Genomic DNA, 72,089 nt, shown 5'->3' with positions numbered 1-72,089 from the left:
CCTCCCCAAATATACCTACTTCCTCTACCTCACTTTCCACTCTCACCTGAAAAAAAAAAAAAGGCAATCTGTTCCCACAAAAAAATTACTCCCCATACATAGCTGCCCATTTCACACACATGTCCGCTGGACATGTAAACTGATAATTATAATTGGCAGTACAACATACTTTGTTGTCCTCACCCCTCTCTCAGGGGTGGATGGTTTCAAATTTCACTCTAAATTTATTGCATATGCACAGCTGTTGCTGGTAAAGAAATGGGCAGCTATGGACCTTCCCTACACCCGTCCTGCACATCCCGAGCTGGTTTCCCTACTGTCTTTCCCTCTTTGTGCCCCCTTTTTCACCACTTTCCTATCTCCCCATTTTCTTTTCTTTCAAAGAAATTAGTGTGGGGGTTAGTGGGAGTAAGCACTTTTAAGCAGTAGTTAGTGGGTCTGAGCAAGTGTGCGGATGTGTGCGCTTAGCTAAGTATTGCTAAGCGTCATGCAAACCCACGCAAACCCGCTTACAACTGCTTAAAAGTGCCTTAGTCACTCTGCATGGCAGGACCCTTGTTCTGCCGAGAAGCAAAATAAAACACCTCTCTCAGTCTCTAACCCTGGACCTTGGAGGCACTACACTGCATGAAGTACCACTAGGCCACAATAGATATACAACAAGTTGGTGCTGTAATAAATATATCATGCATTACAATGAGTGAATGTAAAGGGAAAATAGGAATGCCATAACACAAATCTTGTTCTGTGGATCTTTACCAGCAGTTGTTGTGGAATTGCATGACATGACTGTGAAAAGAGAACCAGCCATTCTAGCAGGAAATAATGTTACAGTAGCACTTTACAAACCCCACACAGTATCATTACAGGATAAACATTGGCATATTTGAATAGGGCAGAGGCCATACTTCCCAACTGTGACTGCTTTTCAAGGATGTCCCTGATTCGTAAACAAATGTTAGCTTTGTCCCTCAGAATCCCTCTGAAAAGTACTGACGGTAGGCCAAAAAGTGGGGAATTACACTTAATGAATAATGTCAATAAGTAAGAGTACACACTGCATGCACGTCAGAAAAGGTGTATTAATACATATGCTCTGATTCTCTCACAGTCTCAACTTAATGTCTGTAATATATTACAGGTGTACCCCACTTATATGTACCTTTCCATGAGGCTGTTCAAATATATACCTGAGTGTATCAGAGGCCTGGTAGAGGCAGAAACACACAGGCATTTCAGCTTTTCTGCTGTTACACACTCTGCAAATAGCTTTGGAATGAGTCTCAGAAGCATACCCTTATGTAGGAGTACAACACAGCAATATCAAAGGATGTAGCCATGTACTGTTAGCAACCAAATGTGACAATGCCATTGTTCCAGTGCAGAAAAGACCGGTGTGGTGCAGAGACAAAGAATAATAGGCTAACCTCTGGCTACCATCTGGATATGTCCACAAGTGGGAGCTACACAGACAGACTACTTGCCTTGTTAGACTAACAGGTACACAGCAACCCTGTATGTTCAGCAAGATAAACATCACACAATAATATATAATGCTCTCTGTACTTCTGCACCCCTACCCAAAATAACAATATACCTGTGTATACAGGCTCTACCAAGGATGTAGGTAGGCATACTCAGTACTGAAATGTGTCCAGTTGTCTTGAGCAGCCTGTGCTAATGTCAACACAAATAAACAACAAACTGTTCAGACGTGAGGTAATTAATATTTACAGTATAGTAGTTCATAAACAGTTCATGTGCTAGAGGAATACATTGCAATAACTACTTTTGTATGGCAGTTAATTGTCTAATTAGAAAAGAAAGTACATACTCCCATGTATCTTGTGTAAGCATTTGGAGGGGTGAGTAAAATTCTACACTGACAAGTGTGTACTAGAAGCAGCAACATTCAGACTTGAGTACAACATGCAAATCACTGGCTACAACCCTAGCTTCAGAGAAAAGAAGTATACCAACCTTCTGACTGACACAATAGTGTCCACAGCAAACAAGCATGGGCCCCACTTTGGAAAGCTGAAAGGGCTATGCCTACCTAACCTAGCATTTTATAGCAGTTGGCTGCTATGACAGTGAGTACTGCAATTACCACACAGCAGGCTGCATGCAATTAGTAAATGGTGGGCACCAATTGGTGCAGAGGCCATCACATGCACATGTGCAGATACCTAGAAAAGCAGGCTGTACTTGCTGTCTACACATGCAATAATCTCATTGCAGCAAGAGAGAGAGAGAGAGAGAGACAGAGACACAGACACAGACAAAGACAGACAAAGAGACAGAAACAGAGAGACACAGAAAAAGAAAGAGCAACAGACAGAGAAAAAAATAAATAAATAAAAAATATTTCCTTTAAAAACAAATGGAACAGAGCAATACAAAAGAAAGGTATGTAACACATATGTATTTGCTGGCATGTAGTAGATGTTTATGAAGAGTACTCTACATAATGTGAATCATCCATATGTGGCAGCAGTACGTATCTCTATGTATCTGTACATGTGCATAGGGCAAGGGACATACTGCAACTGTTTGTAAAGGGTGTGTATATATATATATATATATATATATATATATATATATATATATATATATATATATATATATATATATATATATATATATATACATTGTTGAAGGCTGTTATGTACATATTTCTATGTAGGTTGTAGTATGTGGCAAAGAAAACAGCATGCAGTGCTGGTATATGACATGTGGTGGTTAAACGCTGTGGGTATGCTCTGTTAGTTTTGCAGTGTTGCAGCCAGTGAGGCCTGCTAAAGCTACATGGGCTGAGGACACCTTCAATGCAGTCTGCACAACACTGTGCAATATTATTACATAACTGTATATCTCACAACTGTCGCATAATTGGTATTCCCACCATGAATAGTGGACTGTATATGTGCCTTTATATATATATATAGATATGTAGATATATATAGATAGAGGGAGAGAGACATGGGGCATACTTACTGCGACAGGTGCCTGGCTACCAAGGTATGGACTGAAGCTCAGTGTTGACACTGCAGTGCCATCCCTTCTTGCCAGAACACTGTACCCATTAACTACCACATAGGTGGTAGTCTACCTAACACCAAAGGTGTGATAAGGGAACATGGGACACAGGTGGACAGTAGCCTCCCCTTTGATAATCACAGTGCCACACTGGTCATGTACTCTGTCTACGTGGTACACGTCATCACAAAAGGTGTGTCATCTAGGGAAATATAGGTCAGTATTCCCCTCTACTTATCACACTTAAAACCCATTAGAGAGTACAATGTCAGCTACAGCAACTGGAAAGGCCACAGACATACCTCACAAAGAGTAATACCAGCCTCAAACAGATGCCCTATGCAGACCGACTCACAAAACCACAGCTACACTGTGTTGCATACTGCCTACCCAGAGGTGACCTCTGCCTAACATACTGAGCTATGTCACATCCATAGCTGTTGGACATCCTCCACGTAAACATATTACAATCCCTCCCAGATACACGCTCTAGGGCCCTACACCTTGTCAGCTCACTAAGCAGCACATGCTGGAGGGATAGAGTTGTAACTCAGAGACATGCCATACTCTGGAACAAACCTCCTATCAATAGCAAACAAAGCTTCTCATTAGCAGTTGTCATAAATACTCCTGATGATTGTTTGGGAGATAGGAAATACACCCCGGGAATCACCTCTGTGGCTCTGGTTGACAGTGGCAAGTGAAATTAAATTACATGTGTGTCAAAGGCCAGGGTAGCATAGGGCTAGGCTGCTGTAGGCCCTAGGGCAAATAGCGTATTACCTACCCATGACACGATGCACACACACATGTACTTAGTGCAATAATTGCTATGTGAGGTTGACTGAGTCTGTTGGTGAATGTGTTTGTGAATGTGTTCAAGGTCTGTAAAGGTGTGATAGCTTAGTGTGAAATTGTTTCTGTCATGGTAGTTTGTGTCCTAGCTGTGATCCCAGCAAAAGATGTGTATGCTATTGCTAGGCAGAAAAAGTAATATGGCATACGGTGTGACGTAGTCCCTTGTTGTCGACTGTGGTGTCCCATTGTAGGCTAAAGCAATATATGTATGCTTAGTGAGTGGTACTGCTGGTGAATCTAACTCCCATATGAACTGTAGTACTACCTGAAGCTGTAGGCCTAAACAGTACAGTATGGTGTATGTTCACATTGCTTGGAAACACTGTTTTGTGTGTTCCCTGTAGTCCTCACAGAGTACATACCTCAGGCATAAGGTTTTGTAAGTAGTGGCACACAGTACTGTATGGTACACAGGTAAAGCTCATCTGGGTTGGCATACATTTGTGTGTTGTATGTATGTCTGATGTGTGTGTAATTATGCCTGTACTATGCCCTCAATCATATCTGTGTTACAGGGTATGCATGTGTATCTAGCAGCATGTATAGTCTAGTACAGCAGTATGCCACCTATAGCAACAACTGTGCACATATGTTAGGCAGGGGTTTGGCATCAAAGACTACTGTGGTATACTGGTAATACTGTAACTGTACTTTACATTCATTGCAATGGATGACATCTTTCTTCATACATTAGCTTGATATATACCTCCTGTGGCTAGGTGGTGCATTGTGTCACATACAGTGTGCCATTTACTGTTGTATAGTCTTACATACTGGTTTCACTTTGTTGCTTTGCAGAACATGGTTTAATATATAGAACGTGCCAGGCACTGTCAGGCAGTTGTGGGCTGAGCACTGATATGTGGTATTAAAAGTGTGTAACTACTGACAGCCAATAGGTTGCTATATATGGCATTTCATTGATATCTGTACTTTAGAATGTTAAGTGTGCCACATGACTTGCTCACAATTATTGTTTTATTGTCTTCCAGGGGCATGTCTCACCATCGCAACCCTGCGTATTCCCCTGAAGAGGAGGAAATAATAATATCCACCCTACTACAACATCACACCCTGCTGCTCTCCAGAACCAGCCAGGACCAGCATGAGCGCACTGCACTGTGGCAAGATGTTGTCCATCGGGTGAATGACGTAGGCATGCATAACCAGACTTATGCACAGGTACGCCATCACTGCAGTGATTTAATTAGGCATGTCCGGCAGCATGCCTCCGATGCCCGCAGACAACAGCTTGCCACAGGTGGTGGTGCAGCATTACATCTGTCCCTCACCAGAGTGGAGGAGCTGCTCCTCAGCGTGGTGGCTCGTGGCCAATCACTATAACAGACATGTGTCATCATGGAGGCCAGAGTCACCCAGCAAGTTGACTGTGTGCAGGTAACATGGCATATCTGTAGACTACTGTTAGCTCGATTGTTAGAACATGCATATGTCAGATGTGTAGTGTGTATTTAGAAGATGTGGAGTCTGGTGTTGTGCAATACTGATAATTTGGAACATAATCTATATGCCTGTGACTGTCACCTGTTGCACTACTGTAAAATTGCAAACTCACAGCAGCAATGCCATAGTTGTTGACACTGACAAACTGTCTCATATCCTTGTAGGTCCCTCTGGTGTGACAGCAAGATAGCAGACCCATGCTGGTGAGTGTTCTACATTTAATATAGCAAATAACATGTGCATGTCATAGGTGAGTTGTAGGCCATATACACATGTAAAACACCTACACATAATGCATGCTCTGCATGTTTTCTGTGGGACTATGCACATCCCAGTAACATGAGTAGCTGCCTCAAACACATGCAATGCACAGAGCATCCCAAACAATTGTGGTACACTGTAGTGGACATTGTATAGGCAGAGTCAATACACATGCACACAACATACACCACTTTGTCATATGCAGTAAGTGTTAATATGATACACATGGCATATTTAGACACCCGCTGTAAGGTCAGACTCCAGTATCCCAAATGTCATCCACACAGCACACATACTATACCTGAGGGGTAGAGGCCTATCATGGGGAGGTAAGACACTCTTCAACACACAACACATTCATGTTAGGCAATGCTCCCTATTGAACACCTTACATACCCATGTAACAACTGCCTGTGAAATAGTTAATGTAGCCACAGTTCTGCAGTTCCGGTACAGCAAGATAGTTGCCAGTGTGGCACACATTAGTGGCCTTGCGTGACCACATGATGCTGCCTGATGATGGCTCATGGTACTACACTACATCCAGTTACAGTAACTACAGTACTACACATAGCATTCATTGCTATACACCTGATAGTTGTGTGCATCCAGCCATGGTATGTATACCTATGAGTGATGGTGCACAGGACATTTTAAAGCATTTAATACTTGCACAGCAATGTTGTGTCCATGTACACGTTGTGTTCTAGGGTGAGGCCAATCATTGAACAACACACATGCATCAAAGACATGTATACTGTTATTAACAAGGACTCTCTACACTCGCACTGCATGCTGTTGAGCAACACACATCCTGCATGCTGACACGTGTGATAGGTCTCTTTGGCTTGTGATACTGTACTCCACCATCAATCACTAATGAGTATGTTCTGGATTGCTGTTGGTGTGTGTGTGTGTGTGTGTGTGTGTGTGTGTGTGTGTGTGTGTGTGTGTCAACTTTAGTGAGTAGTGTATTTGTGTTCATGTGTGCATGTGTTCATGTGTGCATATGTTCATGTGTTCATGTGTGCATGTGTGCATGTGTTCATGTGTTCATGTGTTCATGCGTGCATATGTTCATATGTTCATATGTTCATGTGTGCATGTATTCATGTGTTCATGTGTGCATGTGTGCTAACATCATGTACAGATTGTAAAGTGTGTTTCCTGTCTTCCTCTCACAGGTGCTGAGGCTGTGTTGGTTGAGTACAGCAGGGAACCTGAAGTCACTGGCACAGATAGTGGAAATGATGATACATGTGTTGTGGCACAGGCAGGTTTGACAGGGTCTGTCGTTGGGCCGCCAATCGACAGTACACAGCTTTTCACCCCATCTATGCGCACATTCATACTGCCAATACATCCCTCATCACCAATGGCCTTAGCTGAGGGACAGCATACAATAAGCATTGACCAGGATAGTGTGGTAACTATGGCACATGCATCCCCCCACAGCAGCCATACCCAGATTCCTGGAACAGTACCACATAGGCAGATGTCCAGGAGTTCTTGTGGGAGCACTGCTGGTCGTAATGCCCCTGGCAGACATGCTCCCATAGGTCTTACAACCTCAGGTATGTTCCGGGCTGTAATGCAGGTACAGGCATGTATGGAACGGTACACCAGACAGGAACTAAGGGTGCAGAGGGCCCATAACACTGCTATTAGATGTCCATAATGCAGGCACAGCCATGTATGGAATGGTACACCAGACAGGAACTAAGGGTGCAGAGGGCCCATAACACTTCTATTAGATGTCCTCCGGAATGTCATGTCCATGTGCCAGGACAGTGCAGGACAGCTGAGATGTCAGCGTGGATGTACGCCAGCAACATCATCAGCTGGCAGTCGTCGCGGATGACACACAAGTCACAGCCACTCCCGTAGTGGCAGTACCAGCCCCAGCATTGTTGGGGCTGGGCTGTCAATAGACCATCATAGAAGACCACGTGCACGTGACTATAGCCAGTCCCAGCAGGGACATGGGTCCAGTTGACATCCCTCTGCCTCTGATGACAGTACCCAGTCTGGCTTAGTACTCGGTACTGTCCGTGGCACCCCTATCAGGCACAGGTACTATGTCCATGGCCAGAGACGGTGATCTGTACAGCCTGGCAGGTACAATCTGTGGCTTTCCCACAACCTCCCGTATTTGGCAGCCATATGGTGGAACTGTGTGCATGCAGACACACACACATAAACCAAACACCTAGGGCTAACACATACACACACACACATTACATCAACATTGACCCATGCTATACTGTTGTCCCTCACACACACACACATACATGTCGATTGGATGGGTCAATGTCGGGCTCCAGCAAACCAACAACACACCCTGTGCATATGATGAAACTGTGCCACCTCCTGTCATCTGTAACATTGATGCAGGAACAGGCTAACATGGTGCTGATGCACAGGGTGACTTTATAGCAGTGTAGCAATGTTAGCATGTTGTCAACAGTAAAGTGTAATGATATCTTTGTAGGTATATCTGAGCAGGCATGATGTATTAAAGCTATAATTATCAATGTAGTATTGTTTACACCAGTGTTAATTCCAAAAATGTATTGTCTGCCCACGTGCCACTTGGTTGATGTGTGTAGTTCTGGCAGCATGAGTTGGTGAGTGGACAGTACGTGTGTGATGTGTGCAGTAAAGATTTGCAGGTGTACATTTGTGAACATGGTGGAGGTGCACTGTCTGCATGTACGTGCATAGTGGACACATGGGAAGGGTGACATGCCCTGTATTACACAGTGTCAACCCTTCATAGTTTCTATTGGTGGCCAGTATGCATTTTACTACACATATGTTTTAACTTGGGTACACATGTGTGTATGACATGGTTTGACACTATGCTGTGGGTGATACTGTTGCTATCAGTCATTGGTTTGCATTCTGGTAGTATACACAACCTCAACAGCCTGACTATAACCAATCGTTAGATGATGTCATGACAACTGCCACACAGATGTAGGAAACTCAGTAGCATTTGGATCCTTCCGGTACTATACTATACCAGTAACCAGTGGTATTGACTGCCACCCATTCCTGGGACCACTGCTGTTTGGCATGTAGCCCTCTTAGGTACAAGCAAACACACTAGGGATATGTCCAGCCACATCTGGTAATGCATACAGTGGCCTACAATGCATTCTCCGGATGAGACACTTATCCTCCACAAGGGTATCATACAGACAGATACCTGTTGTCCAACCCATGCTGTAAAGCTATAAGCCAACTATAGCATAGTCATCCACATTTACTAAACATAGTATCCCAACAGTACCACATAGGTAGTAGCTCACAACATGTAGAACTGGTACCGATGTGTACATACAGCCACATGTTATGTCATCTGTCCTTTGGTATTCACATTTCCAAAGGTATTCTGAAGTCCCTCGGTGTATCACATAAGCAATAAGGGGTCTGTATGCATATCCATGAAGTTGTACACCTATAATGAATGTCCATTATTGACAGACTTTGTTGTGTTTGAACATGTCTGAAATATACCCCAGGCACGAACCCTCACTCACGCTATTCTATAGAAACTGTCATGGGTGTGTGTGACACAGATGACCTAGGCCACAGATCACTACAGTGGCTGGCCTTGTCACAAACATACATATGTGACCTAAGGTCTGAGAAGCAGTAGCGCAATCTTTCAAAAGTAACATATGTATTCATGTAGAAAGCAGGCTTCACACCTATGAACTAATTGAGGTCACGTATATATATGTATTTGCCACACAGATACCTGAAGTGTGCAATGCACATACTGTTGTTTTACTTTTATGTCATACAATAGTAAAAGCAACACCCACAACAGTGTCACACACACTCAGCAATTGGAGGATTCAAGCCCCTACCTAACTATGTTATGATATTAGAGAAACACGCATTAACACGACGCACTATATGCTTTACTGGGAGTTTTTATTTCCACTGCTATATTTGTGGGATGCTGACATCATCAGACTTGCCAAAGAGGAATATACCACTTGTAAGGTGTTTTCCTACTCTCCAAAAAGGGCACTCCTCTCAAAGGAAATCACACACAAACATACACCCCCCACCCACACACTCAGCAATTGCAGGATTCAAACCCCTATCTAACTATGTTATGATATTAGAAAAATATGCATTAACACAACGTGCTACATGTTTTACTGGGAGGTTTTATTTCCACTGCTGTATTTGTGGGATGCTGACATTATCAGACTTACCAAAGAGGAACATATCACTTTTAAGGTGTTTTCCTAGTCTCCAGGAAGGGCACTCCTCTCAAAGGAAATCGCACACAAACATACACCCCCCCACACTCACGCAGGAATTGCAGAATTCAAACTCCTACTTACCTATGTTATGAGACTAGAGAGATACACATTAACATGATGCGCTATATACTTTACTGGGAGTTGTTATTTCCACTGCTGTATTTGTGGGATGCTGACATCATCAGACTTGCCAAAGAGGAATATACCACTTTTAAGGTGTTTTCCTAGTCTCCAAAAAGGGCACTCCTTTCAAAGGAAATCACACACAAACATACACCCTCCCAAACACACACTCAGCAATTGCACGATTCAAATCCCTACCTACCTATGTTATGATACTAGAGAGATACACATTAATACGACATGCTATATGCTTTACTGGGAGTTTTTATTTCCACTGCTGTATTTGTGGGATGCTGACATCATCAGACTTGCCAAAGAGGGATATACCACTTTTAAGGTGTTTTCCTAGTCTCCTAAAAGGGCACTCCTCTCAAAGGAAATCACACACAAACATACACCCTCAGCAATTGCAGGATTCAAACCCCTATCTACCTATGTTATGATACTAGAGAGATACACATTAACACGACGCTCTATATGCTTTACTGGGAGTTTTTGTTTCCAATGCTATATTTGTGGGATGCTGACATCATCAGACTTGCCAAAGAGGTATATACCTCTTTTAAGGTGTTTTCCTAGTCTCCAAAAAGGGCACTCCTCTCAAAGGAAGTCACACACAAACATGCCCCCCCCACACACACACACTCAGCAATTGCAGAATTCAAACCCCTACCTAATTATGTTATGATACTAGAGAGATACGCATTAACATGACGTGCTATATGCTTTACTGGGTGTTTTAATTTCTCCTGCTATATTTGTAGGATGCTGACATCATCAGACTAGACATGGTAATGTGTGCGCACTTTGTTTTATGCAATCCCAGGACAGAGCCATGGGGGACAGCAGGTGTTACCAGCTCTAACAGGACTCCACAATTCTTAGCTTGTGTGATCTATCTGTGGACCAGTTGCCAATCCATCATATGACAATACATATTTATGCACAGGTTGTTGATTTTGTGGATATGACATGTGTCTGGGATGTTGGAAAAGGGCTATTCAAAGTCTATGTGGGACGTGTGTAGCTCATTCCAGTGATGTATGTCCTGGGTGGCTGCCTTGCAAACAGTCTAGCAGGTTTGGGAACCATGATCTGCCCATGTCCAAACCAAAGTTGGTAGGGTTGTGAGTTTGTCGGCTTCCAATAGCTCTGTTTATGACTTCAATCATGATGGACTCCATGGCCTTGCAGATCAGACTTCATAGGCTTATAAGACTATAGTTCCCATGGTCTGTTGTGCACCAGCACTTGTGGAGTGTGCCATATGTTGCTTTAACCCATTCAACAGTTTCATATCCTGTAGAGAGGGTGAGGCTCAACAGACTGTTCAGGTGCAGGGTCTGTTTGTTCTGCAGTTCACTTATGACACATATAGGGAAACAATGTAATCCAATTGATGCCAGCTTTGGAAGGAGTTTTTTACCCATTCTACATGTGATATCTCCTGGTATGATGATAGGGCCTTTTGTCAGTGGGAGGTGGATATGTATGTATGGGCCTGTCTGACAGGATGTTGGCATTGTCAGTCATTTACAGTTGGCCCTGACTCAGGACATATATGAATGTACATTGCTATTTATGACATAGCTGAAGGAAGTGTCATGGTTCTGTCTGGACTCCTTCACAGATAATCTTTCCATAACCTGGATTGGATAATGTTTGGAGTGCACATTGTTTATTGATGATACTGATTGCAGGTTTTTTATCTTCTTTGCTTTCCCACTTTCTATGAACAACCTAAGTATCTGTAGTACATATTTGATTATGACAGGGTTCCAATATATTATATATGTGTCTGTTGTCATATAACTGTGTGCACAAGGTAGGATTGGTGAATAGTGAGAGGTTCCTGGGTTAACACATGCAACTGCCAGATATGTGTGGCCCACTGCTATACTCAGACATGGCCTAAGTGTGTGAGCATGCCCAGTTTGGCCTTTCAGTATTTTGTTGCCTGACATATGCCTCATTTATTCAAGTGTGTTTGCATGCCCAGTGTGACCTTTCAGTATGTTGCTCTCTGAAGTTCACTACATTTGTTGACGTGTGTGAACACGCCCAATATTAACATTTATACTATATGTGTGTTGAAAATCAAGTTGTATTTTTACTGCAGGGCTCACTTTTGTGTCATAACTCGACAGAGATTATGTTGTGCCTGCATGGTTTTCATGAGACACTTTGCATAGACTTATCAACATTTCTTCATATAGGCTGACCAGTGGAATACTGTCATAGTTTAGTGGTTCAGTACTGTGACTGTAGTGCACAGTATCCTGGATTCGAGGACTGTCACTGCTTTATATTTTCATACTGGGCAGACCAGACTGCTTAAGGAACAGTAAAGCAAATATGAGCATGTTTACCTGCTTTTGCTCAACTATGCCCAACTTTGACCGAACTCGCCCAGCATTGCTCAATGTTAACCAACATTGCTGAACGTTGCCCAATATTGCTCAACATTGCCCAAAGTTGCGCTAGTTAGTGTGTGCAATTTTGTTTACATATACTAAATAGTGGTAAAAGCTGTTTAGCATTGCTTTATATTGCTTAAAACATGGCAATCATGCCTCAGGTGGTGCTGCAGGGCTGCCTATGTCAGATGCATATAATACACTACCTATACATGTTTGAAAACAGGTAGTGTCAAGTTAGGCATCCCTGTGCGAGTCAGAGAGAGATATCATTTCCAGGGTTCCTACTGAGCCAGTGTATGTGCTATGCGTTGCCTCTTTGCCAAGGCCAAAGCATACTGGGCACACCTCCTTCTACCTACTGGGGCAGGCTCAGGTTATTCCTCCTCTGAGTCATGCTCTGCCTGTGATGGCCTTGGCAATGGTGGGGGGCTGTTTGGCCCAGGCCTATGCTGGTCCTGCTGCAGCTGTTTTCACAGGATCATATTATGTAGCATAGCACATACCATGACAATTTGGGTACATGTAGTTGGTGAGTACTGCAAGGCTCCACCAGATGTGTCCAGGCACAGGAACCATGACTTGAGCAGCCCAAACGCATGCTCGATTACATTTCGTGTTTGTGCGTGTGCCTCATTATGGCATTCCTGCTCAGGTATGCGTGCATTTCTGATGTGTGTCATCAGCCACGGCTCCAGTGCATATCCAGCATCCCCCACTAGGTGACCATGAGGGATGTCCCCATTGGCAAATATCTGGTACAGCTGTGTCAGATGCCAGATATGGGAATCATGGTAGCTTCCAGGGCAGCCAGCACACACATTCAGTATTATGCCCTGGGCATCACACATGACCTGGCAGTTGATGGAGGGGAAGTCCTTGCAGTTAAAGTAGGCCCTACCCCGCTCACCGGCTGGTGCTTTGATGCATATGTGCGTGCAGTCTATTGCACCCACTACCTCAGGGTATTCCACTATTTGCTGGAAAAGACGCATATTGCTGGCCAATACCTCACGGGAATTGGGGAAATATACATGATCACCGACATGTGCTGACATGGCATTCAGGAACTGGTGCAGTACCCTGGATGCTGATGCCCGTGATATCCCCATCGTATCACCAGTTGGTCTCTGGAAGGTACCTGTTGCTAGTATTCTTAGGCCAACACATACCTTGGTTTCCACTGGGATGGGTTCCCCACTGTTGGTTCTGTGTGTGAGGCATGGCCTGCACAGCTCAACAATTTGCTGCATGAGGTCTCTGTCCACTCTATAGCACTCCACTATCTCCAGCTCATGTAGCCGCTGGTAGGTTACCCTGGGCCTGTACACTCTTCTCCGTCTCCTCACTGTGGGTTGCTCAGCAGCATTCGCATTGTCACCACCCTCAACATGTTGCATATGTCGCCTTATAACAGCAATGGTAGACATTTCTTTGTCTCAGTAAAGCTTTTTAAGTTTTCACTTCTCTAGTTTACTGCAGTGTTGCAGTGTGTCTGAGGAAAACATGGTGGAAAGTTGTTTGCAGAGTTTTAAGTGCTGGGCTGGGCTAGTGTACTGCCTGTGTAATTGCCTGATTCTGATTGTTTTCACCTGCTAGGTCTGCTAGTTCTCCTTGGTTAACTTCCTACTATTTGTTGTGCTTCCTTTTCCCTTTCTGTTTCCACAGGGGGCAGCACCACACAAACACGCGCACACCAGCTCACACGCATGCACACATGCTTACACGGCCTAACACTTGCTGACTCCTGCTTGTACGCGCGCACACAGACGCAAATGTGCTTACACAAATTTCAACAACCTTACACATACTTATTCTGGCTTAAACGCGTGCACACAGGCCGACACGCACACACACAGTCTTACTCGGATTAACAGGTGCGCACCCGCGTGCAAACAAGTTGCAGGCACTTCAACAAGAAACTTTAGTTTTATCCACGGCATACACCTTCAGTTTCTTGGCTTTAGCTAGGATACCTGTTGACACACCTCTTCTAGTGATGAGTAACTGACAGCAAACACATGCCACTCTGCTCCAATGAGCTTACATTCTTTCATACATACCCCCCTCATGATGTCACCTATCTTCTACTCTGATACTCCCCTTATCCTACTCTTACACTCCACAGACTTTGCTCATTTGCCATGTAAAATTGGGATTCACTATCCTTACCCTCATTTGCATAGGATTGCCTACTAATGCTTGGTTACATCTCTTAGACTGAGCTTCCCCCCTTAGCAACCTGTACTCAGTAGCCATGTTGTCTTCAGCCTGCCATTCACTTGCATGGCAAATTAATATTTTGAATAAAATCCCTATTTGTGGCTTTTATTTTTTGGTTTTCTGGTTTTTAGAGCACAGCATGTTTGTGCGGCGCTGTGCTATGCTTAAACTTCGGAGATCGAGGTAAAAAAAAAATATTTTTTTTTTAATTTTACAACGGGGAACATTGCCAATGGCCGTATATTTGGCCATTGGCATGCTTCCTCAATTGGATGCATCCTTTATTTGGAGCTGTCACGGCTCCGTTTTGCTATTTGCAGAATAGTACTAAGTTGTCAATGGAGTACATTTCTGCAAATAACACTACTCTTACTCAGACAGGTTAGGGTTTCCTGGATTGCAAATTTGCCTCATTTGCATAGCTTTCAGCAGCAATTGAGGTAATTTGCATAACCTAGCCCTGTCCGTGTAAGAGTCGTTTTAGGAGCTCTCTTGCACGCCCCTGCCGGCTGTTCCTGGATCGCTCGGCAGACATGTTGGCTGCATGGAGTCTTACTCTACTCTTAGACTCTGTGCAAGCCTTCGTGAATCCGGCCCATTCTCTTGTACAGTATGAAGAAAAGAACTGCAGTAATAAAGAAATGTTTGGATGAAGACAAGCAATACAGGATATAATTATTTCACAAATAAATAATGCCTGTGAGTAATGAATGACATAATAAACTTCTGCATCTTGCCATTTTCAAACACATGAACAGATATCAGAAAGATGCATATCAGTCATGGATGCCACAGAAACATGCATATCAGTTGTGTCAAGAAAAGCACCCTTGAAGGGTTTATAGCACATTCCTGTCATAAGGGGTGTGGATGCCGTATTATAGGACGAGGCCTAAAAATGGTGGCTCTCTGACTGCCATAATTATTTTTTGTGTAAAAGCCACTGTTGTCTGACAGACAGATGTTATCAGATTCAAGCCCCTGCTTATGATATTCATTTCTCTACAGAGCTCTGTATTAACTACGTATGCCACAGGAGATCGCAGTGGAGGTTGTCGCAAATAACTGAAATCAATGTCTGAAGTAAGAATGGAGTTATGAATATAATTTGAAAAATCTGATTTACTGTCCACACAACTATCAATTCTTATTTGCCAAGGAAGCTGTTTCCATCCTATAGAACACACACATTGTCCAAGAACTGAACCACATTCTATCTGTGTAGATACACTATACAAGCCAGTACTCAATGAACATGCCACAAGAGCACTCAAAGCAGAACATACCCCAAATAACTTCACTGTCATGGTATCACAACATGTGATTATGTATCACTGTCAGCATAAAAATGGCTACAAATAAATAGCTACAATGTCTTCTTTTGTGTAATATCAATACAGTCATATAATGTTTCCCTTTTTTAGAAATGAACAGCAAGCTATATAAGTCTACTGACTAATGAAACACAGGCGCCTCAGTGGAAGTGATGCTATGTCATTGCATCATATGATTGTGTTGCAAACAATCTCTTTGAGATAAAAAGGATGGGGAGGCCTCTCTCATTGTAAATGTACACATTACAACTGTGGTGGATACCATTAATGCATTACAGTATAAGGCCACACAATGCTAACAGTCACTGAATATGGATTTTGAACACCTGAGCATTTTATAACAGAAAAAACATGATATTGTACGGAATGAATGTGCCACAGTAGAAGTGTCACTACAATTGTGAGATATGTCTGTATTTCAAGGCATTACATTATGTTATTGCTGCAAAGTAATTGCTGTAATAGTAAGGCAACAACATACATAATGCTGTCTCATTTCCTCATGCCAGAAGACAACTATTACTACAGCTGTTATGTAAGGAAAATGTAATCACATGACATCATTAGTCTGAATAAAAGCATTGCTATGTGAGAAATTATCATAACTTTTTGTAAGATAATCAACATCTATACTTGTACACAGCAGATGTGTTTGATGACAGTGTTAGAGATGTGTACAGTTGTAATAAGACTGATACAACATAGTCTGAGCAGTAACATCTGAATCTGAACTAACTACCTAAAGTCACAAGTGCGACATGACATGTTACTCTACAACTTTGACCGTGCTCAGTTGAATGGATGATATCACTATTGTTTGTAAGCTGGATGTTTATAATAAAAAGTGGATGAAGTGCGCAATAACATTGTACAGATACACATTATATACCATTTGAAGAGAAAGTGAAAGACACACTCATAGCTGGACAGAGACCTCCTACCTATGTAGGAAAACAATCTACAAAGCACAGTATCAACGCCACACACCACAGGAGAAGTTGCACTAAAACTGTGGGATACTGCAATTATATAAGCATTATGTAATCATTGTGCTGCCAAAAATGTATTTTCCCCTGGGGATGTTAGAATTTGCTAGTTTAATACTGTGCCACTGATAAAAAAATTCATAACTGGAAGTGCACATAATGATGGTTGGAAAGTAGCCAACTATATATGACAGTAATCATAGTTACACTACTTAAGCAAGAATGGATTTGAACCACCTACCTATCTGGAGTACACAATCTATAGAGTACAGCATTAGCAGCCAGTATTATAGGAGAATTCTGAGTGAAAATGAGGCACAAAGAACCTATGAAGGGATGACATCACCAGTGTATTGACAATGAGATGTGTGTGTTAAAATGACCTTTACAGCCAACTGGTATTGTAAATATCACCACTACAAATGTGTGTAAACCAACACTAAATCCATTTATAGTCACACACACACACACACACACACACACACACACACACACACGCACACACACGCACACACACGCACACGCACGCACACACGCACACACACACATGCACACTCTTAGAAGGTAATCACTCCATATTCAGACCTCCTACCTATCTAGTTACTCATTCTAGAGAACAGTGTAAGAACCGCAAGTGGCACAAGAGAAGTCTAACTTTTAAAGTGTGAGAGAACACTTTAGAAAGAATGACCTCATCAGTATGTTGCAGAGAAGATATTATAAATAATGGAAGAAGGGAATGGGGGACTCATATACCTGTCTAAAGGTTTCCCCATGTAGAAGTGGATTGATTTCAGCTGTTGTATAAGTCATACCTACCTGAATCTACAGCCCCACACAGACAAATTTGCCACTATGAGATTCAAACATCCTGCCTATTTAGGTTATATAATCTACAGCTTATTGCATTAAATGCACATGCCACAGTAGGAGTCCAAATCCAAATGAGATAAACAGCATCTTTGAGGGGATGGCATCAATACTTTATTGTAGAAACACTGCAATGGGTAAAACTGAATATATCAAGATGATTGATTTTGGATGGTGGTGATGGTTCTAGGCGAAATATGTCACTTGAGTGGAATGCTACACATTGCAAGAGTCATTGAAAGCATTCCAATGTATTAGGAGCTATACACAGACATGGAAGTCACTGCTGTATTTGAATGATTTACCTATCTAGCTACCCATTCTAGAAATCACTGTATGTAATGCAAGCACTACAGGAGCAGTCTGACTTCCACAGTGTGAGATTGCACTTTAGAAATAATGACCTCATCAGTGTGTTGCAAAGAAGATGTTGTTGTGAAATGTGGGATAAGGGAATGGTGGAGTAATCTAGCAGTTTAAAACATTTCTCAGGAGTCAAAGTTGATTGAGCACATGCTCACCTTACTCTAGACACCCCCGATCCCACACAAGCACAAGTTTCCAACAGCAAGAATCAAACTTCTTATCAGTCTAATTACACAATTTATTTATTTTATGTTATTTTATTTATTTTACATTTGTTAACCGGGAGATTCTAAATGGATACATGTCCATTTTCAGAGGAGGCCCGGTTTGAAAAGCTCCACAAGTAAATAGCAGACTAGTAATAAATGTATACATAAAAAGCACATTTTCACAGGAGAAAAATATATAGAAAAGCTTATTTTCCTTGAATATGGAAAGAGAAAAAATAACAATATAAAATGTACATATAACATGCACATATTCAAAGGAAAAACACATTATTATACAAGACTGGATAGGTCTACAGGTGTGTAGTACAATCATCCTTGATATTGACTGACATATCCAGCATACAGTAGTATAATGTTTAAAGTCATATCAAACATACAATAGCATAATGTCTGAAGTATGATAGTACACTGAGAGTGAAGTACCATAGGAAGAGATTACGGATTAGCTGCAAGGTAAAGAGATAAGGGTAAGCAAGCTAGTGGGGGGGTAGAATAGGGGTCAACCTGGGCGGAGGCATGGACAATTTTGTGAGAGTAGTAGGTGTTGTTTTAATAGTTTTTTGAATGTATTGATTGATTTGGCAGAGGTAATTGTCAAGGGTAGTGTGTTCCAGATTTTACCTATGTAGTTGGGGAATAATGAGTCATCTGCTGAGTTGTTTGTTTTGAATACCTTAAGTAGTCTTTTATCACTAAAGCAAAGTTGTCTGGGATTGGTTTGTAGTGTAATTAAGTTGGATAGTGCTGCTGCTTTTTCAGGGAGTAGTAACAGTTTATTAGCGAAAGAGAGCTGGTGGAATAAAAGGAGGTTTGGGAATTCAAGCCAATTGAGTTGATGCAGTGACTGACAGTGGTGGGCACAGTAGGGGGTGCCAGTAGCAAATCTGGCTATTTGATTATAGCAGATATTGAGCTTGGCCATTTCAGCTTTGGGTAAGTTGGTGAAGATAGGAGCAGTGTATAATAGTGGGGAGAGGAGGTGGGTTTGGGCTATGGTTATTCTAGCAGGTTCAGTTAGAAATGGTTTGTTTTTATAGAGGCTACCTACATTTCTATGGGTATTTTTAATAGTTTGGTTTATATGTATGTTGAACTTTATAAGGTTGTGGTCAATGGTAACTCCTAGTAGTTTAGTATGTGTATCTGGAAAGATGATAGTTCCATCTCTAGACACAATATTGAATGAGTCGGGAATTGGAATGGATTAGTTTGGTTTAAATATCATCAATTTCGTCTTTTTTTGGATTAAGTAGGAGGTTTTTGTTAAGAAACCAGGTTTCAGTGGTTTGGAAGGCTTTCTGGGTGATAGTGAGAAGTTTGTGTGGGTTATTAGCTGAGCAGACTAAAGCTGAGTTGTCAACATATTGTAAAATGGTTGCTTCTTGTTAGATGCAGAGAAGATCATTAATGAAGATGGAGAATAATAGGGGATCTAAAATGGACCCTTATGGGACCCCAGTGGTAATAGGAGCAGTGAGGATAGGTTATTCTCCCATTGAACTGCTTGTTGTCTATCTTGTAGGTAATTCTGGAACCAGGCTAGTGAGTGGTTGCTAAGGCCGAGATTAGTAAGGGAGTGGAGACATTTAGGATAATTGACCATATCAAAGGCTTTTGACAAGTCTAAGAATATGGCAGATGCAAGTTTACTTAGGTGGCTGGTTTGGTTGATGTGGTTTGTAAAGGAGAGCAGGGCTGTGGGTAAGTTACAATCTATACTGGGTGGGAGAGAGTAGTTGGTTATTGAGTAGGTATGACATGAGTTGGTGGTGTATGCATTTTTTGAGAATTTTTGCTAGAGGGGAAAGAATGGCTATAGGGCGATAATTGGTAAGATCAGTGGATGTGCCTCCTTTATATAAAGGGATGATGTAGGAGGTTTTACAGATTGATGGGATGGTGCTTTCAGATATGGATCTGTTAAGCAGAATAGAGACTGGGTAGACAAACTCATTAGCTGCCAATTGGAGGGATTCGGAGATGTTGCTGTCAGCTGCTAGGGTAGTAGGTTTGAGTTTAGTTAGTCATTGTTTGACATACTTTGTGGGGATGGGATGAAATTGGAAGGCAGTGTTGGGCCTGAGTACAGGCATGGGATTATTGGTGTTAATGGTAGTGGGTTGTTGTTGAACTAGATTGGAGATTGTTTCTATGAAGTATTTATTAAATGAGTCTGGGATATCTGTGATTTCATTTGTGGAGGTAGGTGGTGGGGTGTAGGGTCTACCAGGGTGAAGCAGTTTATTTATTCCAGCCCAGAATTTTTGAGATTGTGTTGATGTCTATTTTGTAAATGTATGAAATAGTTTTTTTTGTCCAGGAGAATAGTTTTCTCAGTTCCATTTCTGAGTTTTTGGAATTGTTCTCTAGTAGCTGCATTTGTTTGGCCCTCCAGTACTGCCAGGCTCTATTTCTTTGTGCTATTTTCTTTTTAGTCTCTTTGGTGATCCAGGGAGCTATATTTATTTTGAGTTTTCTGGTACGAGGTGGGGCATGGGCATTCAGGATTTGTAGGAAAGTGTTGTTGAATTGATTAACAGTTTTGTCTAGGGGAGCTTCTTTTAGAATGTTCCAATTTTGGTATTTTAGTTCAAGTCTGAATTTATTGGGGTTGAAGTTATGTCTATTCTGGGTAGTTTGGGTTAATGGGGTAGAGTTGGAATGGGTTTTATATTTTAGTAAGAAGGTTGGTTGGTGATCACTGAGGGTGTCTGGTAGGACATCTGCACGGTAAGGAAACCTGTTTTGTTTTTTATCAGTATCCAGTCAAGGAGAGTTTCTTTGGTTTTATTGTTTCCTAGCCTAGTGTTGGATTGAATAACTTATGTGAAGCTATAGAGATTAATATGGTTGGAGGGGTTAGTGTTAGAGCTTGAGTGCCAGTGTATATTGAAGTCAACCAGGATGATTGTTTCTTAGGGTAGATTAAGATTAACCCAATGTAAAAAGGCTTTTAGGGAGGAGATATTGTTGCCAGGAGGTATGTAACCTGCGATAATGTTGATTGATTTTTTTGTCACTAAGTTTAAGTTTGGATACAAGTACTTCAGAGGTATTGAGGGGAGGGATAGGAGGATCAATAGCAGAGATTTTTAGGTTGTTCTTGTACAGTAATGCTACCCTACCCCCTTTTTTGGAAAATTTATAATTACATAATACATTGTACCCTGGTGGGAAGAATTCACTATTGGGTGTAGTAGGCTTCAACTATGTTTCAATTAGGGAAAGTAGATTGGGGAGTAGGAGGGTAAGAAGGGATGTAGTAGGTGAACTTTATTATTTATGCTTCGGATGTTTAAGATTAGTAGTAGAAGGCTGTTTTTTGGTTGAGAGAAGGAGGATATGTTGGGTGAGAGGGATGGGAAAGAAGGAATAGATGTGCTAGGGTTTGGACTTGGATTGGGATGTATGTCCCAGGCCAGGATAAGCTGGTGGCTAATGTGGTGTAGGAGTTTGGACAGTTTGGTTAGAATGATAATGTATTTATTTGTCACAATAGATTTGGTAGAGGTTGGGAGGAGTATCCGTAAGGGTGGAGTGAGATTTATGTGGTGGTAGACATTTGGGGATATGTGTGAGCTGAAGTGATGCCTGGGAGTTTGGTGAGAGGAGGCATGCCTTGATGGGGTTGTAATGGTAGGATTTATATTGGTTTCATATGAGGTTAGGTGGTGGGTTAGGACTAGGAGAGAGTTATGAGATTGACTGTGTACATGGTAATTGGATTTGTAAAGGTGTGTGTATGCCCAGAAAGGAAGGGGGAGTGTCTAGGCTGAGGAAATGGAGGAGTTATATTAGAGGAGGTTTTGCTAGAAGTGATTGGTTGAGGCTGTGTGGGTGGAGCAGCTAGGTATAAATCTAGAGGTAGTGGGGTGGGTGGGAAATGAGGGCAGGGTAGGGGAGTGGAGTGAGCTGGAGCGCAGTGAGGGCGAACGGAGCGGGGCTGCACCGAGAGCTACTGGTAAGGACTGGTTTTCTAAAAACAATCAGTAAGACTTGAGTGGGGGATGTTATTGTGAGTCTAGTTGATTTTCAATCTATTGTAGCAAACAACCCAAAATAACTAACGGAATTATATAATAGAGCAGGACCTCTAAGCTTTCAGTGGCAAGGGAGTTGGACACTGTCTGCATCAGTATGTTATTGGTGGTACAGTAGAGTCCTGGGTTATGTTACCTGCTTAGAAGATGTAAGAAGAAAGGGGCATAGAAAGTAATAGTAAGCAATGCACATGTAGACCTTAAATTATTTGTGCTACAAGCAATTTGAACCCTATCACTCGGCAAGACGTAATGCAACTGATATTCATGCATTAATCACTCCGCAAGACCTGTTTCATTACGACATATAATAAACCGAATGACTGTAGCTAAAAACATTACAAAGTTAACATTAACATACATTTGGTGGAAAGATAAACAATTGGAATATGTTAACTTACACAGAAGGTAGACATGGTGTCTTGGTAATAGCAGAAAAGGGGATCTGCAGTTGGTGCCAAAATAATAGAGACTTTAAGATCTCAGCCAGGTCAGAGGAGATGGGGGAGGGAATAAAGTCAAGGTAGCCCCATTGATAATGTGCACTGAGAACAACTGGTAAGGACCGGTTTTCTAAAAACAATCAGTAAGCCTTGAATGGGGTATGTTATTGTGAGTATAGCTGATTTTCAATCTATTGTAGTAAAGAGGCTAAAATAATTAACAGAATTATACAATAGAGCATGACCTCTAAGATTTCAGTGGCAAGGAAGTTGGACACTGTTTGCAACAGTAAGTTACTGGTGGTACAGTAGAGTCCTGAGTTATGTTACCTGCTTAGAAGATGTAGGAAGAAAGGGGATTATTACCGGCAGTGGGGCACAACTGCAGATACTCCTAGTCTGTTTACCAATTCAGCCTAGAGTTTATACAATGTAAAAATATTAACCCGTAGGCACAAATGTTAGCTGATTCAGACCGGTTTCTTTAGATGTTCAGCTTGCAGTGTAGAGGGGCAAGTGAACTGATTCCCGACGCAGTGGATGCACTGTATGCATAAATGTTAGCTGATTCAGACTGGTTTCTTTAGATATTCAGCTTGCAATGTTGAGGGGCAAGCAAACAGATTCCTGACACAGTGAATGCGCTATATGCTCAAATGTTAGTTCATTCAGACTGGTTTCTTTAGATGTTAAGCTTGCAATGTAGAGGGGTGAACAAACAGATTCCTGATGCAGTGGATGCAACAGACATGGCGCCTTGGTAATAGCAGGAAAGGGGATCAGAGAACACAGTATTATTTACAAGCACCACAGGAGAATTCTGATTTCAAGGGGAGGGCACACTTCTGACAGAATGATCTAATCATTGTGTTGCAGATGGGGGGGGGTGTTAAAAGTGGGATAAAATGCAGAGGGAGGTGTGTGTTAAGTTAAATGCATTCTCCTCAGTGGAAGTGGAAATAGCACCTTTGACACTGAAGTATTACTTTCCTATCACTATACATTCACCCAGATACACACACAAAAGTTTCCCACAATGGGAATAGAACCTCCTACCTATCTATACAATCTAGGAAGCACATTATTAATGCTACAGGAGAAGTGTGACTCTTAGGGAGGAAAGAGAGCACTTTTGACATGATGACCTTCTCACTCTGGTACAGACAGGATGTTTCTGTTAAAAGCGGGATAAAGTGCAGTGGGAACTGTGTGCGAAGTTAAATGTCTTCTCTTCAGGGGAAAGGCACACATTGCTTTTGACATTGAAGTGTTACTTACCTGTCACTATACCCCTCCCCAACACACAAGCACACACACACGCACACACACACACACACACACACACACACACACACACACACACACACACACACACACACACACACACACACACACACACACACACACACAAACACACCTGTGTCTGATGGTGAAAAATTGAACCCCCTACCTATTTAGGTTACACAATCTTGACAACACAGCATCATTTGCAAGCACCACAGGAGAAGTCTAAATCTAAAGGTGAGAGAGTGCACATTTGACAGGATGATCTTACCATTGTGTTGCAGAGAAAATGTTTCTGTTAAATGCGGGATACAGTGCAGAGGGATCTGTTTGCGAAGTAAAAGGTATTCACTTCGGTGGAGGTTGACACAACACATTTAATATTGACAATAAGAGTAAAAACAAACCAACGCAAAACCAAAAGAAACAGACTTGCTCGACGAAAGTATGATGACACAAAATCCACAAAAATGAACGTCAGACTGAATAAATGCTCGACAAAGGTTTAATGTAGCAAATCCACAAAAGCGAGTATAAGGCAATATAAAATAAGCGCTTTCGTTTGGCTCCTGCCAAACTTTTTCAAAACAGTTACACATCACTTCCTGCTGTTTAAATAATTTTAGTCAGTGATGTAAGCAATTAAACTTGTTCAAAAAATTAAAGAAACAACACGCCTACTTAAAAAACTTTAAAAACTTTAAAAACAGTGCTTACAAAGCAATGTTTTGACAAACAGCGCAAATGCTATTTGCGCAAACAATGTATTCGAATCTATGCACATTTGATATTGAGGTGTTACTTCCCTGCCACTATATCCCTCTCCAGACATGCACAGAGGTTTTTGATATTGACAAGCAAATTTTCTACCTATCTATTTACACAATATAGAGAGTACAGTATTATTTGCAAGTACCAAAGAAGTCTGACTCTTGAGGGGAGAGAGTGCATTTTGATAAGAGGGCCTGCTCTTTGTTTTGCATAGAGGATGTTTCTATTAAAAGTGTGACAAAGTGCAGAGAGAACTGTGTGCAGAATTAAATGTGTTCTCTTCAGTGGAGATTGACACAGCACTTTTGACATTGAAGAGTTAATTTCCTATCACTATACTCCCTAACCACACGTTTCCCAGGATGAAAATCAAACCTCCTACCTATTTAGTTTACACCATCTAGAAAGCACAGTATTAGTCACAAGTGCCCCAGGAGAGGTCTGATTCTTTAGAAGAAAGAGAGTGCACTTCTGGCAGGATGACCTACATAGTGTTGCAGACAAGGTGTTTCTGTTAAACGTGCAATAAAGTGAGAGGGAGCTGTGTGCAAAGTTAAATGCATTCTCCTCAGTACAAGTCATCACAGAACCTTTGACATTGGAGTGTTACTTACCTGTCACCATATCCCCCAAGACACATATAAGTTTCCCACGTTGAGACTCAAACCTCCTACCTAACTAATTACATAATCTGCAGAGCACAATATTAATCACACGCACCACAGGAGAAGTCTGAATTTAATATTGTGAAATAGCACATTTGTAATTGGTTAAAATCTACTGTTTAAAACAGTTGATACTGTGCATCACAGGTTTTGGGACAAATGCATATTTGTGCACAGGACAACGTAACAACACTGTGATTCTCCCATGTAATGACATACATCTCTGCAAAGATTTATATACTGTCATTCATGTACCCATTTCACAGTATGGGATGCCAATGACAATCACAGCTGTAAAGCAGTGGATTATCAATCAAGCATTCCTGCCACTTTACTCCAGGCTTATTGCACACTTGTTTTGCCTCATACTTTGGAGAATGTGCATTGACAAGACAAAGTGGCACTTCCTACATAGGACAGGGCACTACAGAATAACAGTGACGGATTATGTGTGAATAGATTAACCAACATTGTAACACAGTTGCTAGTGTAGCCATTGGAGTGCAGACATACATTGACATACTGAATTAAATGAGTCATCATCACTCTGAAATCAAGATAACTTGTTGTTAAAATTCTGTACAGATATACAAACGTTATGCAACCTAAACAAAGAATTATGTTTTTACTGTATGCCAGAAGCACAGCATTGTCAAGCTCAATTGTGCTGTTGATGGCAAAGTATTAGTGCAATTATATCTTGAGGTGTTGAACTTGCAAAGGGAATTAGTAGTAGTTAATGGTACTCATTGCTAACTTTCATGTAAAGAAGCATTACAATCATGCAACCATATGTGAATTTGCTGGAATACAGAACAGATATGTATTATGGTCATGTTTCATGAGTCATGATTTACACATTTGTCATGACATTTGCAGTTAGTCAATCTGTATATGAATGCAAGAGGTGTATTATGAAACACATGAGAGACCAAACTTGTTATTGCTGGTATAAACTTGACTCATGGAAACATGTTGGAATCAAAGATGTTTATTAGATGACACAAATGTGGTAGGAAGAGGTGGACAGTTGATGACAGGAATACACAATACAGACATAACACATTAGTCCATGCTTCATTTCTGCACATATTTCTGTTGTATTACTGTTTGCTTTATCTTTATAATTATTTGGGCAAGATCTGTATAAGACAGGCTTCACAATAAGAAGCAGGCACATTAATATAGCAGCAGGATAAGGATGTGTTAAGGAAAGGTGTAGCCAACATTTACACCCACAAGAGTCTTACAAAACATTCAAAAACAGTTTTGCATACATTTGGATTCAAATCTTGAGAGTACTCCAAGAAAAACTTATAGACCTGAGTATTATGTAAGCACACCACGTAGGAAGACATAGTTGACAGTGAGTTCCCATATGACAGAACAACAGATGACACAGGATGAAACTGAAGAGAATGTGCCACAGGCAGATGCTACAGAACTCTTTATAGAATGCCCGCACAGAATGGAGAACAAAGAATGTGCCCTTAGTTTATAAGAGACTGAGTTAATGGAAGAGTTACTTGATTTAATAGAAATAGACAGACCTATTAAGATCAATGAAAGAAATAGAATGCAGAAGGTCATAAAACCCCAAAACTCAGAAGTTTGACAAAACAAATGAGCACAGTAATTAGGACTATCCATAGAGATCCATGCAATATTACAGAAGTAAACAGAATATATTACTGTGCCGCTTGTAAGGGAAAGGAAGGGGAGAAATCAAATACCATCATGGAAGTATTGACTAGAGAAAACTATAGAGCAATTGAGACAAGAAGTGACACTGTTATAAGAGTTTAGAAGAGGGAACAGATCAACAAAGGATAGATGTGATAAAAGAAATGCTTAGTATTATAATGGATCAGGCTCTATCTTACACTATTGCAAATAATAAACTAAAAATTTCAGCACAGGCAGAAAAACTTAGAAAATACACAGATAAATATAAAGGAAAAGTACAAAATAAGCAATTTATTGATGTTCCCAAAAAGTTCTATAGAAAATTGGGAAACAAAGCAAAAGGAATTGAAAGACCACCCAAAAAAGAAGAAATATATATTTATTTGGAGAAATATCTATGAAGATCCTGTGGAACATAACATGGATGCTAAATGGATAGAAGACGTAAAATAAAGAATAAGAAGTTCAAAGGTACAGGATATGAAACAGGATGTGGTAAGGGCCAGAGAGACTGAGATAAAGTTAAGAAAAGCCTCTAATTGGAAACCCCCAGGTCCAGAGGCAGTACCTAACTTCTGTCTGAAAGTATTAACATCTTTGCATGAAGATTTAGCCATGAGTAAGAACTATCTATATGTGCACCCCGAGCAGACACCAACCTGGTTAACAAAAGGAAAAACAATGCTCCTACTTAAGAGTGAACCTGCAAGATATCCTAAAAATTATAGACCAATAACTTGCCTTCCAACAATGTATAAACTATATACTGGAATTGATGCTGACAGAGTTTATAGTCATTAAGAAGAAAATTCAATCATGGCAATAGAACCAAAGGGTAATAAAAGAAATCATATGGAACAAAAGATCATCTGCTGCTAAATAAAGTCATAATGGAGAACTGTAAACGGGAAGAATCTAACTATGGCATGGATTGATTGCAAGAAAAGCATTCGATAGTATTCCACATTTATGGATATAAGAATGCTTAAACACTGGTCAATTACACTACAGTGACCATGAAACAGTGGAAAACCACCTTGCAATTAAGCCATAATAAAGGGCAAATTATTATTCCAAGGATAACAATTCAAAGGGGGATATTCCAGGGTGACTCCCTGTCACTGCTACTATTCTGTCTTGCCCTTAACCCTTTAAGCTGTCTACTTAACAGCTTAGGCATTGGCTATAATTTGGCTCCTAGAAAACAATAAAGTGTAAAGACCTCACATCTTCTCTTTGTCGATGATTTAAAATTATATAGCTCATCAGATGAGGAACTTGAAAGCACAACTGCAAGTAATCAAAACTTTTTCAGATGATACAGGAATGTAATTTGGTCTTGATAAATGCGTAAAAGCAACTTTAAAGCAGGAAAACTGCAGAACCAAGAAAACATCAGTTTGGGACAAGAATGTGATATAAAAGAACTTGAGTAAGAGGGCGTGTTTAAATATTTGGGAATTGATGAAGTGTCAACAATAAAGCATGAACAAATGTGAATAAAACTCAATAAGGAATATTTTAGGAGACTTAAATTAATCCTGAAAACAGTGTTGATATCTAGGAACAAAATTCAAGCTATAAACCAATTTGCTCTTCCTGTCCTAACTTATAGTTTGGAGTGATTGACTGGCACTGAAACTTGTTGGATAGATTAGACAGGAAAACAAAAAGGCTGGTTCATGCTCATGAAATGATTTATAAAAAAATCAGTGCATACCAAGATTATATATTCCCCATTTCGAAGGAGGTATTGGCCTCTCTGAAATTGAGTACATGTATAGATCTGCAATTGTGGGACTCCACACATATCTGCTGACCTCACAGGATCCAAATGTAGTGAAAGTTTTGAAACATGAGGACAATAAATCTAAGATGACTTCCCTGCTTAATCTAGCAGAAGTATACTGGAGTCAAGCAGAAATGGAAATCAAACCAGAAATAGATAAAAATCAGGCAACAGCTGAATGTGCCAAAAAACAAAAGAAAGAATATAAGGTGAAACATCAGATGAAAAGGCAAGAAATATGGAAAATGCATAAATACAGTTGCAAGTATAGAAAACATCTAGAAGAACCTAATGTTGATCAGAATAGAATGCAGGAATGGTTAAGGAGAGACAAATTCAAACCAAACAATGAAAGTTTAATATTGGCAGCCTCAGACAGTGGGCTATGCACATGTTGAGTTACAAAGTCCATTCAACATGTGGGAGAAACAGACAAATGTAGGTTTTCTAAAACAGAATTTTTAAACAGTCTCACACCTTGTTGCTGGTTGTGACATACTAATGGTAGAAGGATTGTATACTGAAAGGCATAATTATGTGGCAAGTCTATTGCACTGGGGATTGTGCAAACATTATGGTATTGAAGTAGCTGAAAAACAATGGAAGCAAAAGCCACAAAGCGTCATAGAAAATGATGAAGTCTACATCACATGGGAACACCCATTACCAACAGTTTAAAAAATAGATGGGAGAAAACCAGATATAGTGGTCCATGAAAAGAAAACAAAAGTAGCATTGATCATTGAAATCGCTACACTGAGTGACTACAGTGTCTTGCCTACAGAGAGACACAAAGTCATAAAATGTCAAGATTTGCAGGCAGAAACAAGAGCAATGTGGAAGAAAGATACACAGACAGTCCCAATATTAGTAGGAGCAATGGGTCTTATAAAAAAGAAGCTACAATCACATTTTGATATGTTGCCAATACATCTAACTCCTTACGAATTCCAGGAGTCATTACTGGTCACATTGTGGGTGCTGTGAAGAGCACTTTTGGCTGATATCAAAGATTGAAACAATACAAATTTCATGAAATTTAATCGTACTTTGACTTAGGAATGGGGTCCACTCCCTTCATGGTATTAAAAACCCAAAAGATTTGGAGAAATGAAAGAAATCATACTTCATAAAGTTCCCATGTTACAGCAGATTGCAGAAATCAAGACACTGGGCCGGATTCACAAAACCTCCGTGTAAGACTTAATATGTCTTACTCGGAGGCTGCAGTTGAACGGTATGACATCAGAGTGCCATGAATATTCATGAGGGCATGCTGACTCATCCGTAACTCTTACACAGACTGAATAGGCAAGCAGGGGGCATGTCCGACTGCCGAGCAGTCTAAAAGTCCACGCCCCTGCAAGGTTTTAAAAAGCATAATGTCAACAGACAAGAGCGAGTCCGCTCAAATGTACTTGCACCCAACACTACACTCCCTGACACTGTAAACCCCCGTCAGAGTTATAAAATGGAAAAAAAAAATTTTTTTAAATCCACGATATAGCTGCCCGTATTTGTGCTTGTTTGCGCGGGTGTGCCCATTGCTTAACCACAGTTAGCAATTGTGACATTGAAGAGCATATAAGAACTACTTATGCAAATTAATCCAAATAGCAATAGCGTAATGGTAGAGCGTATATACAAAGAGAAGACATTCACGGTTCGAGTCCCACCACTCCCCTTCTTATTTATGTTTTAAATCAGTATTTGAAATAATACCAGACAAATATGATTAAAATTTTATTAAAAGCAGTGACACAGCCAATGTATCAGCGAACAAAATATATATTTTTAAAAGACCCAGATATATAATAGCATGCCATTAAACAATGTTTTACACAGCTAAACAGAGGTGCCCATAGTTTAATAGTGCTATACCCATCTAAACAGAGGTGCCCATAGTTTAATAGCACTTCACCCAGCTAAACAGAGTTGCCCATAGTGTAATAGTGCTTTACCCAGTGCAATAGAGTTGCTCAACATTTAAAAATGCTTTACCCAGCGCAATGTGTTTGCGTCGACATGCATGCCACGCCAACCAGGGCACCGTAGGGCACAGGGGAGCAACGTAGAGCTAAGTTGCTTAAATGCAGCCACACCCCCTAGACTGTCTAGACAGTATTAAAATAAAAGCATGACAAGGTTTGAACCCAAGACCCTTTGCATCATAATCAAAGTACAGAACCACTAAGCCATGACAACATAGGGGAAACAGCCACTATTAACATACATAAACGTAGGAATGGTAGTTTAACCATTACTAAGCAGGTCTGCAGTCAGCCAAGAATTTTATAAAACGGCCAATTACAAAAACGTGTGGAAAATGCGGCATATTTAAGCCCCACAGGTGGAAATACATGCCATAACTGATTGTAGCTCACATCTGCGGTGAGAATGTCTGGTGTTGGAGAGGGAGTGCGCTTCCGAGCGCAGAGATGGGGCACCGAGGAGTCCAAATACATGGTTTGGCTCCTAGTCCACCGTCACGAGGCAAGACTCCTGCAGGGCCAGTTCCAAGGGATGGACTACAAGGCAGAGGCTTGGAACCAATTAGCTTGTGACCTCACCAGTGTCACAGGCATTCTCCGGACTGGTGAGCAGGTCCGTCACCACCATGCGGACCTGAAAAGATGAAAGGAGGACCGCCTGAACCAGTGGATACAGGAGGCCCGTGGGATGCAGGATGCCTCACAACTGAGTATGTAGCCATGGAATGCAGTATGTAAGGATTTAAAATGGAGTATGTATAACAGATAGGAATGTCTCAATATCCCTTCATTCACTTTACAGCTGCAGGTGACCGTGTTATGAATCAGCAAGCCTATGAAGATAGGCTGCTAAGGCTGCGCCGCCAGGCAGGTTAGTGATTATTCTGCATGCATTGTTATATAAAATATGGGAGAGAGCATGAAAGAAAGTGTTGTAGTCCAATAATACAGCCATAAAATGGACTGAATAAGTCCTCTGCATGTACTGTGAGATAAAAACATTAGAGAGGCAGAAAAAGAGTGTAGTAACCCATTAAGAAAGGTAACAAATGTCTGGAATAATATCTCTGCAGGCACTGTCATATAAAATAATATGTGAGTGAGCCTGAAAAAAGAGTGTGCTAACCTATTAATAAAGGTATAATATGTCGTGAACATGTCTGCCATATACACCGTTAAAACAAATAAAGGAGTGAGCCTGTGGAAAAGTGTGTAATGTCATTAATAAAGGTCTAAAACCCAGAGTGTGTCTGTTTCACTTAGTATGAAATGTTGTTGTACCCTTGCATTATACAAATAGTAATGTGTTAGAAAGTGCTGGCAACCCAGAGTTCTGCAGTCCCATCTAAAGTGGGTGATTGAAGTGCTAGTAACTGTGAAGTAAATATACAGTCCTCAACAGTCAGTTACTGGCTGGCATGCATAAGTAAATCTGGCACACGAGTAGCATGCTAATATGTTCCCCAGAAATGTAAGTGTGCTTCAATAAATGCAGGGTTCTGTGCAATTTGAAGTGAAAATGTCATGTGAAAACATCCAGATATGTAGATAAAGAAATATAAATGCAACCATGAAATATGTAGCAGTAACATCTGCATCCTGGACAGTTAGTATGTGAGATATAGGTCAAGTATAGATTGAACTAGCCAAACCCACTACACAACCTAATGCATGCTGGCAAGTGTAATAATACATGCAGGGAATATACACCTGCAGTCACTAGGAATGTAGTGTAGAGTAAAAATGTTTATAAGATGTTAACGGAGGTTTTTTTCTACACCCTACTGTTTGTGCATAAACCATGCAATTCCACACCTCAATGGGTACGTGTAATCTTAAATATTTGTTGGGATATATGTCCAATTGTTCTATAAATATTTTCACTCATGTTGATGCATGTGCCCTGTTCAAACACCACGTTCATGGTGGCCTGTTGCTACCAATCCTCCCTGCATGCGTTTGGAATAACCACTGTTGTTCAATATATGCATGTGTTATGTTTGCTGTTCAACTGTTGGAACTGTGGTGTGTTGGGTTAATGGGAATATTACTGCATGCTGTTACAACTAATCTGGAATGCTGTTGTTTATGTTGTAATGAAACACACCTAATCACAGAATGTATGGGAAGGCCGGTCCCAGCGGACCCACCTGTCCCTCCTCAGTTGTCGAGTGCACCTGGCACCAGTGGCTCTGGTGCCCAGCCCGGACTCCCTTCCTCCGTTGGTCCTGTGCCACCTTTGGGTGGAAACGCTGCAGGGGATGGGGCTCACCCTCCCGTGCAAGCGTGGGTGGAGAAGGGTCACCCGTCACCCTTTGAAGGGTCTGGGCTGTGGTGCGTAGGGAGATCCAGCGTTCAGTCGCTGATCCCCTACGCCAGCTTGAGGCGAGCATGGCACATTTCATGGGTGAGCCTGCCCATCCTACTCAGCCCCCAGCACAGCCACCCTCGGGGTTGTGAAGGTGCAGTGATGACTGCCCATGGGTGAGGATCTCAATTCCACTACCATCTGTGGGCTCATGGGCTTGCAATTTCCAAACATCCTTCCCCGTCAATTGTGTTCATCCACCCCATGTGTCAAACTCCGCCCCTGTATGCGTCTTGTTTGTCTTGTCTGTTTACCTCCCCAACCTACCTCCCCAAATATACCTACTTCCTCTACCTCATATTCCACTCTCACCTGAAAAAAAAAATAAAAAAAAAGCAATCTGTTCCCACAAAAAAATTATGCCCCATACATAGCTGCCCAATTTGCACACATGTCCACTGGACATGTAAACTGATAATTCTAATTGGCAGTAAAACATATTTTGTTGTCCTCACCCCTCTCTTAGGGGTGGAAGGTTTCAAATTTCACACCAAATTTCATACATATGCACAGCTGTTGCTGGTAAAGAAATGGGCAGCTATGGACCTTCCCTACACCCATCCTGCACACCCCGAGCTGGTTTCCCTACTGTCTTTCCCTCTTGTGCCCCCTTTTTCACCACTTTCCTATCTCCCCATTGTCTTTTCTTTAAAAGAAATTAGCGTGGGGGTTAGCGGGAGTAAGCACTTTTAAGCAGTAGTAAGCAGGAATAAGCGAGTGTGCGCATGTGTGCGCTTAGCTAAGCATAGCTAAGTGGCGCGCAAACCCGCTTACAACTGCTTAAATGTGCCTTAGTCACTCTGTATGACAAGGCCCTTGTACTGCTCAGCAGCAAAATAAAAACCTTGTCAGTCTCGAACCTGGGACGTTGGATTCACCAGTCTGCATGAAGTTCCACTATACCACAGCAAATATATGATAACTTAGTGCTGAAAGTAATTTATCATGCATTACCATGAGTGAATGTAAAGGGAAAATAGCAATGGCATAACACAAATCTTGTTCTGTGGGCCTTAACCAGCAGGTGTTGTTGAATTGCATGACATGACTGTGAAAAGAGAATCAGCCATGCTAGTAGGGAATAAGGTTACAGTAGCAGCTTACAAACCCCACACAGTATCAGGGCAGGATAAACACTGGCATATTTGCATAGATCACAGGCCAGTCCTCCCAACAGTGACTGCTCTACAGTGATGACCCTGATTTGTAAACAAATGTTAGCTGTGCCCCTCTGACTCCCTGTGAAATGTACTAACAGTAGGCAGAAAGGTGTTGAATCTCACTTAATAACAAATGTCAATAAGTGAGAGTAGACACCGCTTGCAAGTCAGAAAAGGTGTAGTAATAAAAATGCTCTGAATCACCCAAAGTCTGAACTGCAAAATGTCTGAACTATATGACAGGTGTATCCCAGTTATATGTACCTTACCCTGAGGCTGTTCAAATATATACATGAGAGTATCTGAGGTCTGGAAGAGTCAGAAACACACAGGCGTATCAGCTTGTCTGCTGTTACACACTCTGCAAATAGCTGTAGAATGAATCCCACAAGCATACCCTTATGTAGAAGTACAACACAGAAATAGCAAAAGATGTAGCCATGTACTACTAGCAACCACCAGTGACAATGCCATTGTTCAGGTGTGGAAAAGACTGCTGTGGTGCACAGTCAAAGAATACTAGGCTGACCTCTGTCTACCATCTGGATATGTCCACAGCTGGGAGCTACTCAGACAGACTACAAGCCTTCATAGATGTACAGGTACACAGCAACTCTGCATGTTCAGCAAGATAAACATTACACGATAATAAATAATGCACACTGCAGTTCTGCACCCCTACCCAAAGGTACTATCTACCCATGTAGTCAGGCACAACCAAGGGTGTAGGTAGGCATACACAGTACAGAAATATGTCCAGTCGTCCTGAGCAGACTGTGCTAATGCTAACACAAACCACAAAATGTTTAGATGTGAGTAACGTACTAATGACAGTATAGCTTTTCACAAACAGTGCATGTGCCTGAAATTCATAATTGGTAGTACAACATACTTAGATGTCCTCACCACTCTCTCAGGGGTGGAAGGTTTCAAATATCCCACCTAATGTATTGCATATGCACAGCTGTTGCTGGTAAAAAAATGGGCAGCTATGGACCTTCTCCACACCCATTGTGTACATCCCAAGCTAGTTTCCCTACTGTCTTCCCCTCTTTGAGCACCCTTTATCCCCACAGTCCTATCTCCCCATTTACTTTTCTGTCAAAGACATCAGCGCGGGGGTTAGCGGGAGTGAGCACTTGTAAACAGTAGTCAGCGGGTTTGCACCAGTGTGCGCATGTGTGCGCCTAGCTTAGCATTGCTAAGATATGATAAGCTCTGCCAAGCTTAGCTTACTATTGTTAACATAAAATAAGCTAAGCTAAGCTTTGCTTAGTATTGCTAAAATACAATAAGCTAAGCTAAGCGTCGCTTAGCATCGCTAAGCGTCGCACAAACCCGCGCCAACTCACTTACAACTGCTTAAAAGTGCCTTTGTCACTCTGTATGACAAGGCCCTTGCATTGCTCAGCAGCAAAATAAAATATCCTTGTCAGTCACAAACCCCACACCTTAGACTCACCAATCTGCATGATGTACCACTAAGCCACACAATAACTTGGTGCTGAAAGAAAAATAACATGCATTACAAGGAGTGCATGTAAAGGGAAAATAGGAAAGCCATAGGAATACATTGCAATAAAGAAACATGACATGCATTACAAGGACTGAATGTAAAGGGAAAATAGTAAAGCCATAGGAATACATTGCAATAAAGAAATATAACATGCATTACAAGGACTGAATGTAAAGGGAAAATAGGAAAGCCATAGGAATACATTGCAATAACTACTGTTGTATGCCAGTTAATTCCCTAATTCCAAAAGAAAGTACATACTCCCATGTATCCAGTGTTAGCATTAGGAGGTGTGAGTAAACTTACACACGGAGAAGAGTGTACTTGAAGAAGCAACAGTCAGGTTTCAGTACAACATGCATTTTACTGGCTACAACTCAGCTTCAGATATGAGACATATACCAACCTTCTGACTGACACAATAGTGTCCACAGCAAACAAGCATGGTCCCCACCTTGCAAAACTGAAAGGCCTATGCCTACCTAACCTATCATTTTATAGCAGTGTCCTGAAATCACAGTGAGAACTGCAATTACCACACAGCAGGCTGCATGCAATTACTAAATGGTGGGCAACAATTGATGCAGAGGCCATCACATGCACATGTGCAGATACCTACAAAAGCAGCCTGTACTAGCTGTCCACACATACAATAATATCATTGCAGCAACTGGAGAGAGAGAGAGCGAGTGAGAGAGACAGACAGACAGTTGGAGAGACCAACCCAAACAAAAAAAAACAGAGGTGGTTGGAGACACCAACCAACCAAAACAACAAATAAAACAAACAGAGGCGGTGGAAGACACCAACCTAAACAAATAAAAAAAAAAACATCAACAGGTACAACAGACTGAGGTGAGAAATACAAGGGTAAGGTATGTAACACAGATGTATTTGCTGGCATCCAAATGATGTGTCTGAAGGGTACTCTACATTCTGTGAACACTCCTTATGTGGTAGCAGTCCATATCTATATGCATATGCAGATGTGCATAGGGCAAGGGACATACTGCAACTGTTAGTGAAGGCTGGACATATATATATATTTGAAGGTTGCTATGTGCACATATCTATGTAGGTTGTAGTGTGTGGCATTGAAAACAGCAAGCAGTGCAGGTATATGTCATGTGGTGGTTAAATGCTGTGGGACTAAGTTACAGCCAGTGAGGTCTGCTACAACTATACGGCCTGAGGACAGCGAAATGCATTCTGCACAACACTGTGCAATATTATTATATAATTGTATGTCTCACAACTGTTCCATAATTGATATTCCCACCATGAAAGGTGGGCAATATATCTGCATATATGTGCATGTATGTGTACAGCAGTGGCTGTTTACAAGTATGTGTATATATATATATATATATATATATATATATATATATATATATATATATATATATATATATATATGTATATATATATATATATATATATATATATATATATATATATATATATATATATATATCGATAGATATATGCATATATGCATATATACATATATAGATATATATAGATATATAGATATGTAGATATCTAGATATATACATATATAGATATATATAGATATATAGATATATACATATAGAGATATATAGATATATACAGATATATATGGATATCTATGGATATATATAGATATGTATATATATATATATATATATATATATATATATATATATATATATATATATATATATATATATATGTATATAGCTATATATAGATATGTATATAGAGTGATATATAAATATATATGCATATAAATATTTATATATATATATATATATATATATATATATATATATATAGTGAGAGGGAGACACAGGGTCAGACGTATTGCAACAGGTGCCTGGTGACCAAGGCATGGACTGAACACCAGTGTTGATACTGCAGTGCCATACCCCATTCCAAAACACTTTATCCACTAACTACCAGATAGGTGGTTGCCTGACTAACACTGAAGGTGTCAGAAGGGAACATGGGACACAGGTGGACAGTAGCCTCCCCTTTGATATTCACAGTGCCACACTAGTCTTGTAATCTGTCTATGTGGTACGTGTAATCACAAACGATGTGTCATGTATGGAAATATAGGTCAGTGTTCCCCTGTACTCATCACAATGCCCCATGTGGTATGTAGCTCACATGACAACTACAGCAAGTGGAAAGGCCACAGACATACCTCACAAAGGGTAATACTGCCCTGAAACACATACCCTATGCAGACTGACTCACATAACCACAGCTACAGTGCGTTGTATACCGGCCACCCAGAGGTTACCTCTGCCAAACATACAGAGGTATGCCACACCCATAGCAGTCAGACAACCACCACGTCAACACCTCACAATCCCACAGGGCTACATGGCCTAGGTCCCTAGTCCCTGCAGCCTCACTAAACAGCACATGCTGGAGGGATAGGGTCCTCTTGGCAAATATGCCATACTCTGGAGTAAACCACCTAGCATGAACAAACAAGGCTCCTCAGTAGCAGATGTCAGACATACCCCTGATGATTGTCTGGGGGATAGGTAACACTCCCTGGGAATCACCTCTGTGTATCCGGTTGACAGGAGGAAGTGAAATCTAATTACATGTGTGTCACAGGCCAGGGTAGCATATGGCTAGGCTGCTTTAGGCCCCAAGGACAATAGCGTATTACCTACGTATGACGCAATGCACACAGACATGTACACAGTGCAATACCTGCTATGTGGGGTGGAATGAGTGTGACAGTGAATGTGTGCAAGGTGATAGCTAGGTGTGAGTGTGAGGTTGTTTCTGTCATGGTTGTTTGTGTCCTAAGTGTGAGGCCAGAGAAAGATGTGTCAGTTATTGGGATGCAGACATAGTAGGATGGTATATGTTGTGACGTAGTTCCTTGTGTATGACTGTGGTGTCCCATCATAGGCTGAAGCAATACATGTATGCTCAGTAAGTGGTACTGCTGGTGAATCCAGCCGACATTTGAACTGTTGTACCACATGAAGCTGTAGGCCTAAACAGCACAGTATGGTGTATGTTCACATTCCCTGGTAACACTGTCTTGTGTGTTTCCTGCAGTCTGCACAGATTACATTCCTCCGTCATAGGTATCTGTAAGTAGGGGCACACAGTACTGTAAGGTACATAGCAAATGCTCATCTGTGTTAGCATACATTTGTGTGTTGTATGAATGTCTGATGTGTGTGTGATGATGCCTGTACCATGTCCGCAATCACATGTGTGATGCAGGGTTTGCGTGTGTACCTAGCAACATGTATACTCTGTTACAGCAGTATGCCAGCTATATTAACAACTGTGCACATATGTCAGGTAGGGGTATGGCATCAACGACTAGGGTGGGTTACTGGTTATACTGTAACTGTACTTCACATTCATTGCAATGGATGACATATTTCTGCATGCATTAGCTTGATATGTACCCCCCTGGCAAGGCTGTGCATTCGATCCCAAACAGTGAGCCGAGTACTGGTGTATACTGGTGTGTCATATGGAGTGTGGCAGGCACTGTCAGCCAGTTGTGGGCTGAGCACTGATATGTGGTATTGAATATGTGTATCCTGTGACAGACGAACATATGCTATATATGGCAGTTAACTGATATCTGTACTGTATAATGTTAAGTGTGCCACATGACTTGCTCACACATATCGTTTACTTGTCTTCCAGGCTTATGGCTCATCACAGGAACCCCTGCTACACAGCTGCAGAGGAACAGGAAATTCATCACAGCCTGGTTCAGCACTATACCCTGCTGTTTTCAAGGCCAGCCAGCACCAGCAGGAGTGTACTGCACTGTGGCAAGAACTTGTTCGTCGGGTAAATGACATAGGCATGCATAACCAGACATATGAGCAGGTACGCCATCACTGCAGTGATTTAATTAGACATGTCTGGCGGCATGCGTCTGATATCCACAGACAACAGCTTGCCACAGGTGGTGGGGTGGCCATACATCCCCCCTCACCAGAGTGGAAGAACTGCTCTTATGTGTGGTGGCTCCTGGCCTACAGCAACAACAACATCACACATGTGTTGTCATGGAGGCCGCAGCCACCCAGCATAGTGACATGGAGCGTGCATGTAACATGCCCTAGCTGTAGACTACTCTTACCTGTATTGTTAGATTATGCATGTGTGAGATGTGTACTGTGTTAGCATTTTTGTGCTGCCTATTGTGTGCAATACTGATAATTTGAATAATATCTGTACACTTATGCCTGTTGTTCTACTGTAGTCTAGCACACTCACAGTAGCAATGCCATAGTTGTGGCCACTGACAAACTGTGTCATATTCTTGCAGGTCCCTCTGGTGTGACAGCAGGGCAGACGTTACATGCTGGTGAGTGTGTTAACACTTTAAACTTGGTATTGAACTGTGCATGTCATAGGTGAGGTGTAGGCCATGTACACATAACACACCTATGCATAATGCATGCTGTGCATGTTTGCTGTGAGATGTGAAACATCTCAGTAATGTCAGTAGCTGCCTCAATCACATGCAATGCACAGAGCATCAGACACAAATGTGGAAACACTGTACTGCACATTGTATAGGCATAGTTGACACACATGTACACAACATAACATGTTTGTCATACGCAGTACACCTCAACATGCTACACATAGTGTAACCGGACACCCGCTGCCAGGTCACACTTCAGTATCCCACGTCATCCACACACCACACACACCATACCTGAGGGGTAGGGGCCTAGCATGGGGCTGTGCAACACTCCTCAACACATAACAGAGTCATGTTAGGCAATGATCCCTATTGGACACCTCACACACCCTTGTGCAATGTGGCTGTGTAATTGTGAACTTAGCCACGGCACTGCGGTTCAGGTACAGCATGCTAGCCAGTGTCTAGCACACTTTAGTGGCCTTGAGTGACCACATGATGCATGATGATGATGGCTAATGGTACTACACCCCATACTGTTACAATGGCCATGTCCAGGATTGGTATCCCATCATGTATACATGCACCACTCATCCCATGTGTGTACATAGCATGCATGTGCTACACCTGTGTCCACAATTATCTGCTACAGACACAGACACTGCAATCAGACATGGAAATCCATGTGACACACAGATAACACATGCAGCCATGGTATGTATACCTGTGTGTGATGGTGCACATGACATTGCAGAGCTTATAATACTTGCACAGAAATGTCGTGTCCTTGTACACATTGTGTTCCAGGGTGTAGGCAATCACTGAACATGTACACGCATGCACCACAGCCATGTACACTGTCATTAACTATGGCTGTCTACACTCACACTGCATGGACTTGATCAACACTTATTCTGCATGCTGACACGTGTGCGTGACTTTTTGCCTTGTGATACTGTCACCCACCTTCAACCAGTATTGAGTATGATTTGGATTTCTGTTGTGTGTGTGTATCTGCTGTAGTGAGGAGTGTGCATGTGTTCCTGTGTTCCTGTCTGCATGTGTTCCTGTGTGCCTGTGTGCATGTGTTCATATGTTCATGTGTTCATGTGTATGTGTGTATGTGTGCATGTGTGCATGTATGCATGTGTTCATGTGTGCATGTGTTCATGTGTGCATGTGTTCATGTGTTCATGTGTTCATGTGTGCATGTGTGCATGTGTGCATGTATGCATGTGCAGACCGTAACATGTGTTTCCTGTCTTCCTCTCACAGGTGCTGAGGTAGGGCTTGGCAAAAGCAGCAGGCGACCTGAAGCCACTGCCAAGGATAGTGGTAATGATGACACATGTATTTTGGCACAGGGAGATTTGACAGGGCCTGTCGTTGGTCCACCAATCGACAGTACACAGCGTTCAACCCCATCTATGCGCACACTCATACTGCCATTACATCCCTCACCACCAATGGCCATAGGGGAGGGACAGCATACAGTTGGCATTGACCAGGAGAGTGTGGTACCCATGGCACATGCATCCCCTCACAGCAGCCATAGCCACAGACCTGGAATGGTACCACATAGGCGGAGGTCCAGGGGTTCTCGGGGGAGCACCACTGGACGTATTGCCCTTGGCAGGTGTGCCCTCACAGGTCTTATGATGACCATTATGTTCCAGGCTGTAATGCATTCTCTGGCACGTATGGAACGGTACACTAGGCAGGAACTTAGGGCGCAGAGGGCACATAACACTGCTATCAATGACAGCATCTATGACCTTGCCGGTGCCACCTGGACATACACCGAGGTCATTGATAGACACTGGGGGGAGACAATAGATGCCCTTCACAACATGTCTTCCTCAAGCCAGGACCGTGCGGGACGGTTGCAATATCGACGTGGATGCATGCCAGCAACAGCAACAGCTGGCAGTGGTCGCAGACAGCCCACAGCTTACAGCCGGTCCCGTAGTGGCAGTACCAGCACCAGCAATGCTGGGGCTGGCCTGTCCATTGTCCATCCCAGTAGACCAGATGTACGTGGCTCTGGCCAGTCCCAGCAGGGACATGGTTCCAGTCATCATACCTCTGCCTCTGATGACAGTACCCAGTCAGGGTTGGTACCTGATACCGTCCGTAGCACCCCTGCCAGGCACAGGTACTGTGTCCGTGGCCAGAGACAGTGATCTGTACAGCCAAGTAGGTACAGTCTGTGGCTGTCCCACAAACCACCATATATGGCAGCCACATGGTGGAGCTGTGTGCATGCAGACACACACGCATTAAACAAACAACTAGGGCTCACACATACACACACACATTACATCAATATTGGCCCATGCTGTACTGTTGTCCCACACACACACACACACACACACACACACACACACACACACACACACACACACACACACACACACACACACACACACAGACATGTCGATTGGATGGGTCAATGTCAGGCTCTGGCAAACAACAAAACGCCCTGTGCATATGATGATACCTGTGCCGCCTCCTGTCATCTGCATTATCGATGGAGGGACAGGCTAACATGGTGCTGATGGACAGGGTGACACTATAGCAGTGTAGAAATAATAGCGAGTTGTCAACAAGGAAGTCTAACTACATCATTGTAGGTATATCTGAGCAGACATTATGCATCAAAGCTCTGATTGTCAGTGTAGCATTGTTTACACCACTGTTAGGTCTGAGTATGTATTATCCACCCATGTGCCACTTGGCTGATGTGTGATGTGTTGCCAGCATGTGTTAGCGAGTGGACAGTACGTGTGTGATGTGTGCAGTACAGATTAGCAAGTATACATCTGTGAACATGGTGGGTGCACACTGTCTGGATGTATGTGCATAGTGGACACATGGGACGTGCGGCATACCCTGTCGTACACATTATTAACATCCCATTGCATCTTTCAATGGCCAGTATGCATTCTACTACAGTTATGTACTAACATGGGTAGAGGTGTGTATGACATGGGTTGACACTATGCTGTGGGTGATACCGTTAATATCAGTCAACGATTTGCAGTCTGGTAGTATAAACAACCTCAACAGCATGGCTATAAGCAATCATTGGATGATGTCCTGACAAATGACACACAGTAGTAGGGAACCCAGTATCAACTGGATCCTTCCGGTGCTACACTATAACACTAACCAGTGATGATGACCGCCACCCATTACTGTGACCACACCTGTGTGTCATATAGCCCCCTTAGGTACATGTAGACACACTAGGGATGTGTCCATCCAAATCTGGGAATGCATGGAATGGCCTACAATGCATTCCCTGGATGGGACGCATATCCTACACAAGGGTGTCATACAGATACCTGTTGTGTGATACATGCTGTATAGCAGTACGTCGACTATGGCATAGTCATCCTCATGTACTATACATACTATCCCGTCAGTACCACACCAGTGGTAGCCCTCAACATGTATGTCGGGTACCATTGTGTACATACAGACCCATGTTATGTCATGTGTCCCTTGGTATCCACATATCCATAGGTATTGTGGAGTCCCAAGGTGTATCACATACATTAGAGGCCTGAATGCATATCCACAAGGCAGTCATACACCTATAAAGACTGTCCATTCTTGGCAGACTTTGTTGTGTATGACCATGTCTGACATATACCCCAGACATATACCCTCACTCACACTACTCTTAAGTAACTGTCATGGGTATGTCTGCCACAGATGACCTTGGCCACAGAACACGACAGTGGATGGCCATGTCACATACATACATATGTGACCTACGATCTGAGTAGCAGCAGCACAACCTGTCAATGGAAACAAATGTATTCATGTAGTATGCAGGCTTTACACCTATGTACTGATTGAGGGGATATGTACACATATATATTTGCCACGCAGATACCTGATGTCTGCAATGCACTTACTGTTGTCATCGTACTATGTCATACCATAGTAAAAGCAAAACCCACACTGTGTTGACCAACAGTAACACACACAGACAGCATTTGCAGGATTCAAACCCCTGCCTAACTATGTTATAATACTAGAGAGAAACGCACTAACATGGCGCACTATTTGCTTTACTGGCTGGTTTTATTTCTCCTGCAGTATTTGTAGGATGGTGACATCATCAAACTTTCCAAAGAGTAATGTACCTCTTTTAGTGTGTTTTCACAGTCTCCAAAAAGGACACTCCTTTCAAAGACAATTGCACACACACAAACACTGTTTGCAGGATTCAAACCCCTTCCTAATTATGTTATGATACTAGAAAGTTACGCATTAACACAGCGTGCTATTTGCTTTCCTGGTCGGTTTCTTTTCTCCTGCTGTATTTGTAGGATGGTGACATCATCAGACTTTCCAAAGAGGAATGTACCTCTTTGTGTTTTCACAGTCTCCAAAAAGGACACTCCTTTCAAAGACAATTGTATACATACACACAACCCTACTCCACCCACACACTGTTTGTAGGATTCAAATCCATACCTAACTAAGTTATAATACTAGAGAGTGACGCATTAACATGGTGTGCTAATTGCTTTATTGGCTGGTTTACCTTCTCCTGCTGTATTTGTAGGATGGTGACATCATCAGACTTTCCAAAGAGGAATGTACCTCTTTCAGTGTGTTTTCACAGTCTCCAAAAAGGCCAACCCTTTTAAAGACAATTACAAACATACACAGACTCGCACTCACTGTTTGCAGGATTCAAACCCCTACCAAACTATGTTATGATATTAGAGAGTAACACATTAACACGGCGTGCAATTTGCTTTACTGGCTAGTGTCCCTTCTCCTTCTGTAGTTGTAAGATGGTGACATCATCAGACTTTCCAAAGAGGAATGTACCTCTTTCAGTGTGTTTTCACAGTCTCCAAAAAGGGCACCCCTTTCAAAGACAATTGTACACATACACATACTTACTGTTTGCAGGATTCTAACCCCTACCTAACTATGTTATGATACTAGAGAAAGATGCACTAACATGGCGCGCTATTTGCTTTACTGGCATGTTTCTCTTCTCCTGCAGTATTTGTAGGATGGTGACATCATCAGACTTTCCAAAGAGGAATGTACCTCCTTTTCCCAGTCTCCAAAAAGGGAACACCTCTCAAAGGAAACGGCACACATACACCCCCCCCCCCCATGCACACACACACACATTGCAGGATTCAAACCCCTACCTAACTATGCTATGATACTGGACAGAAATGCATTAACACAGCGCACTATTTGCTTTATTGGCTGGTTTCCCTTCTCCTGCTGTATTTATAGGATGGTGACATCATCAGACTGGACATGGTGATGTGCGTACACTTTGTTTTATGCCATTCCAGGACTGGTCCATGTGGGTCAGCAGGTGTTAACAGCTTGAACATGACCTCAGTATCCTTACCTTGTGTGATCTATCTGTGGACACATTGACATTCCATCATATGTCAACACATATTTATGCACAGCTTCTTGGTTTTGTGGATACTACATGTGTCTGGGATGTTGATAAAGGGCTACTCAAAGTCTATGTGGCACATGTGTAGATGTGTTCATTGATGTATGTCCTGGTGGCTGCCTTGCAAACAGTCTAGCATGTTTGGGAACCATGATCCGCACATGAACATACCACAGTTGGTAGGGTTGTGTGTGTGCCAGCTTCTAATAGCTCTGTTTATGACTGCAACCATGATGGACTCCATGACCTTGCAGATCAGACCTCATAGGCGTACTGGACTTGACTTCCCATGGTGTGTTGTGCACCAACACTTGTGGGGAGTGCCATATGTAGCTGTGACATATTCAACGGTTCCACAGCCTGTGTAGGGGGTGCGCCTCAGCTGACTGTTCAGGTGCATGATCTGTTTGTTCTGTAGTTTGTGCATGACACATATTGGGAATCAAGGTATTCCACCTGCTGCCATGCTTTTGGCAGTGGGGGTAGCTGCTCATCCATTCTACATGTGATATCTCCTGGTATGATGATGTGGACTATTGTCAGTGGGGGATGGGTATGTACATATGGGCCTGTCTGTCATGATGTCGGCATTGACATTCAGGTACAGTTGGCCCTTACTCAGGACATATATGTGTGTACATTGATATTTATGACATAGCTGAAGGAGGTGTCATGATTCAGTCTGGACTCCTTCTCAGCTCCTCTTTACAAAACACTAACGAACATGAGCACTAATCCCTGTTATACTCTTTTACATGCTTAACACCCTACTGATCCTTTGTGATCAGGCTACAGAGTATGTCATGATAATATCCTGGCATGTCCAGGGGTTGGTTTTGTGTGTACTCTTCAGTCCAGCTGGTGGATATTGTGATATTGACACAATGTCACATATGCCTCATGTACACAGACAACCCTCTCCTCCTCCCGACAAACTCAGATATATGTGTGAGATGCACCTATATAGACATACAGGGAGCCGAACTCTCTTGACCCATGACTGGCACAGTCTATCAGGTGGTGAAGGTAACCACACACACCACATATCAGTCTCACATATCCTCTAGCAACAGCACTCAAACCACATTAGCACACATTGACATACTCGGATGCTGTAAATGTACTCTACCTAAGCAGCAGAGACCTCCAAAGCAGACACACACACACCTGCTACCCCACTACAATACCCACATATCACTAAGTTCACAATGTCAGTGTGCCACACAGTCACAGCCCTTCGGGCTAAACAACACACCTAATACACTTGTAATAGGTGACACTTATATTCAGACACACTGACGTACCACTCACCAGCCCTGACAAGGGAATAGTTACTTTGGGCTGTCTGTTGGGTGCCAGGATCTGCCACATAACACAGGCAGTCAGGTCACTCCAAAGCAAGTACAAGACTGGCACCATCATTGTCCATGCTGGTGTGTGTAACCTCAGACGTTACTCCCTGGACCACATGACATGATACATGGAGGTACACTCTGATCATGTAGCCCAGGCCAGTATGACCCTGACTTTGTCTAGCATCTTACACCCACCAATTATGATGTCACAGTATACGGACACACATATCACATTTAACAGTTGGCTAACAAATTTGTTTCATTCATAGGGGATACAGTGTCTGTCAGCACATGGTGACATCCTCAATATGCCATGTAGCTTCACTATGGACAGCTTGCACCTGTCACCCTTGGACTTTGGTATGCTGGCTAAGGCTCTTGCTACCACCAGAGTGTCTTTTTTAAGCAGGGCTCAGAAGACAAACCCACCTCCATAGATATTACAGGTTAAATGAAACTAAGGGTAATGCTGCTCAACAACAGTTGTGTTAACCTCATATTGTGGCCACTCAGGACTCTCCTCAGTATGGAGGAGAGCAATATCTGTGCACTGGCACACACCTGGTTCAGGCTCGCTTATGCACACCACCACTACCAGGTTATGTTTCATACCATGCTGTCTGACAACAAGACTTGGAACAGACAACACAACTAGGGGGAGCATCCATATACATCACAGATACACACACCTCCAGGTTAGTAGACTGCACAAAGCATCACAGACCATACATATACAACTACCATTGTGCAATACTGCCTTTCAGTTTGTTGCCTGTTGCAGAACACACACCCAAACTCAGGAACCACACTCGGCTTTTGTGGGAACTATGGAAAATATGAAGGTCTCCACAGACACCATTATATTGTGTGACTTCATATACACACATATTGACTGGGGATACTACTCAAGCCACGACAACCTCACTCAACAGTCACTACAATTTGTGGACTCATGTGCTTTGGCACAACCAGTCAGCACAGCCACAAGAGGAATACATATTGGACCTGCTCATCACCAACATGGGGACTCTATGTTCCACACCAGCGATATACCCCTCATTGGTAAGGTCAGAACATGCATGTATCTCACAGGACATACATATACCCTCCACACACCCATCCTGGGTAATCTTGGTGAACTTCTCATGAGCCAATATCTCACTTCACCGAAGCAAGGTGGTATCCTTCAGAGATCCTGAGACAGTGGCATATATGGCTCACACTGCTGCATCCTTTACATACACATTCTATGGACACCTAGTGGACTGCATGGATTGTGCTATCCCAAATAACAACAAGACCCACTACTACAATGGCAGGGGACCTATCTGGTAGACCCCAGCCATTAATAAGCTGTACAACGTCAGGAGGATGCTACTACATGATAGAGCACAATCCCAGACTGGGAAGGCATCTGTGATCTGTACTAGCAGATAGCTACAATCACTCATGGACTTTTCTAAGGGCTGCTTCTATCAGACAATTGCACCTGACACTTAGGACTATCACACGGCCTTCTTCAGTTATGTCAGGAACCTGGGTGAACACTCACTGATATGCTGTGAGTTACTGCATACTGACTAAACCTACCCTGAACCCACTGGCATTGCCTACATCCTGGCAAACAGGTTCAGTGCAGATGTCTCCCACCCATCCCCCTAAGGAGCAACTATCCATCCCAACAGAGTATAACCTCCCTGACATCATGCAGTAACAGGTGAGTGCTGCCCTCCCCACAGTGTACATCACAGTATCAATGTGACCAGATGGTGTCCCAGCCTGCATCATACACGAGCATCATGACAAACGCAACCCTCACATTACATCACTGTTCAATATCAGAGTTACCACAGGATATGTACCCAAGAAATGGTGTACTGCGACAGTGGTCCCACTCCACAGAGTTGGTGTCAAAATGGACCACAGACAATATTGCCCTATAAGCCTGTTAGCTATGGAACATATTGTCATAGGACTCCTACACATAGACATCGGGAACCTACAGACACTGTGTCCTACTCATTTCAGCATTGTTGTGGGCAGATCTTGCCTCTTGAAACTGTAGGTATTCTTTAAATGGCTAACAGGTCCATCAACATAGGGACGGCTATCCACACAGCCTACCTGAACCTTGCAAAACCATTCAACACAATAACCCACTGGGCCATTATGCATAGGCTCACCAGCATCAATCTGCAATGGATTGATACCTAGATCAGGGATAGCACCCACATGGTCAGGATTGCAGGTGCCATGTCTGACTATACACCAGTTACACATGGCATCCCACAAAGCTTGGTCCTGGGATCTCTCTTGTTCAGTATATATTTGTCTTATGTACAGGCTATCACAGGGGGAATATGGCTGAACATGTTTGCACTTGACTGCAAACTGGGTGCCATGATCAACTCTCCAGCTGCCACATGAATACTCAATCAGGGTCTCACAGAGATGGATGACTGGTGCCTGAGCCATGGCCTACAGCTAAATACCATTAGTTGCATAGTCATCCCCTTTGGGCGTAACAACATGCCCACACATTACCACATAGGAAGTACTCCATTACATACGGGAGGAGTTGTTAGGGGTTTGGGGACATCACTTGTTCGTACTGTCGCCTTTAACATTCACGTTGCCAAAGTGGTTGGACACACCTTCTATGTGTGCCACCTTATCCCATATGGTTTCACATCTAGATCGAGTGAGGTCATTGTGCCCCTATACTCATCACATCCATGCTTGGTTACAATGCCACATTTGGGGTGTACCTTACCTGACACCTGCAGCAACTCTACTGGACACAGACGGTCCTCACCAAGCAGATCTAGGGACTCACACAGATGCCCTGCATAGCTCGGATGCAGTAACTCCAGCTCTACTCAGTCGCTTACCACCTACTCAGATATGATGTGTGCCTGTTGTTTACAGCTATACCCAAACCAGAATTACTGGACATGCTCCACCTCAGGATATCCAACTCCCTTGGAGCTACACACTGCAGGGATGTATACCTCAGCACAGATGCTAATAGGACATTGTGGAGGGACAGATTCTTATCCCAGAGGCTCCACTCACTACAGAATGTAATCCCAGTTTCACATAGACAGAGCCACCCACTGACCACCTACTGGAGACATCTTGACGACTGTATGGGTGATTGTATATTTACCCCTGGGATATCTTCTGTGTCCCTGCTAGACAGAGGCACACTAGCATAAACGTACATGGGCTATCTTGTGTGACCTACTATTCACACACACACACAGTGTAGTAATCTGACAGGGTTGCGAATGCCAAACACAGTCTGGGTAGGCTTGTACATGCCCTAGGGCAGATAGCCTAGTATCGACCTCTGAACCTATGCTAATGTTCAAGATGCACAATGTTTATTGCTAATATTGTTTGCAGGTCTTTATCATCTTTGCTTTACCAGTTTCCATGAAGAACTTCAGTATCTGAAGAACATATTTGATTATGACAGGGTTCCACTATATTATAGATGTGTCTGTTGTCATATAACTGTGTGCACAGGGTGGATTGCTCTATAGTGACAGGTTCCTGGGTTAACACATGCAACTGCCAGATATGCGTGACCCACTGCTGTACTCAGACATGGCCTAAGTGCATGAGCATGCCCAGTTCTGACATTGCATGTTTTGTTGCCTGACATTTGTCTCATTTATTCAAGTGTGTGAGCATGCCCAGTGTGCCCCTTCAGTATGTTGCTATCTGAGGTCCACTACATTTGCTGATGTGTGCGAACATGACCAATATTAACATTTATACTGTGTGTGTTGGAAGTCAGGTTCTGTTCTCACTGCAGGACTCACCTTTGTGTCATAACTCAACAAGGATTATGCTGTGCCTGCAGGGTTTCCATGGAATACTTTGCATAGACTTATCAACATTTCGTCATACAGGTGAACCACTACAATACCGTCATGGTTTAGTGGTCCAGTATTTTGGCTATAATGCACAGTATCCTGGGTTCAAGGCCCATCACTGCTTTATATTTTCATACTGAGCAGACCACACTGCTTAAGGGCCTATTAAGCAAATATGAGCATGTTGGCTTTTGTTCAGCTATGCCCTACTTAGACCAGGCTTGTCCGACATTGCTCAATATTCACCAACATTGCTGGACGTTGCCCAATATTACTGAACATTGACCACAGTTGTGCTAGTTGGTGTGTGCAATTTTGTTTGCATATACTACATGGTGGTAATTGCTGTTTAGCACTGCTTTATATTGCTTAACACATAGCATTCATGCCTTAAGTGGTGCTGCAGGGCTGCCTATGTTGGATGCACATACTACACTCCCTGCACATGTTTGGAAGCAGGTAGTGTCAACTTAGGCATCCCTTTTACTTTATGTGCGAGTCAGAGAGGGGTATCATTTCCAGAGTTCCTACTGAGCCAGTGTATGTCCTATGCATTGCCTCTTTGCCAAGACCAAAGCATACTGGCCACGCCTCCTTCTGCTTACTGGGGCAGGCTCAGGTTGTTTGTCCTCTGAGTCACGCTCTGCCTGTGATGGCCTTGGCAATGGTGAGGGGCTGTTTGGCCCAGGCCTATGCTGGTCCTGCTGCAGCTGTTTTCGCAGGATCATATTATGTAGCATAGCACATACCATGACAATTTGGGTACATGTAGTTGGTGAGTACTACAAGGCTCCACCAGATGTGTCCAGGCACCGGAACCATGACTTGAGCAGCCCAAACACACGCTCTATTAAATTACGTGTTTGTGCGTGTGCCTCATTATGGCATTCCTGTTCAGGTGTGTGTGCATTTCTGATGGGTGTCATCAGCCACAGCTCCTATCCATAGCCAGCATCCCCCACTAGGTGACCATGTGGGATGTCCCCATTGGGAAATGTCTGGTACAGCTGTGTCAGATGCCAGATATGGGAATCATGGTAGCTTCCAGGGCAGCCTGCACACACATTCAGTATTATGCCCTGGGCATCACACATGACCTGGCAGTTGATGGAGGGGAAGCCCTTGCGGTTGAAGTAGACCCTACCCCGCTCACCGGCTGGTGCTTTGATGCGGATGTGCGTGCAGTCTATTGCACCCACTACCTCAGGGTATTCCGCTATTTGCTGGAAGAGACGCATATTGCTGGCCAGTACCTCACGGGAATTGGGGAAATATACATGATCACCGACATGTGCTGACATGGCATACAGGAACTAGTGTAGTACCCTGGATGCTGATGCCTGTGATATCCCCATCATATCACCAGTTGGTCTCTGGAAGGTACCTGTTGCTAATATTCTTAGGCTAACACATACCTTGGTTTCCACTGGGATGGGTTCCCCTCTGTTGGTTCTGTGTGTGAGACATGGCCTGCACAGCTCAACAATTTGCTGCAGGAGGTCTCTGTCCACTCTATAGTGCTCCACTATCTCCAGCTCATGTAGCCCCTGGTAGGTTACCCTGGGCCTGTACATTCTTCTCCGTCTCCTCACTGTGGGTTGTCCAGCAGCATTTCCATTGTCACCACCCTCAGCATGTTGCATATGTCGCCTTATAACAGCAATGGCAGCCCCTAACATTTCTTTGTCTCAGTAAAGCTTTTTCAGTTTTCACTTCTATTAGCTTACTGCAGTGTCTCTTGTGTGAAACATAATGGACTGTTGTTTGCAGAGTTTTAAGTGCTAGGCTGGGCAGGGCTAGTGTACTGCCTGTGTAATTGCCTGATTCTGATTGTTTTCACCTGCTAGCTCTGCTAGTACTCCCTGGTAGCTTCCTACTATTTCTTGTGCTTCCTTTTTCCTTTCTTTTTCCTAAGGGGGGGGCACCGCACACACAAGTGCAAACACGGGCACAGCAGCTAACACGTGCGCACACATGCTTACAAGGACTAAAACTTGCTTATTCAGGTTAAAACGCACACACACTAGTGCAAACGCACTTACAACTCTTTAAACAGCCTTATACATACTTACTCCAGCTTAAACGCGCGCACTCACGCTTACACACGTGCACTCTGTCTTACTCAGGTTTACAGGTGCGCACACGCACGCATGCATGCTCAGCAAGAAACTTTGGTGTTATCCATGGTATACACCTTCCATTTCTTGGCTTTCCCTAGCATACCTGTTGACACACCTCTTTCCATGATGTCTAAATGACAGCGGACACATGCCACTCTGCTCCAATGAGCTTCACTTCTTTCATACATACCCCCCTCGTGATGTCACCTATCTTCTACTCTGTTACTCCCCATATCCTACTCCTACACTCCACTGACTGTGCTCATTTGCTATATAAACTAGCGATTCACTATCTTAACACTCATTTACATAGGATTGCCTACTAATGCTTGGTTACATGTCTTAGACTGAGCTTCCCCCCTTAGCAACCTCTACTCGGTGGCCATCTTGTCTTCAGCCTGCCATTCCCTTGCATTGTACATTACCACTTTCAATAAAATCCACATTTGTGGGTTTTAATTTGTTGTATTCTGGTTTTCAGAGCACAGCCCATTTGCGCGGCACTGCGCTACGCTTAAACATTGGAAATCGGCGGAAAAAAAATATTTTTTTAATTTTGCGTCAGGGAACATTTCCAATGGCCATATATTTGGTCATTGGCATGCTTCCTGCACTGGGTGCAACCTTTATTTGGAGCTGTCATGGCTCCGTTTTGCTATTTGCAGAACGGTACTCAGTTGTGAACTGAGTACATTTCTGCAAATAACACTGCTCTTACTCAGACAGGTTCGGGTTTCCTGAATCGCAAATCTACCTCATTTGCATGCCTTTCACCTGCAATTGAGGTGATTTGCATGTCCCTGCCCTGTCCGTGTAAGAGCCATTTTAGGAGCTCTCTTCCACGCCCCTACAGGCTGTTCCTGGATCGCTCGTCGGACATGATGGCTGCATGGAGTCTTACTCTACTCTTAGACTCCGTGCAAGCCATCGTGAATCCGGCCAGTATGTATTATTCCTCATTACCTTCCTGACAATGGTAAGCTGTACATTCTACTCTTCAGCTTGTTGAAAAGTAGATCAAGCAGACTAAACATAGAGAAGCACAGCAGTGAAAAGGGGTCCAGAGTAATGTGGCTGAAGGAAAAAACTCACACAATTTTGCCATAAGCTATGTATTTCCATTTAGCTTCAGTTGCAGTTGGTGCTCAGTACTAGACATTGTGCAAATGCAGAAGAGGAAGACCAATGATACAAAATGGAGGACATCCATAGGCAGGATGAGAGGAAGGCAGGGGCCAAGTAGCTTATGACAGAAGCAGGATAATGTTGGCTTATAATATGTAGGCAGCAGCTATACATAAACTAGTATACTAAAAACAGTCAGTAACACTTAGCTAATGCTAGAACCATTGAAAGTAGGCAAAAAATCTATCTGTAGATCTGAGCATTCAGTCATCACTCTACAAAAGAATTCCTACTCCACTCACTTTAAATAACACACAGTGACAACTTACTGAAGTTCAAGGGGTGAACAGAGACAGATATAGACAGGAGTAGCAATAATATTTTTTGTGGGACAAGTAGGACCATTTATATCGTGTGTCACACTTACTTATTATGTCATTATTAATCTGTCATGTTCTGTACAATAAATTACTTGCTATGGGGAGCAAGAAGGGATAGGAGAGTGCAACCAACATTAAGATATAAGCATGATAGGGGTGGCTTACTTAGTCTCCCTGTTGGTGCTGCAATGTTTTTGCAAATGATGACTTGCTGCACAATTCATATGGTATGTTAATGAAAAGTAAATGGAGAGAAATACAGATGATTACAGTTAACTGTATGATAGGAATATGAAATGTTATGAAATAATAATTTGACCTAGAGAGGTAATTGAACCCATGACACTATGCAAAACACCAGTTCACAAACAAAGGTAATTATCTCAATATGCCACATAAGAGCTTCCAAATTATTACATCCAGCAGCCTAAGAAATGTTACATTAACTGTTTCTCTGTATTGCCTTTAGTTTTCCTTTACTCTGTGTTCCCATAGTACAGTGGATTTAAGCACAGTTGTATGAAAGTAAGCAGACTACTGCAGTTGAAATTAAATTCTTCAGCTGATGATAAACAGTGAAGGCTTTTCTTGGGCTATTTCTATTTCTGGTCATGTGTGTTGTGTTTGATTCTATTTTTGACCAGATTAACCATGTAAAAAGGGGTTGATGGGACAGTTGTGAAAATGGGGGCAAACATAGACAAAGACACAGGGGAAAGAATGCAAACATTTGCAGGGGGGTGATGGGACAGCCACACAGACATACACTTCTTCAGAACATAAATGTAGAATTGTATTGAGGTAGTCATGATGGAGGCCACTAAACCTGAGATGGGTGAGAACAACAGAATAATGTATAACCAATTGGACCTAATCAAGTGTGCCAAGAAGACACATAGGTGAAGTGGAGAGCTATGTGCAGGGTATAATTCTTTTTGTGGTGCTGGTGCACCTTTTCTCTATTCTTTAAAGAGAGAGGAATGTTTGGGAGGGGATTAGGAATGTCAAGTAGGTAGGGTAGATTGGAAAGCTGGGACAGGCATGCAGGATGTATAAGACAGGCTGGGATGGTGATAGAGACAAAAGGTTGGGAGACCCCATGACTGGGAATAATTAGGGGGCATTAAAGGTACACCCATGTCCAGTTTGAGAACAGTTAGAATCTAGTCCTCTCCCTCAGAACTGTCATCACTGCTTGCTGTGTCAGTTGCTAGCATTAGAGCCAGATGTGGCATCAGTTTAGCAATGCAAAACAGGACCTTTTCAACCCTTGGACACTGAGGCCCCTCTCCACTGTATCCTCAACCAGCCCTGTCAGCTCCTGCTGGGTGACAAAATCACCACCTCCACTCATTCTGCTCCCAGAGGATACTACTGCACTAGCAGCTGAGGCAGAGCTGCCCGACCCAGGCAGAGCAGGTAGGGCATTGGTTGTGGAGGCAATGCTGACAGGTTGTAACCCTGAAGTGCTGGGTCACTGTGCTGATGCTTGTAGAGTTATGCTGGACTGAGCCATAGTGGCTGGTCTACCTCTCTGTGCTGCCATTCATTTTGCTTTTAGCAGCAAGTAAAGCAAACAACAGAATTTTAAGAAATAATAATAATAATAATAATGAAAATAATAATAAAGATATAGGGTGGGGGGAGACAAAAAGAGACTGAGAATTAGATCCATGGCTTGACACATTATTTTCTTTTTTCTGTACATTTTTTAATCTTTTTTTCAATACATTAATAAATATGATAAATGACTATGTATACCTTTGCCACATCCAGATATGATATGAAGGCACTGATGTTTCATCAAATAAACAATTCTCACTGCTAGCGTGTAAGAAATAGCAGTCTTTATTTCAATATGCCATATAGGAAATATGCATTCACATGAAATAATTGCACTTACCATAATTGAATTGTTCGTGACATTCATTATTGCTTTCAATATTTTAGCAGTACTATACTGTAATTGCTGCTTATGGGCATTGAACCCATACACATTTAAGCTGGTGCTCTCATTGCCTGATGCAAACAGCAAGAGCTACTGGAGAAGGCATACTTGCTTGATGTCAAGGTTGAGGTATGCCTGCTTTAGATGCTAGGGAGGAAGGGACTGAAAATACGTATCTGGCTTACATTTGGACCTAAGGCATACTTACTCTATACCTCTCTGAGGAGAGTCTCTTCCAGTGCACCTCATGGTTTGCTGCTATTTCCTCTGGAACTGTACAGCAGTGAAAAAGAAAAGAACACATATGAAAGCATAATGAATAACTGTCTTGGCTGTCTAATGTGTGCTGTAGCATTAACTGTTGATAGGTCAGCATACTTACACAATGGATGGGGTACTTGCAGTCTTAAATTCATCCTTCTATCAGCTTAGGATGTCCTACTTTCACTTTTTCAGGTCACTATTATGGTGATTACATTTTTCCCCAGTGTGTGGAATGCCAGTTGCACTGAAGACAGCCTTGGTCAAGCTATTCCAAGCCTCAGCCTTATAACCCAACATTTGTGCTCTAAATTTAGTACCATCCTCTCCATCTGCAGGCATGCCTGCAGAAGTCAAGTAAACAATATATGTCTGAACTGGTGTTCAGTTCGGATCTCTTGTGTAGCAGCTTGTACACAGGGATGAACAGTCTTGCCAACTGCATTTGCACAATTGTAAGCTGATGGATTCTTTGACAGACACTATGGCAGTACTTATATGAAATAGCAATAAAGGTGTGAAACATGGCAGTGAGATTTGCCATGTGTGATGCTCAACTTATTGACACACATTACACAGTTCAACAATGAAATGCTTAATGGCTTGGCTTGCAATCTTTGGTATTTAAAATGATAGGATGAAATATGAAATATTTTGATGTCGGGACTTATACACTGTTAAAATTGAGTTGTACCAGCTTTGAATCAAATCCATGGAGTAAAGAATACAAATACTTCACAAGACATACTGTCCCGAACATGTAGTAAGGATATATGATTAATAATGATGATTATAACAAAACTATTATGCTAGTTATACATATGGAAGTGCATTTTAAATTAAATACCCTCATTGTCATGTTTAACAAATTTTACACATATTATCTTGTGGTTATATTTGAAGCATTAATCTTCTTCTTTCGGCTGCTCCCGTTAGGGGTTGTCACAGCGGATCATCTGTTTCCATTTCTTCCTGTCCTCTGCATCTTGCTCTGTCACACCAACCACCTGCATGTCCTCTCTTACCACATCCATAAACCTTATCTTAGGCCTTACTCTTTTCCTGTTACCTGGCAGCTTCATCCTTAGCATCTTTTTCCCAATATACTCTGCATCCCTCCTTAGCACATGTCCAGGCCAACGTAATCTTGCCTCTCTAGCTTTGTCTCCAAACCTTCCAACCTGGGCTGACCTTCTAATATACTTATTCCAAATCCTGTCCACCCTCATCACACCCAGTGCAAATCTTAACATCTTTAACTCTGCCATGTCCAGCTCTGACTCCTGCCTTTTTGTCAATGCCACTGTCTCCAACCCATATAACATAGCTGGTCTCACTATCATCTTGTAGACCTTCCCTTTGACTCTTACTGCTACTTGTCTGTCACAAATCACTCCTGACACTCTTCTCCACCCACTCCATCCTGTCTGTACTCTCTTCTTCACCTCTCTTCCACACTCACCATTACTCTGAACTGTTGATCCCAAGTATTTAAACTCATCCACATTCGCCACCTCTACTTCCTGCATCCTCACCATTCCTCTATCCTCCCTCTCATTCACACACATATATTCTGTTTTAGTCCTTCTGATGTTCATTCCTCTGCTCTCTAGAGCATATCTCCACCTCTCCAGGGTCCCATCCACCTGCTCCCTACTCTCACTACAGATCACAATGTCATCTGAAAACATCATAGTCCATGGGGACTCCTGTCCGATCTCGTCTGTCAACCTGTCCATCACCATTGCAAATAAGAAAGGGCTCAGAGCTGATCCTTGATGTAATCCCACCTCCACCTTAAACGCATCTGTCACTCCCATCGCAGAGCTCACCGATGTCACACTACCCTTGTATATATTCTGTACCACTCTTACATACTTCTCTGACACTCCCAACTTCCTCATACAATACCACAACTCCTCTCTAGGCACCCTGTCATATGCTTTCTCTAAGTCCACAAAGACACAATGCAACTCCTTCTGACCTTCTCTGTACTTCTCCATCAACACTCTCAGAGCAAACATCGCATCTGTAGTGCGCTTTCCTGGCATGAAATTATACTGCTGATCACTAATCATCACCTCCCTTCTTAACCTAGCTTCTACTACTCTTTCCCATAACTTCATGCTGTAACTGATCAGTTTAATCCCTCTGTAGTTACTACATCTCTGCACATCACCCTTATTCTTAAAAATCGGTACCAAAACACTTTTTTTCCATTCCTCAGGCATCCTTTCACTTTCCAAGATTTCATTAAACAATCTAGTTAAAAACTCCACTGCCATTTCACCTAAACACTTCAATGCTTCCACAGGTATGTCATCTGGACCAACAGCCTTTCCATTCTTCATGCAGACAACAGTACAAATATTTGAAGCATTAATAATACATGCTAAATAGAAAAGTTTGGTTATGCAAGCTTTTCTTATACATTTCTTGCAATAAACATATTTATCACTCTCATTTGCATTTAGGTTTGCATTCTTAATCAAACTGTTGAAAGAAATGGTATTCTGACAGCCTTTGTAAAAGCATCTGTTAGCTAGATTTGACCCCTTAATCACCTATGTTCTTTATCTAAGCTCACTGCACGTACAGCTTGAGCCACAGAGATAGGTATGCAAGATGTGGAATATCTCCACTCAGTATAGTCAGGAGTGCTGATTAAAGCACAATGTTGCCAGGCATGTTTGCACTTCAGAAGGTAGCCTAAATTATTTTTTTTTCCTTAAGCAGTTAATCATGTTTGTACTCTTCTGAGTGGAGCACAAATGCAAAAAGCATTAGAAAAAATATGAGAGAGAAAAATGCTAACAGTAAACTGAATTACATCAATGGGAATATCTTGCAATGACCAGAGCAAGAAGTGCATCAAGTAACAAATTCCTCATTTTCACATCTCCTTGCAACATTAAATTTGTACTTTGTGGAACACAACTTGTAGTTAATGACAAATGATGTATAAGTGGGTAGACAACAGCTGATATGTTGTTAGCATTACTAAGAATAGTTGAATTTTAAACAACACAATGATATCTCAAAATGGGTGCAAATATGTATGCAGCCCCCTGTAAAAGCAATAATTAATTGGATTTAAACCTTGTATCACCTGTTGTATTTCTCTCAATTCATTTCACTTATACTTTCTGCCACTGGGATAGTTATCTGAGAGGTGGAATTTATTCACCAAGTACTATCTAGAGTGCTGGCAGCCTAAATTAAAATTTGTATTTTTTCCTTAGGAAGGAGACTTAGTTTGCATGCTGCTGAGTTGATAACAAATGAAACAGGCATTGCAGACAAATGTTTATAAATTGATGCAGAAAAAAAGCAGAAAGGAAAACTTAATTCAAACATAAGATATGCCTAGCAATGACCAGAGGGAGAAGTGCATTACAGTGCCAAATTCACCCTTCTCACATACCTTTTTCACACATTTGAGCTTTAATTTCTGGTACACCTTATCAGGACTGTAGATACTCTCAAATTATGTTAAAGGGGACATACAACAGATCACATGTTGTTAGCAATAGTGGAAATAGTTGATTATCAAACAATAACACAATATCACATTTGTTTACATATGTATTCAAAGGCCCCATCTTCAAAATTATCACTTCACTAGATTCAAAGCCAGCATCCACTGATTTGTTTCTCTAAGATCACTGCATTTACACCTTGTGCCACATCTTTGCAGCAGTGCCAGGCTTGTTTGCACTACAGAAGGCAGCCCAAATTACCACTGCCAGTCCAGAGTGCACAATGCCAAATGCCACATAAATGAGGAAAAGAGACAAAAAGGTACAGAAATAGAGGAAACATTATGAACAATTAGTCAAAAATTAATAGTTTTAGTATTTCCTCACCTTGTTTGTTTTTCAGTATGAACATATGTGTATTAAACATTATTATGTTCACACAAACACAGCCATAGCTGTACTAGGACACCAGGACACCAACTCATTCACAAGATGCAGTTCAGATTCTTATCACTATGTGTCACACACGCAGATTATAATGTGGAGATAAAAAAAAGGTTATCTATACTCATTATGTCACAAAGTATCAATTGACATTACAGGTGTAACAGAACAAATCCTGACCTTTGTCCGGTGTAATCTGCAGTTAGATGTGCATGACTGTGATGCCAGTAGCAGGACAGGTAATCTTTTCTCACACAATATAAAATAAAAAAATAAATAAATAAACATTGCACCTCCTTGCTTTTCTTTATTTTGTGAACATCTTTCAAATATGTATGTTTCTCTAACAAGACTGCTATGTGCTTTGCCTTGCAGTTAATATATGTTTGCCTCCTTAGAATTGCAGACACAATTGTAATGAGAGATGGAAACGGTTGCTAGAAGGAAATCATATCAATGTTAGGAATGTTCCTTTCTTAAGTCATACAATAGTAGTCATAAAATATCTTGTCAGCACCTCTCCCTGGATGATACTGCTGTCAGAGTAATCATTCACACTTATAAGCACTTAGCAGGTAACACTTCTCAATGTTTGTCCTTGCAGAGGTAGGGTATGTGCATGCAATCATTTAGGTCCTTACACCATGTTTACAACCTTACAACTCCTGCACTTAGTGTATATTTTGGAATTACAAAACACAAATCCAAAATCAGCTCGGGATGAAGCTCTCTCCAAAAAAAGCAAAATGCCGTAACAAAAGTCCAAACTGGGAGTAAACAAACACGGCTCTCTTGATATTAAATAAAAGACAAAACTTTTATTCTGGTACAAACTAGTGAGTGCTTCCGTGCCTCCTGGCACTTCTTCAGACAATACAAACACTGCAAAAATCTCAATAAAAAGGGGTTGCCTCACCCACATTATTTAACAGCAACCAACCATATATCTGCAGCAATTAAATTCACCTGCCGGCAATAATCAACAAATAAAACAAAATAAAGAGCCAGCACTCAGAGGCAACCAATATGTTTTATTCCTTCCCTTCCTTTAGACTGGTTTCGGCATCAAACCTTCTTCAGTGATCATTGTTTTATCAAGGTTGGTTATGCTGTGCTCCAGTTGTACTTGCTAGCTTTTCTTGAGGGTGAATAATCAACAAATGTAATGTGAAGTCTTTGACTTCACATATCAACTAGCTTAGGAAATCCTAACATGCAAAATAGAAAGTCTGAAATTACACATAAAAATAAAATAAAATAAAATAAAATCATTAATTCTCACTTTCACTACTATCAACAACTATATAACCATACAGAGAAGTGACGGCAGCAAACTTTAGTCATAAAATGTTTACTTTCTCACATATAAAACTACTGACATCAACCTTCTCACAGTTGTAATACTAGAGTATACCAAAAGATGGCAGTCATATACTCCATACCCCTTTTTATTGAGATTTTTGCAGTGTTTGTATTGTCTGAAGATGTGCCAGGAGGCACGAAAGCGCTCACTAGTTTGTACCAGAATAAAAGTTTTGTCTTTTATTTAATATCAAGAGAGCCATGTTTTACTCCCAGTTTGGACTTTTTTTTTATTTTTTTTTTTTATATATTTTGGAATTCATGAATGCTAATGTGTTCACACCTCATTTACATAATGTCAGTGCTCACAGGGCTGAATCTGCACTAACTACATCAAGGTGATTGTGTAGGCGAGGAAATATGTATTGTGGTTGGGGTGACTTGCAAAACATGTTTCTAGTGTCTCAATGATGATGCAGAGGTAAGTTGGCATTGTTTACAAAATACTGTATTTCAGCCTTACTGATGGCTTGTATTTCATGATACCCCCATAACTTAGTGTATGCATTGTTTGTCCCTTGATGGTGGCATGGGCATGTATATCAGTTCTTTGTTACACTACAAAAATCTGTGAAAAATGTAACATGACATTATGGAACATTTACTATGCCCATCTGACAAGTTACTGCAGAGGAGAGTTGTATCACTTTCGAGCAAGGTCAGGGGTTTGATGTTTGTAGTCCACAAATGTGTTAAGTCCACAAGTGGAGATCCAAGAACACTTTTGCTCATTTGCAATGTAAAAATGTACATTGCTTTGGTTAATGCTGCAGTGGACAACACCAGTGGGTATACTTGTGTAGAACTTTCAAGTAGGCAATGCAATTCAATATTTCACACTCACTTCTTTGTGTCAGCCTTGCCCTCATGTATTCTCCCCACCACCACTACGCTGTGCCAATGATGGGTGACTATGCACTGGCCTTTGCACATTTGTAATGTAATTATGATTCCATATTTGTGTGAGAAAGTACAATACCGGATGCACATTATTTTGCAAAGTCATCAGACTTCACATTCATACAGTACTACTGACGTTACTGTACACAGGACATATGTCAAATCTTAATGACATATAACTACTTAGATATGTAAATAAGCAGTTATTTTTTTTTTCAAACAGGTTCCACAATTACTTTGGGCCTCAGATGATGGCCGAAAAGGTTGCATATTTACTATACTGTTTCCCTGTCTACCCAGTTTTGATGCACACTTTGTTGAGCGATGAAGTCCATACTAAGTCAGAAAGGGTATAAAAATATTCTTCTTTTTCTTGGAGAAGGTCTGGCAACAGCAGCAGCAACAACTTTACTTATGGCATGCTGCATATGGAACTGTCTAATGGCAGCAGCAAATGTTAACATCCTTTTTTTCCCTATGTGTACTTGTGGCTGTAATACAAACAGTTTTGAATTTCTTGACAAATGGCTAGACTGAGTGTACACAATTGCTTTATAGCTTCATGAATAGCTCCACCATGTTGGATTGGTTAATTAGCATTTAATTCAGCTACTTATGCTTTTATTAGCATATTCTGCAGTTTACCTTTGGTTGGTGGTTCTGCACTAAGTGTAGCACTGTTTAATGAATACAAAATAACATGCTATTATGTGTGTAGTACACCAAATACAAAATAGCTGCACTTAGTATAGCTGTTAATGAAAACGGCCCTGGGTGTTTCATGCTTCAAAAAGCAACACACAGGTCATCTAGGAGCAGCCTGTAAGCTACTGAGTATAAGGACAGTCGTGCTACTCTGTTATGGTAGTTGAAGGATTTAGGTCCTTTAATTTCCTTGATTAAAATTGTTGGAGCCTTCCAGGTGAGCAATATGCTTGGATGTTTAAAGTAAAAGAAAAAGAATGGTGAGTAGAACACTAATGCAGAGAGGTAGTTGGATAGTTGGGGAAAGATACCATGGAAAGGTATAGAAGTTGAAAGTAGGAAGACTGAGAATGATTTTTTTTCCTGCTTATCTTATCAGATACATGGTAGATATCATAGGAAACCAGTAAACAGGATGAGAAATGGGAAATAGGTAGAATGTTAAATAAATAGATTCTGTTATTAAAGTGGGTTATCAGTTTAAGGCATTGAAAATAGATAAAGCAGTCAGTATATGTTGCAGCTGAGCATTACTTATGGATCTATGAGTGAATTCAGATGGGCCTTTTAAGTTAAAAGCTATGTATGTTCTGCAAAAGTAGACATTAAAAACCGAAAGTGTGGTAGAAATTATAGACAGGTAAATTCTGATAAACAGTGGTGATTTGTAACTCTGAGGTTATAGCTGATGACAGAAATAATATGATGATAAAAGTAAGTTCAGGGATGAAAGTTACCTTGTATGGTAAAGGAAGAGGAAAAAAATTATTATTGAGAAAATTTAAGTAGAACACCTGAGTATGTTTTGTATCTGGACAATGGGTAACATACAATGAAAGGGATGAATATAATCCTCGGGATTCATGAAGCTCGGCGCAAGGACGGTATTAGCCTTGTGCCGAGCATGCAGCATAGAGATGGTGCAGCAGCACCATATGCATATTAATGAAGGCGCACTGCCGCACCGTCCACGTGCACAGGAAACGTGCGTGAGTGCAGGGTGCATGTTTAAACGCTGCATGGAGGCGTGAACATGTCCGCTACAGCCGTGCAACCTAAAATGCTGACTAGTACAGCCTTCTTCTAACAGTGTCCGTAGATACTGAAATGTATGCAAAGCATACAAGAGAGTTCCGCGAGCACCAAAATAAAATCACAGGAGTAAACACACAAGCACATAACTGAATATTGAGCCCCCGTCCCTAGAACTGTTACATTTAAAACCCCATGTCCATATTTCATTGTAGTGTTGATTTTTATACCAAGTGGAAGTGAAATGCAGCGTGTTTGCATGCCGCTGCCCTTTGCTAAGCCTAGCCCAATGGTTAGAGCATTTGCTTAATATCTGCTCATTCGTGGTCCGAGTCGTCCTTGTCTGGACCGCCCAAAAATGAATGGGTATAACTTGGGTCAACCTATCATGTCATGAAAGATAAGTATTTGCGTATATCTATGTGCATGAAGTATAGCATGTGGAAGACCAAATATGCTAGGGTTGGCCTCAAAACCATAATGGTACCAGAGATATGTAGAGTAGGCAATGTGTACTGCTCTCTGTGCCATGAGCTAACAACCAGAGAAGGGATGGATGGCGTGTATGTGGATTTTGGGGGGGGTGATGGGTAATGTAATAATCCGCCAAGGGGAGAGTGGGTCAGATGTACAATAGGTGAAATGGAGGTGTATGAGGGAGCAGTGGGAGAATCCAAAAGGAAACTAAAGAACATACATTCACATCCCCAATACACCCTGTCAAATCATATTGCAGAACACAATCCCACAAACATATGAACATTAAAATGTATGATACACATGTACAGAAACAGTACCGGCTCACACCACATAATGGTCTGACCTGAACTGAGCCATCCAACCCCTACACACCTGGATACATAATTGAATACCCATTGTCCCCTCCACAGCACACTACCCCCCCTTGCTGAACGTCCACCAAAACCACACATACTCGGGCTGCTAGCATGGACCAGCCATATCTGCACATAGTGACCCTTACCCACATCTAGTAGGCAGTCTCACCCTAAGCAGTCTCAGGCCTGCAAATTAGGTATCCCATGCATATATAACCCTCCCTCATTGTCATATAGCCAAAAGAATGGGGTCACTGGCATTCACAATTTTTGGACATCCCTTGTGGGATAAGTGTCTGTTCTCAAGATTAGACATGGTGGCACAACACAATTTCCACCCCTGTTGGCATCCGGACACAAGTTGGATTAGCAGTACTTGTCCACAACCCTGCTCGGCCTCCACCTGTTCCTGCAGAACCTACGACCCAGGATTAAACACCTGACCTTGATCCACATCTCTCCACATGCATTATCGGGAATATATACCTTTCACATGTTCCCAAGAAGCTTCCCCATAGCCATCTTCCAAATAGTACACGTCCACAAATTGTATACCCTGTCCAGGTTCCACGTCATAATGATGCACACAACCCATGTATACAAATGGTACAGGTCCCTCCCGGATGCTGGTGTTCATATACATGGCCATGTATAACCCCAGATATGTAGTCATAAATGTACATACTTATATTTGCATAGCTACATATCACACATACATGCATATAAGTAGTTGTCAAGTATGTGTCCTATTCATAAATATGTATACTTGCAAATGTATACATATGTCTCTCAGAAACATATGAACATTAACATGCATTATACATATGTAAACCAACCGACTGTCACATTTGTTGCCAGTAGTGTAGAATGCCTGCAGTAAAGTCATATATCCTAACTACCATCCATGCAGAATGTATCACGGATGGCTTAGTTGTCAAACCAGTGACTATGGTGTTACTGTTCCTAGGTCCAAGCCATGCAAGGGCTGCTAATTTTATGGGATGCCCAGAATAATGGCTGTTGGATATAGGGTGATTAAGGCACTTTCAAGCAGACATAAGCGGGTATGTGCGGCGGTCATTCAACAGTATGGGAAATGTAAATAAGCATGTAGGTGTATATGCATGTGTATGTACAGACTGATATATATATATATATATATATATATATATATATATATATATATATATATATATATATCCATGAAGAATGAACATGGTCACAATAAAGCATTCATAATGAATGCGAAGGAAAACTGCAGCGGAACCCCTGTATTATTTAGTGCTGTCATAGGTTCATAGATTCATAGGTTGATACTAGGCTATCTGCCCTAGGGCATTTACAAGCCTAGCCAGAGTGTGTTTGGCTTTTGCCACCCTTTTAGATTTGTAGACTGTGCCTATGAATAGTAGGTCACAGAATATAGTCCCTTTACGGTTAGTTTATTGTGCCTCTGTCTAGCAGGGACCCAGAAGTGATCCTGGGGGTATACTTATGATCTCCCATCCACTCGTCAAGATTTCTCTTGAAGAGGGTCAGTGATTGGCTCTGCCTAACCTGGACTGGGATTTTGTTCCAGAGTGATGGGAGTCTCTGGGATATGAATCTGTCCCTCCAGCATGTCCTATTTATTTATGTGCTCAGGTTTAAGTCTCTAGAACGTGTAGCTCTAAGGGATTTGGATTTCTTGAGATGGAGCATGTCCATTAATTCTGGGTTGGACATGGCTTTATACGTCAGGCACAGATTGCCTCTGAGTAGGCGGTAAGCAACTGAGTAGAGCTGGAGTTTCTTTAGCCTAATTGCATAGGGCATCTGTTTGAGTCCCTTTATCCTCTTGGTGAGGTACTTTTTAGGTCTTTCCGGTTGCTGCAGGTGTCGGGTAAGGTACATCCCAAATGGGGCATTGTATTCAGTTATGGGCCTGATAAGTGATGAATAGAGTGGCACAAAGACCTCTCTTGATCTAGATGTGAAACCTTTCATGATGAGGTGGGCTATATAGAAGGTCTTTCTAACCACTTTGGCAATGTAATTGTCAAAGGAGAGATTACTATCTACTTGGGTCCCCAAATCTCTAATTACTTCCTCCGTACTTAGTGTGTTACCTCCTATGTGGTAGTCTGTGGGCACTTTGTTTTTCCCAAAGGGGATGACTATGCATTTTTTTGCATTTAGCTTTAGGCCATGACTTTGGCACTAGTTATCTGTCTCTGTGAGACCCTTTTGGAGTATGCTTGTGTCAGCTGGGGAGTCTGTTATGGCACCTAGTTTGCAGTCATCTGCGAACTTTGTCAGCCATAGTCCTCCTGTGTTTGCCTGTACCTCAGAGAAGTAAATACCGAACAAGAGAGGTCCCAGGATTGAGCCTTGTGGAACTCCACTTGTAACTGGTTTAGAGTCTGACAAGGCACCTGCAATTCTGACCATGTGGGTTCTATCCCTGAGCCAGTTTGCAACCCATCTTGTGACATAGGGGTTGACATTTAAGCTAGTGAGTTTATTTATTATACCCGAGTGGGGTATTGTGTCGAAGGCTTTTGCACGGTCCAGGTAGGCTGTGTGTGGACAACTTTCTCTTCGTCTATGGCCCTGATAACTGTTTTAAAGTCATCGACCAGGTTCAAGAGGCAATACCTGCCTTTAACAAAGCAGAACTGGGTAGGATCCAGTGTCTGAAGGTTTCTGATATCATTGTTTATAAGTTCCATGATGAGACGCTCCATAGCTTTGCAGATCAGGCTAGTCAGGCTTATAGGGCGATAGTTTCCAGGGTCCGTTGTGGCACCTCCCTTGTGGAGCGGGACCACCGTTGCTGTACGCCATTCCTTGGGTACATATCCTGTGGTAAGGCTGAGACTGAACAGGGACTTAAGGTGAGGGTTAAGTTCATCTTGTAGCTCATGTAAGATGCATCCCGGGACACCGTCTGGTCCCATTGATGCTGTGTTTTTTGCTTTGGAGAGGGCAGCTCTTACCTGATCATCTGTGATGACTGGCAGGTTACACTCTGTTGGGATGGAGATTTGCTCTTTTGGTGGGGATGGGGGGGGGGGAGAAATTTGCACTGAATCTGTCTGCCAGGATGTTGGCAATGTCTGTTGGTTCAGTGTATTTTTTGTTGTTTTGCACTAACTCGGAGCATATCTGGGAGTTGCCGCCCAGGTTCCTGACATAACTAAAGAATGCCTTGTGGTTGTCCTTAGTATCTTGTGCAATTTTTCTTTTGAAGCTGGCCTTAGATGATTTTATGAGGGATTGTAGCTTCTTGCTAGCACTGATCAGAGATACCATCCCTTTTTGGGATCTTGCTCTGTCCTGTAGTAGCTTCCTCCTTTCGTTGTACAGCTTATTTATGGCCGGGGTCCACCAGACAGGTCTCCTGCCTTTGGAGGAGGGAGTCTTGGTTTTATTTGGGATGGCACGATCCATGCATTCCTGTAGGTGTCCATAGAATGCATTTGTGAAGGATTCTGCGGTTTGAGCCATGTTTTCCACTGGCCCAGGTGCTTTGGAGGTTACCACCTCAGTTTTGAGAAGTGTGAAGTTTACTTTTGAGAAGTTCTTCACCGTGGTTACCTTGGCTGGGGGTGGGGACGGGATATGGTTGTCCAGTGAGATTAATTTGTGGTCTGACCTTACCAGTGAGGGGTATACCTCGGGTGTGGAACATAGAGTGCCTATGTTTGTGATGACCAGATCCAATATGTTTTTCCCTACTGTGGGGGTGTTGACCAGTTGTTCCATAGCATTTGAGTTTATAAATTCAAGGAACCATTGGGCAAGGGTGTGTGGGCTTGAGTAGTTTACCCAGTCAATGTTTGGGTAGTTGAAGTCACCCAATATGATGGTGTTTCGAGAGACTTTCATGTTCTCCACTGTTTTCAGGAAGGCCAAGTGGAGTTCCTGAGTTTGGGAGGGTGGTCTGCAGCAGGCTATAAACTGAAAAGCAGTTTTGCTCACTGTTAGTTGCACGTGGATGGTTTCTGTTGCTTCGTGCAGTGCTACTAACCTGGAGGTGTGGGTATTTTTGATGTATATGGATACTCCCCCACCTTTTGTGGTTCGGTCCGAGTTTTGTGGCCGAAAAGCATGGTATGAAGTATAACCTGGTAGTGATGGGGTGCTTTCGGGAGCCTTAAACCAGGTCTCTGTTACTGCACAGACATCGATGTTCTCCATACTGAGGAGAGTCTCGAGTGCGTGCATTTTGAGGTTTAGACTTCTGGCGTTGAGCAGCATTACCCTTAGTTTCTTTTTCCCTGTATTGTCTATGGAGGTGGGTTTGTCTTTTGAGCCTTGCCTAAAAAAGGCACTATGGGGGTGGCAAGAGCCTTAGCCAGTATTCGAAAGCCCAGGCGTGACAGGTGCAAGCCGTCCCTAGCGAAGCAGTGTGGCTTGTCGAGCATGTCATCTCAGGCAGAGAGGCATTGGATCCCCTTTGAATGACACCAATACTTAAGCCAATTGTTGAAATTGATCATCTTGTCTTCATATCGTGGCATCATTCTTGGTGAGGGTAAGATGCTACTCAAGATCAGGGTCATACCGGCCTGGGCTACATGCTCAGAGAGCTCCTCTATATCTCTTTTCATGTAGTCCAGGGAGGTACGTCTCAGGTCATTCACACCAGCATGGACAATGACTGAGTCATATTTGTACTTGCCTTGGTGTGATCTGAGTGCTTGTGTTATGTGGCAGATCCTAGCACCCGACAGGCAGCTCACCGTGACCTTCTCCTTGTTCAGCCTGGTGAGCGGGACGTCAGTGTGCCTGACGATAGAGTCACCTATTACAAGTGTATCAGGTGTGTTGTTTAGCCTTAAGGGCTGTGACTGTTTGGCACACTGGCTTTGTGAGCTATGTGTTGCACGTGGTTTGTTTTGGGGTAGCGGTTGCTTGGGTGTCTGCTTTGGAGGTCTCTGCTGCTTAGGCAGATTTTTATTTAGAGCCTCAGTATGTTTTGTGTGTTTATGTGTTTGGTTTGCTGTCGTGGTATGTCTATGTGAGACTGGAATTGTAGTGAGTGTGGTTTCCTTCTCCTCCTGACTGGTTACGCCAGTACTGAGTTGAGAGAGCTTAGCCTCCAGTTTGGCTATATGGTTGCATCTCTCACATGTGTTGGAATTTGTTGGGAGGAGGAGGGGGTTGTCTGTGTACATGAGGCAGTTGTAAAATTGCCTCAAGATTCCCAGATTCACCAGCTGGACCAGAGAGGAGATTGACAACTGACCTTTGGACATGCTAGAATAGTATTGGGAATTCCTTTATAATTGAAAAAAGGGCCAATGGGGAACAAAGTACTCAAGAGGAGTTTGTGAGGGTGTAGTGCTTTTAATTTTTTAGTGTTGACTTATATAATTGCTTTAGTGAGCAAGTGCCAGGCTTTAGAGTGGGAACAGGGTGTTTATTATGAGAATTAGATCAGTTCTAAGGGAAAAAGTGAAGAGCAGACTTTGTGGAGCCGAGAATGGTTTAAACCCAATTAGGGCTGCCTGATGCTGCGCTATGTAAAATCGCGACAAAGCAGCTAAAGCGGGTTTTATACAGGGGGACTTGAAAGAGCTAGAAATTGACCCAAAATGGCCAATAGACTACCAGATTCTTGTGCTGGGAACACTCCTCCAGGGATAGATAGGCTGCTCCAAGCTCCCCACTGCCACTGGTGAACAAAGAAGCCTCCCTTTATCCAAGAAAGGAAATGGGCAACACAGGAACTTTCCAAAAGTCCAGAATACAGCAAAGCCTGTATTTGGACTACTCTAGGTCAGGAAAGATGGGAAACAAGGATAATTTTTTTTTTCTTTTTTGCAAAAAACTGCTGCTTATTTGTGCTTACTTGTGCCTTATTCGTTATGACAGTACCACTTTAATTGAATGGATTTGGATAAAAGTCCCATGCAATACTCAAGTTAACTTTTACATGTCATTATGTCAGTTTTACAGCAGAACGACATTCATTCCACATGGAAAATGATATGTGCTCTAGTTGAACTTGAACCGTGAATGCCTGTTCATTAGGCAGATGCTCTAACCACTACACTATTGGTGTGCTGCTTCATTTTGATGTATACCCATGGTTCATAGTTACCCGAACACACGCCTCAACACTTCACTAACACAGCAATCATCCATTCTCCAGTTGGAAAAAGCACACCACTACACATGCGCCACTCCCTACCGCTCTAGACCCATCCCGCATGTTGACTCACTCCA

This window comes from Protopterus annectens, chromosome 2.part1 (assembly GCF_019279795.1).
Source record: "Protopterus annectens isolate FY-2018-M chromosome 2.part1, PAN1.0, whole genome shotgun sequence".
NCBI lineage: Eukaryota > Metazoa > Chordata > Ceratodontiformes > Protopteridae > Protopterus > Protopterus annectens.
The sequence above is the reverse complement of the archived record's forward strand: the minus strand, read 5'-3'. Positions refer to the sequence as shown.